Consider the following 69,963-nt stretch of genomic DNA (forward strand, 5'->3'; position numbering starts at 1 on the left):
CCATTCCCTCATCTGTAAACTGGGGATGGTTTTGGAATTAACATTTTGTTCTCTGGTTAAAGAACTCATGCATGCGTATTATCTATTTTTAAAAAATGTAATCAAGCCATCTTTGAATAGGTGATACACTCATGTGATTTCAATTCAGAAGATGCAAATGGGGGAATTCCCTGGCAGAGCAGTGGTTAGGACTCCGCACTTTCACTGCTGAGGGCCTGGGTTCAATCTCTGGTAAAGTCTCCTTTTCACTTCTGTTTTATAACCACACTATTTTTCTTCTGCCTTGGCAACCACTATTGGTTTCTGGTGTATCAAATATGTATACATTTAAAGAACTTTTAATTGAGGTATTAGCACATATAAACACAGCAAAGTGCATATGTCTCGAGAGCATAACTTGGTGAATTATGTTTATAGCTTTAATTCCTAAAAAAATAAAGAAGGAAAAAGAAAAAAACAGTTGATATCCTGGGGTACTTTCTTCCCATTCTTTTCCTATGTATGTATACATACAGAAACATTGATATCATACAGTGTCACTCTTGCGTGCTGTTTTTTATATTTAACATTATATCATAAGTATTTCCTCATGTCATTAAAAAGTCCTCAAAAATGTTCTTCTTTCAACATTTGCCTAATGTTTCAAGGAACAGAGCAAACCTACCTCAGGACATTGGGTTCAATTCTTCCCCTATTGTAAATAACACAGTGATGACCCTCCCTGAATGAACACCCATCGGTGAACACACCCCTCAAGGTGAATTTCTGAATTCCTAGCAGGGGAGTTACTGAGTCAAACAGTGTGAACTAAGTATTAGAACTCAGGATAAATGGAGGGGTGGGGGGAGCGGTCAGGCCTGGCTCACAGAGCTGCTGTGTTAGGGACGTTCTGTAGGCTCTGGCCTAGTGCTGGACACAGACACAGGGTTCCAGGAGTGTGAGCTAAGGGGTCCCAGTGCAAGGACAGGTCAATGCCTGCTCCTCCCCCCACCCCCCACCCCCGGCCCTGCCGTCTAGGCCCTCCCTCCCTGGAGACCCCCACCCCCACCCCCCCACCCCCACAGCCACAAAGGAGAGTCTCAGTCTTGTCTGAGCTTTATTATTTTAATCACTGGAGCTTTGCCAATTGGTGGGCTGGTGAATGTTTAACAGCTGGATGAGGGGTGGGGGAGAGGCATGGACGAGAGGGGAGTAGGTTCTGATTTGTAGCATTTGTCAATTTCTGGTGTAAAACCTGCCACTGTGGCCAATTTCAAACTACCAATATGTCACCAAGAGCAGTGCTGGGAGGAGATGCACTAATCTCACCAGCTGGTCAGAGATGGCTCCAGCACTCTAGTTCTAGTCTTTCTACCTGCCCTTCTCCCTCTTTTCCCTCTTCTTAACCCCTCCCCACTCATCCCTCACCCTGAAGCTCATTTGTGGTGATGAAGATGGAAGATTCTGTGGGAGGTGAATGTTGCTGAAGAGCAAGAACATCCTCTCCCAGGTCTCTAAAGGAGAAACTGAGGCTCAGGGAGGTCAAGATGAGTGTCCCAGCTCACCCAGCCAGGTGATCCTTCACAAGGTGTTCTTCCCTGGTCCCTGCTTGGGGCACTTAGATGGGAGCTCATGCTTCCTACTGTGGGAAGACACTGGCTTTTCTAACCACTCCTTTTCGTCTCTGGTGACTCCTGTGCCTGGAGCCACAAAGAGGCTGAGTCCCAGGGCTTGCCTTCAAGGAGGTGAGGGCCAGGTGGGGAGACAGACACCTGTGAGTGGCTTGTATGAGGTAGCAAGGTGAGTGCTCTACAGAAGGTGCCCTGTTCAGTGGACTCCAGCCTCCTCGCTTCTCTCTTTATAGCAGACTTTGTCCCTTCCTCCTTCCTAAGGGAACCTGTTTTATGACAGTATCCAGTCTCTTTCACACAGCAACCCACTTCTTGGGAAAGTGACCCATTCCCAATTCTGGGAGTGGGTAGGCTCTGAGTAGTCCTAGTCAAACCTGTAATTCATTCCTCATTGCCAGTGATTGGTTTAGGAGTGGGGAAGTGATCCAACTCTGGCCAATGAGAGCTGAGGAGATTTGGGTGGGGGGAGGGGAGCTCTCCTCTCCTAAGAAAAAGGCAGAGAAAGAGATAAATGCTTTTCTTCTTGGATACTTGGAACTCAGTGTTGCAGTTCTGGGTGCTCTAATTATCTTGTCACCAGCCTGAAGATGAAGCCAACCCATGAGGGACCACAGAGCCAAGAGAATCACAGAAAAGGGGGGCCAGAGCCCTAACTACATCCTGCCTCCAACCTTCTTGTTAGGGAGAAAACACATTTCCCTACAGCCTAAGTCACTTTGAGTTGAGCTTTTCTGCACTTGAAGCCCAAAACATCCTAAATGATAAAACCCTTCCGGTCCATCATCTGCATTGCAAATGCAGTGGTTATCAGACCATGGCAATCTTATCACATCACTTCCTGATTCCAGTCTTCCCACAGCTTCTTTGAGGAGTTAGGATAGAGTCTTTGTTCAGTGTCTCCTCTCCCTGGCAGAGAATGTCAGACCCTGTGGGTAGGACTGTGGGTCTCTATTACTGGCTCCCTGGTGCCCAGCGTAGAGCCGGCCACAGGCAGGTGCTAATAAATACCATTGGATAAATGCAGAGAAGGAGGAATTGGGGGTTCAGAGTCCTAGGCTCCGTTTCTGGCTTTGCACTGACTTGCTTTGAGACTTTAGGCAAGTATCTCCCCTTCCTGGGCCTCAATGTCGAGAACTGTGAAAAAGGCATATTGGACTACCGCGGTAGTTCCAGAGTGGGGATTAACAAGTACCTCTCCGTTACTCCATATGATAGTAGTTGTGCTTTTCGTATCCACTGATGGATTAAAAATTAAAACGACTACAAAGCTTTTCACTGCGTGTATTTCTCAGTCACAGCAGCTTCAACATCCATTTGCAAAGCATTCATACTTGTGTGAGAGACACATTGTGAGTCCTCTTTACAGACAGCACAGGGTACCACGTGGTTTCCAGATGCTTCAGCTAAAGGGTCTGCAAGTTAGGAATCACTGGCCCAGATCCTCTCAGAGTTCTCCAAGCCCTGGGGGTTTATGGGCCACAGGAGTTGTGCAACTTGCTCAGGATCACACAGCAAATGAGTGGTGGATTCTAACTCACTCTTCTCCAACCCCAGGCTCCCTTGGCTCAGCCGGTCTGGCTAACAGCACGGCTCCCCCTCAGCTACCCTGGAACTGAGAAGCAGGGAGGCCCGAGAGCCCTGAGACTGCCTAGGATGTGGGTGAGGTGGATGGCAGGACGCTGACAGCCCCAAATGACACGGAACATACTTCAGATGCCGGGTGTGTGGTTTAGGAGCAGCTGGAATTACACCCTCAGGGCTGAGCCAACATTGTCTGAGTCTGAGCCTGAATCGAGTCTGGACACTGCAGAGGCAAGGACTGCATGGGGGGTCTCAGCCCAGGGCCATGGAGCTGAGGGAAGAGGCAGCAAGGGCAGGAGGCAGATTCCTAGCTGGAAATCAGGCACAGGGATCTTTTGCCTTTCCAGACACTGGTGGTCATCTGTCCGTTCGTTCATTCATTCATTCAGCGAGGTAGTCAGTCACTCAACAATGCTCACTGAGCTGTGCAGCCCTGCAGCCTGGCACAGGGTCCAAGGATGAACTGAGCACTGAGGAAAGCAGACGCAGAGCATGTGCTGAAGGCTCAGTCGGGCCAGAGGTACTGGTGGGCCTTTTGCCTGCGGAAGGAGAAAGGAAGGAGAAATTGGGAAATGTTTTCCGGAGGATAAAATGGTTATCTTCTGTGAGCGGTTCTCAAAGGACAAGGAGGAGTCCATCAGGCAGATTAGGTGGAATCTTTCAGAGGGAAAGATAGGCCTTCCTGTTAATTAATGTCTTAGGAGATCGAGGGGCTGGCTGGAAAAGTAAATGAGACTGCCTTTGTATCCAAACCTGGCAAAGCAGGTTTGCTCACTTCAATTAGCAAAGGCTCAGAGTGGGAGAGGACCTGGCACTTTGCTGAAAGTGGCTCTGTCGAGAATGTGTGTGTGCTGAGGGGGAAATGGGGCACAGGGGAATGGGGGAGAGAGGAGGCGGTGGGGCCCCAGGTGGGTCAGGTGGTGCGGCCCCTGCCAGCTGTGTTAAGGATTCTGCTGACTCCTGAGCTGATGGGGAACCACCAAAGGCGTCTAACAGATGCTGCATCGCTCCAGCTGCTGAGGAGAGAAGGAATGGGAGTGGGAGGTAGGGATCCCAGCCAGGAGGTCACTGCAGTCGGCAGTGTGACAACCGACACTGGCCTGAACAAAGACTGAGACAAAGGGACAAGAGAAGAGACAACAGTTGAGAGAAACTTTTGAGAACTAACGGGTCTTGGTGAGTAGAGGTGGTCAGAGAGGGAGAGAAAGGAGTAGAGGGTGATGGCCAGTTCCTGGATGGGTGACAAAGTTGAGGTTTAAGGTACCATCTGAGATGGACATTGGAGGCCCTCTCTCTGCCCTGGTCCAGAGTGAATGGGTGCTAAGGGCCTGATGCTTCCCCAGAACCAGAGCCTCAGTTCACATGGTACCATATGCTCAGTTTCCCATCTGGTCTCTTAGCCTCCAGCCTCTTCCCTCCCCGGTCTATCTGCTGTCACAGTGATCTAAACAAGGGATCTGACCTTGTCATTCCCCTGCTGAAAAATTTTCAAAGGTTTCCTGTTGTCTCTAGAAAGATCTAAACTCCTTAGCCTGGCAAATAAGTCACCTACAATCTGACTTCAGTCTATCTTCTTTGTCTCAGTCCCCTGACACTCTACACTAGTCACAGTGAAAAGTAACAACAAAAACAACAGCTATGGCAGCTAACACACAATATTGACATGTGCCAGGCAGTGTCCTAAGAACTTTACACATATTAGCTCATCTAAATTTTAGTAGAAAATCACTGAAAGTCTTGCACCTCCCAGAATGGACTATAATCTCTTGCCTTTACACCTGTGCACCTGCGGTTTTCTTGTCCTGGTATCCAGTCATCCTTCCGACTATCTGATTCACATTTATCCACCATCAACTTGTGCCAGGCACTATACTTAGTGCCAGGGATCCAAATATGAGTGAGGGATGGTACCTGCCTTCAATGTATACAGAGTCTAGTGTGGGAGACAGACACGTAGAGAGTCAGTAAAATAAGTGCAGTGATGAGCTGGGATGGGGGCACAGAGAATGAACCCTCATCCAGCCTGGGCCTGACCCCCTTGCAGCTGGAGTTCTACCCCCTCAGGAAGCTTTCTGGCTTTGTCAGGCCAGTGGGCTCCCTTTTCTGTGCCCCTGAAGTCTCTTCTCTGCCCACATCACACACTGACCACCCTGTAGGGGCAGTGGCTACGTGGCTGCCCCCTCCTGGGCACAGTGAAGGCAGAGGTCAGTCTGACTCATCACTGACCCAGCCCCTTGGCAGCCTGGACACAGATCCTCAGGATTTGCCGAATGGAAGTCCTTAAGGAATGAAGAAGCACCAAGAGGGGCATCCTCCTCCCGGGTGCTTGTCTGATGCTCTCTCCAGAGTCAGGCCTGCCCTCGTTCCCTCTCCTAAGCCTGGCGCAGGCCCCGCAGCCCACAGGGCATTGCAGGGGTCAGGGTCTGTGGGTAAGGCTGGGGCTGCTGCCTTCATCCCTAGTTTAAGAGCAGCTTGGTTAGAAAAGGCCACACAAGAATGGGCGCCCAATATGTCCCCTCGCCAGGCTGCAACTGTCTGCCCCAGGCTTCTGAGGAAGGAGCAGTATTGCGGACAGTTCTGGTCTTGGAGGTAAGAGGGAGGAGGCCCTGCAGCAGCCCTTGGGATCCCTAGGTGGCAAGGGTTGAAGTGGGGGTGTCTCTGAGAGTTCCTTGAGGTCCTGAGCCCCTTCTGCAGCCTCTGGGCTATGGGTTCTATGGCTGCTGTGATGGAGGGCTTTAGGACTAAATGGCTCTAGAGTGGTCTCAAACTAGGGATACATGAGAAATATTCTAGGAAGCCTTATGGGGTCTGGTGACAGCTCAGGCTGGTCCCTTGGACCCGCATTGGGTTAACATACCTCTTTCTCTCCAGAGCACTGGAGAGGCAGTCAGGGAGCCCTCCTAGAGTGGCTGTGAATCTTTGAGCAAGGACCTGAAACGACTTTCAGCCTCAGCCCTCTCTCCCAGGCGGAGTAACTGAGAAGCTCTGGCCCCCACCTGCTGCTCCTTGCCTCGAAGAAGCCCCTCTTGGCTCATGGTGCCTCTGTAGAGGTGGGGCTGGGGGCAGGGAGCCTTGGGGGCTGATGCTAACAGCTTTGGACAGGGTGGGAATTTCCACTCCTATCTAGGGAGCCATCAACACTGTGTGCCCTGACCTGGGCCTTTGGCCTCCAAAGGGCAGTGGGAAGGCCGGCCCCAGGGCCAATCCCTGGCCATTAATCCCTCCTGCCAGCCTGAATATCCACCCAGCATGGTCAGACAAAGGCCTGCCCAACCCAGCCACTGTGTTCCTCCCGCCCCAGGGGCTCCACTCAGACGCTGGGCCGCCTGGAATCCAGGCCCATGAGAAAGGGGCCGCCTTCACTGGCCATCTTATGCCCGGATGCTCAGCCGCATCCCGTCCGGCCCAGGGCCTGTGAAAAGAGGGCCCAGCCACGCTGAAAACAAGGATTAGCCCTTGGGCCACCCCCTGACACCGGCCTGCTTGGCTCCGGGAAGCAGGCCCAATGGAGGGGGCCAGGCAGACACAGAGAACTGGAAAAGTCTGGGTTCTCACCCCTTTGGCCCAGATCCCTGCCCCCACCCTCCCCAAGAGTGGCACAGCTAACCACACATTCAGTACCATTTATTGAACATATACTATGTCCCAGTGTCTATACATGGACCGGAAAATTGAAACTATAAGAAAATTGCAGTCTGCCATGGGAGGTAATAAGAGCCATTCTCCATAACCTGCCCCTATCCCAGGAGGCTGTGGTAGAGGCCTTTGGAGGGGGACTTCAGCCCGAAGGGAAGGTGAGAAAAGATGGTGGTTCTGGTTCTTGCCTGAGTCTACCTGCAGGGTTCTGCTGCACCTGACTGAAAGTATGCGGGCTCTGAAATCATTTCTCTGGCTCTGCCTCTCTCCTTCCCTTCCTGGTTTAATACCAGAAATGCCAGGTACGTAGTAGAAATCTCCTATTAAAAAATATCTCCTATTACCAGGTGCCAATGTGGGCCAGGAACTTTCATACATGACCTCATTTAAATCTCATAACAACACTGAGAGAGTCCATTATTGTCCCTCTTTGACAGGTGAGGAAACTGACACTCAAATGAGCAACCGGCCCAGGTCACTCGGCTCTTGGAGCCAGGTTCCCTGCTGCTGCAGCTGCTTGTCTTGCCTTTCTCTTTGGTGAGCTATTCGTTGTGCCTGCACCATCTTATGCTCCCAAGGCCTGTGCCAGGCAGTAAGATGCAAGGTGGAGAGGGTGCTGAGGTGGGGCCTGTTTCTGTATAAACCAGGCTGACTCTTCATTGTTGGGTGGGGGTGGGGGGTTGTCTCTAGATCTCTGAGTGTCATCTCTCTTTCCTCTCTGCTTCTACAGCTCCCTGCCTGCTTCTCTCCAAGTTGTAATTGTCTGTGTGTCCATCTCTCCACCAGACTGTGAGTCCCTTCACCTCTGTCTCCCCCGAGCACTGGCCAAGGGCCAGGCACAGAAGTGCTTGATGAATGATGTGGGCTAAACTGAGGCCAGGAGCACTGAAGGAAGGACAGATTTGGATCCATGTGGAATTGATAGGACTTGCAGGTTGTTTGGATATGAAGAGTAATGGGGGAGGTAGGAGCCCGTGTTGATGTCCATATTTCCCATCTGGGAGGTGAGGGGCAAGAGGTCCATTGGCTGAGCTCTGGAATGCAGGACAGGGAGGAGGATGGGGTTGGGAGTGCACGAGGTTGAGGGTCATGTCCAATGGACACTTGGATATGCTGACTTGGAGGTCAGTAGAGAGGCTAGGCGTCAACTTTGCAGCTGAAGTTGTGAGAGCTGGAAGGACTCTATAGAGTAAATTATTTCTACAGTCTCAGCTTTAAAATATGGTGTTCTTAGAAGAGTCTTGGTGCTGGTGCACTGAACTCTGAGTTTAATCCCACCTGCCACTTACTAGGTATGTGAAGTTAGGCAAATCTCTTAACCTCTCAAAGCCTTTGCAGTTTCCTTATCTGCAGAACAAGGATAATAACAGTACCTACCTCTCAAGGTGTTCACGTTTAAGTGACCTTATGTGTATAAGTGTTTACCACATACACAATGCTCCGTAATGGTGGCTGTTATATTATCAGCTGAGATTGGAGCTGAGAGAGCAGCGGGCCCTTGAGCTTCAAGTTTGGAATTTTGAAGCCGTAGGCCCTCTGGCTGCTGTAGCTAGCTTTGATCATCTGTACCCAGGGGCACTCCACATCAGGGCCAGAACTGGGGTGAGGCACCTAGGCCCCCAAATTTAAGGAGGCACTGGCTCTTAAATGCTGAGCCTACACTTGCACCACTTAAATTTGGGCCACTCTTAAATTTGGGCCACTTCAATTGTCTTACCTATTCCCAGCTGTGTTCCCTTGAACTTGCCTATCTCCAAGACAGATGAGTTTCTTTAAGACAAGTCTCTTTCATCCTTTAGTTCCCTCCAAGCCAGGCTTGGCTTTCCTGTCACTTTGGAAAAGTTCCCTGAAATTAGGCTCAGGGTTGCATCTCTTCTGAACTATGTGGTAGATGGTGGTATTTCCTAGAGCCAGGTTTAAATAAAGACCAAGACCCGGCCCCCTTCCCCAATGAGATATGAGTCTGGCATTTCAGGGCCAGTAAGCAGCTCTCTCAGACCTCCAGTGCGTGGAAGCACTTGGGGGGTCCCTCTCTGACCCAGTAACTACTCCTCGGAGCTTTGGGCTGTGCAGGCTGTGTTTTGTGCATCTTCCCAGTGTGCATGACATGAATGTGTGAGAAAGGGAGCTCTTTTTCTAGAATAGAAGATGCATGGAGAAGAGGCAGCCAGAAGGCAATGCTAAGTTACAGATTTTCTAGGGAGCTCTTGCTTTAAAGTAGTCAGTCCTCCAGTTCCCAAATCTGCTAGCTGGACCACTCTTCATGATTTTGTTTTTTAAAGGATGCTGACCTGGAGGGGACAAGGTTGTGGGGGAGATAGCAGAGAGAGGAGATGCTGACCCTGGAGCCAGGAAACATACTCCCCTGACACAAAGCCAGCCTCCTGCTCTCCCCCTCCCCCCACTCTACCTTTCTCCATTGCCTGATGTCCCCCCATTGGCCTGGCACCTCCACGGCCAGCACAGCATCAGGATGCTGAGGGCTAGCAAGGCGGCCCTGGGCGGCTCTCATCTCTACCCCAGCCTGGGGTTGGAAGGACAGGGAGGGGACTAGGAGAGAAGGATGGAGGGGACAGGACTTAACTGGAAGAAGCATAATGGGGAAGGGGCCCAGAGAGTGCTCTGAATGGGTGGATTTGTGATTGGCATTGACCCAAAGGGGTGGAGGTTGAGGGAGGAGCAGGAAGGGAAGGGGGCTGACTGAAGCCGGTGGGATGGGGCCAGGGCCAGGGGCTGCCCCAGTGGAGATGGGGAAGGGACGAGGCTGGGTCTGGGAAAGACTGACCCAAAGGGACGAAACCAAGGGAGGGGTGAAATGTTGGGGGTGGGGGTGGGGGTGGGGATGAGGGAGACTTGTCAGCATTGTAAGAGGATTGGGAAGGCAAATTAGAGGGGAGGCGCTGACCAGCAGAGAAGGTCGACCCCTCGCCCCTGGTTTGGGGCACAGGGGGAGGGGGCCGTGTCCATATAAGGCGGGTCAGCGGCCGCGGCTCTCTCCGAGAGCGCGGGCAGCCCGCCCATTTCCCATGACTGGGCGCAGCGACATGGAGCCGCCCGCCGCTTTCTCGGGCTTCCCGGCCCCGCCCTCGGTCGCGCCGTCGGGGCCGCCGCCGTCGCCGCTCGCAGGAGCCGAGCCGGGGCCGGAGCCCGAGGAGGCGGCCGCGGGCCGCGGGGAGCCGGAACCCGCGCCCGCGCCCGCGCCGGGCCCGGGCCGGCGGCGGCGGCGGCCCTTGCAGCGCGGGAAGCCGCCCTACTCGTACATCGCGCTCATCGCCATGGCGCTGGCGCACGCCCCGGGCCGCCGCCTCACGCTGGCCGCCATCTACCGCTTCATCACCGAGCGCTTCGCCTTCTACCGTGACAGCCCGCGAAAGTGGCAGAACAGCATCCGCCACAACCTCACGCTCAACGACTGCTTCGTCAAGGTGCCCCGCGAGCCGGGCAACCCGGGCAAGGGCAACTACTGGACGCTCGACCCGGCGGCCGCCGACATGTTCGACAACGGCAGCTTCCTGCGGCGCCGCAAGCGCTTCAAGCGCGCCGAGCTGCCCGCGCTGCCCGCCGCGCCGCCCGCGCCCGCGCCCGCCGCCGGCCCGCCGCCCTTCCCCTACGCGCCCTACGCGCCCGGCCCCGGGCCCGCGCTGCTCGCGCCGCCGCCCCCCGCCGCCCCCGGCCCCGCGCCGCCCGCGCGCCTCTTCAGCGTCGACAGCCTGGTGAGCCTGCCGCCCGAGCTGGCGGGGCTGGGCGCCCCCGAGCCGCCCTGCTGCGCCGCGCCCGACGCCGCCTTCCCGCCCTGCGCGGCCGCCGCCTCCCCGCCGCTCTACCCGCCGCCGCCCGACCGCCTGGGGCTGCCCGCGACGCGCCCCGGCCCCGGCCCGCTGCCCGCCGAGCCGCTGCTGGCCTTGGCCGGGCCCGCGGCCGCGCTCGGCCCGCTCGGCCCGGGGGAGGCCTACCTGCGGCCGCCGGGCTACGCGCCGGGGCTGGAGCGCTACCTGTGAGCCCCGTCGCCGCCCGCGGAGTGGCTCGGGCCCCTCTCCCCCAGGACGCGGCGCTGCCCGGGAGCCCCCATCTCTGCCCTCTTGGCTTGGAGCGCACCTCAGAGCCCCCCGGCTCTGCTTCGTGGACCGAGCACACCTGTGCCATCTGTCTCTGGCCCCCAGCCCTGGGGAGCCTCCCACCGTCTCTCCACCGGGCTGAACCCCCACTCCCACCCCGAATCGTGACGCCCTCGTGTCTTCTCCCTCCACTGAGTCCTCATCTGTGCACGCCCCGCCTCCCCCACCCCAGCGCTCTTTTGGGTCCCATGTCTGGGGACCCTGGGTCACCACCTGTGAGCTCCCACCTCGGAATTCTAGTGAATTCCAAGCCTTCGGAAGCCAGACCTTCGATCTCAAGTCGCCCCCCGCCCCCCCCCCCCGCCCCACTGGCTCCTTCTTTAACCTTCGCTGGTGTTTTTATAACACATTAGAGGTCAGACTCCTGGGTTTACGACTCCCTTGCTGTTGGCCCTTCATTCCCCTACAAGTGTGTCGCCCACCGCCACTTACCTGTCTGTTCTGTTTCTTACTGGGACAGCGCTCCCCTTCCACACAGGCGCACCTGGCTGAGCTCTTCCGGACCCTGAGGACAGTTCTTCACTTCTGACACAACCAGCACCAGGGGCTCCTTGACTGCAAGGGCAGTTACTGGGCCCCATCATCTGGAAAACTTGGGACTTATTAGGTCATTATTATTTTTAATTAAAACTAGTTTAATTAAAAAGAAAGAAGAAACCTTCCTCTGGGCTCGGTGTGCTGGCTGGTGACTTGGGGGAGTGGTCTGGGGAGATAGTGGGGGAGCTTTCTTCAGGATCTTGGGTTGCCATACAGGGTGAGCCCCGTGTGAGTTATTAGGCAAAGGTTCATGAAGTAGGATTAGGATGTGATTAAGCCGTAGCTGTGCACATAGTAGGCCTGGTAAAGTGCCATCACCTGCTGCAGAGGCTGCTCGAGATGAGATGGGGTGTGCACATGACTGTATTGGCCAGTGGGTTTGTCTGCTGTGTGGGATTATTCTCAGCTCCCATGGATAAGGGAGCACTGGCTACTCCTCCAAAAAGCACTTACTGAATGTGCCAAGCACTGGGAATATATCGCGAAACAAACAGGCAAGATCCCTGCCTTAAGGAGCTTATGGATCTGTGGGGAAGAGACATTACCAATCAGTCCTCAGAGAAATGAGACAAGAGCTCCAGAGCCTTCCACTCAAACTGTGGTCTGGGTCCCAGGGACCTGGGAGCTTGTTAGAAATGCAGAATCTCAGGCTCTTAACCCAGATGCACTGAATCATCAGATTCCACATTTTAACAAAATTCCCGAGTGATTAGTATGCACAGTATTCTGGAGGAAAGGCATTGTGCTGAGGCTGGGGATCAGTTTAAAAGGCTACTCCCTGCTTTAAGGAGTGGGACCAACTAGGCTGCAGAACCATACATGCCCTGCTGAACTTCTGGAGCTGGGTTCTACACCATCAACTATGGCTCCTGTCTTAACTCCCCTGCTGGGGGCTCTGGGGCAGCAGGGACCTGAGCGGATTCATGACCGGCCCCAGCACCAAGGACAGGGCAGCACTGAGCAGGGACTCAGGGGTTGTGGCAAGAGGGAGGGAGTTGGCCTTTGACCCTATCCTGCTCTCTGGTGCTGACCCAAATGCTAAGCATCAGGCTTTTCCAAGCTCCTTTGCCCCGGGGGTTTTTAGTCTAGTAGGGCCTGGATTAGCTATGGGGAAGGGTGGGGGAGGGGATCAATGTGTTTGAACCCAGGATGAAAGTGATTTGCATGTTGGATGTACCTGATGCACCTCTCTTAGATACAAGAGTTTAAAGCTCCGGGGCAGTGATGGAAGGTGAACATGAAGGGTAGGTAGCTCATAGGGGAGAAAGGTTCAGGAAATCTGAGAAGGCAGGTAAGGCCCTCTCTGGAGGTAGGGCAGTAGGTATGCAGAGTCTGGTATGACATGCCCTGGATAGACCCCGCTCCCTCAGCTATTAACCCCTTTGGGCAAGAGTCAGATCTAATTTGCCTGATGCACAGCAGCCCTTCACTTAATATTTGATGACTGACTGACTGAATGAATGAATCCCTAGTGTCTAATATTGTGTCTGACTTACTGAATAATGATTGGGTTGGCAGTACTTTGGCACCTTCTTCCCCATTCTCACTTTTGGTCCTCATGGTGATCTGCAAAAGAGCTGAAAGAGATGAAAGAGGTGGAGGTGGAGACTAGATCCCCATTTGTCCAATGAGAAAACTGCCCTTCCTGGAGGCCCAGCAGGTATCAAAGATCCTGCCCTCAGTTCTCTAAGGAGTAGAGCTCCATAGAGATCAAAATACAAACTTCCTTCTGCTCCAAATGGTGTTACAGCCCCTCCTCCTGCCTTACAGCACTTGATAAATTCCTTCCAAATCCGAGACATTTCCACGGAAGGGAAGGGGAGGACCCTTCTTACTCTGCTAAAGCCAGGAAGTGCTTCTTGAGTTCTGAATTCAACTCTTGCCCCTGCCATGTTGGTCTCTGTCCCTGGAATCTTGAAATAGTGAGGACAAGATGGGAAATGTCTGCACAGAAATACTAGAAAGGTCACTACTGAGCTGGAAAATCAGAAAGATGTTATTTAAAAGCTGCCTCTGTAGTTTTCCTTTACTCAACGTCATGGAGGGCTTAGTGTGTGTCAGGCCTTGTGCTGGGCTCTGAGGCCAATACAGATGCAAATACCAGAGTGTTTGTGCCCTTACAGAGTTCATTGTCTGGAAAGTTACTGTCATAGAGTACCCTAAGAATTTTGACACTTTGGAAAGTGTTGAAGAAACAAAACAAAAGCCCTAATTCAATTGTGTCTTTAAAAGCACCAAGCACTTTTTTTAAATCAAGAAATGAGATTTCAATATTATTCCCTCTACCCCTTTCTGAAGGAAATAGTGTGAACAGTCTTCAGAAATGTTAAGTAAATACTTCCCCCTTCATTCTTATAGAAAACTTGAAGTCTTTCTAACTCTGAAGACACATTTTTAACTCTTAATTTGTGTTTTTTGTTAAATTGAAACAATCATATAATCTAACCAGTCAAATAGCAATCAAAAGCCTTTTATGGTGTCTTGCCCCAGTCTCAGGACCCCTGCTTCATTCCCTAGAAGCATCTACTTTCAGTTCTTATTTGTCTCTTTTGGAATTAACTTTCCTATTTCCATGCTTGTACTCTCCTCTTTTAAAACAGAAGTGACTACCTTCCTATTATGATAGGTGATCATTTACCTCTAAATCTCTCTCTCTTCCCAATCCCACCCAAATTACCAACTTTTAGTTAAATTAGTTTTTAACATTTACATTATTATTGCTATATAAATATTGTTCTGTGATAAGCTGCTAGTGTACCATAACTACACTTCCTTTGTTTTTTTTTTCAGTGCAACTTCTGATTTTTCCTGGAGGTAATGCCTTATATTTTTCATTTGCTTAGCTTTCTTTGTACTTATGGCTAAATCTTCTTGCCATATCTTCCAATAGCACAATTTTTCATGAGGTCAAACTTATCAGGAAATCTGTCATCGCTTTTGGCTGTTGTGGTTTTCCTCTCCTGGGGGCATCTCTTCCAGAGCCCTTTGTCCTCCAGCTCCAGCCTGGACTGATTGAGCTCCATGTCTGCTGCCCAGATGTGGACCTGAAATTTCCCTTTACTGTTTTCCTTGGAATTCCCTCCATTTCTATCCTGTGTTGGATGCTGTGCTCCCAGGATTCCAATCTCCCCTTTTGGTTTATTTCTTTGTTTCAGTCGAGATCAATTTGGGGGGACATTTTGCACATCTGAAATTAAGATGATTAATTTAGCATGAGAAGTTAAGTGTGCACTTTGACAATTAAATGGCTGAGTCAAAGTTATGTTTTGTATACTTATTTTGGGGCAGTTGAGAACAAGGGGAATGGGAGAGTGTTTTCTGGGTTCAGTATACACCACCTACCTACCATACCTACCTACTGGGAAGTTGGGAAGGAGATTCAGTGTCATAGAAATGAGGAAATCTTGTTTTGGCAGGAGGGTTAAGGCAGGGGAATGGTTCTGAGTTCCTTATAGGAATAAGGAGTTCCTCATAGGTGAGCCAAGGGGGGCCTGCTTCCTAACTTAGGGGGATCAGGAACACTGGAAGGATGGCTTTGGGTCCACACTAGTGCTGAGCCAGTTAGAGGGCCTGTCAGACCCAGCTCGAGAAAATGGCCAATATCACCCTGGCACATAGAAGATGGAGTACCCAGGAAAGTAACATCCTTGGCAGGGACACTGGCCAGCATGCCAATAGAGAGGCTCCTTCGGGTAATTTTCAGGACTGTGCTTCACCTGGGAAGGCAGGAGAAAAAATGGGCAACTTGGAGGACCCTCTACTGTTAGTGACTGGGTTGGCTGGTTTTAAGCCCGTGTGAAGTACCTCTTTGGGAGATCCTAGAAGTATGAGGTAGGGGAAGGATTTTGTAGTATACAGGAGGCTAAAGTGGTCCCCTCTTAAAGGAAAAAAATTCTGTGGGCCCCCAGTATTGACTTTAATTTTTTATTATAATGTCATTTAATTCAGGAAGGTATACATTCCTTAGACTTGTATCTTTCATGTAACTGTAAAACAAAAAAAAATTAATAAATTCAAACAGAGCTACAAAATAAAAATTCAAATTCATTACATTAATCAAATGTAAAAAAAGACATGGTTTTGCTGAAACTGAACACTTGCACTATGAATGTGTTTCTGACTGCTCCACTTCAGGTCTTTGGGTTTGGTGTGCCTTCAGCCATGTGACAGCTAAATCCATCCATCATTTTTTTCTTTTGAATGAAGGGCAAGCATTCCCTCATGTAGCAAGCCATGTCACCAATATTCCCAAACACAGCATTTATTTATAAAGGCTACATCATTTTTTGCTTTGTCTCAAGATTAAAGAAGAAATACTTGATAACGAATGCAAATAAAGACTCTAAATGTTAAGTCTCTGATACCTGTGATATCAGGAGGTCATCTAAGTGATCCAGAATATGCTTATATGAATGTGTTTATTATTAAATGAAAACATAACATTTAAAAATGTTCATAAATTTGTATAAGAATATGTTCTTGGGTCACATTTTGAATTAAGCACTTGAAAATTTAAAAATGTTTATCTAAATAACTCAAGTTAGAGGAAAATTAAAATTATAGACTATAAATTCATAAAGGTGAGAATAGTACATATTAAAATCCATAGAATGCAGTCAAACCTGTGCTGAGAGGAAATTTCATAGCCTCAAATATGCTGTTAAGAAGGCATCTGGGGTGGGGTGGCATGGGGAGATCAATTAAAAGGCTACTGCAGTATCCAGGCAGGAAAGGTTGGTGGCTTGGTGGAAGTAGCGGTGGTGATGGAGAAAAGTAGATATACAAAGGTATAGAAACAATCAGCCATTGACTAAAATCCTCCTATTCCATGGAGGTTACAAACTTTCCCATTTAATCACAGCCTCATGCCCACCCTGAAAGTTTGGGGGTGGGCATTCGGCTGGTAGCCACCCTGGTCTGTCTGGACTAATTTAAGGAGAAACTAATCTCAATAGACCTGTTACTACAGAAGAAACAGAAAACACTGTCAGAGACCATTTCCCCCATTGCTCCCACCAGAAAGCACCTAGGCTAGCCAGTATTACCTGTGAATTCTATCAGACCATCAAGGAACCTAGTTTTCTAGTTACATAAATTGTTCCAGAACACAAGAAAATGGATGTCATCCCAATTCTTTCTACTTGATCATGTCATCAAAAACTGATAAAGAAGGGGTGAACACACAAAATATAGTCATTCTCCCATATGAAAGTAGATGCAGAGTTCCTCAATGAAGTATCAGCAAACTGAAGCCAGTAGTGTATCACAGAAATACACAATCAAGCAAGTAGTTTATTCCTGGAATGCAGGAGGGCATTATTTGAATTATTAGCTCCATTTAATAGATGAGGAAATTGGGGCTCACAAAGGTTAAGTGATTTACCCAGGTCAAGCTGCAAAGTGACTGACTCGGAACAGGACTCCAGGTCCCCTTGACTCCAAACTCATTCTTTTCCTCTGATAAAGAGGCCAGTGGAGGTGGAAACTTGGATGGAAAGCCCCAGACACCAATAAAATTCCTCAGCTCACTCCAATATCCATGTCCCCGCAACTCACACCCACAGCCCTGATCTTGAAAGCTACTTTTCCAAGCCAAGTGACAGGTTCTGGTTTCCTTTTTCTTTCAGCTTTCCACTTCCTCCCTCTTGGACTCTTCCCCTCTCTCTCCCCTCTCCCTGAACTCCTGTCTCTCTCCCCCCTTCTCCCCTCATTAATTTTGTGGGGACAAAAGCGCCACCTATTGGCCACCTTGTATGCACCTGCTTTGAGCAGGAAATCCGTGGGAGGAAGCCAGGATCCATTTGGATGCTATTTTGGGCTGGGGGTGCCCAAAAGACACTTGCTCATGGGGAGCCCAATGATTTGTTTTAGAAGAGAAGACTGGCTGCAATTCCCATCTTCCCTGGGAAGCCCTCCCAGATCTTCCATCCTCCCTCATTCTTCTTGGCAGCCCTTGGTAGCTGACCCATTGTAGATGGGATTGGAAAGGGGGTGGGGTGGGCCATACTAGGTGCAGAGAATTGACCCACTCTGTAAGAGGGAAAGAGAAGGAAGCGTGCTGGGCTGGAATCAGGAAACCTGAGGTCTAGTCCCAGGTCACACACTTAGATAAGGTCACACACAACTCTCTCCAAGCTCCTTGATTGTGTGCCTCTCCCCAGCTGAGGACTCAGAGGTGAATCAGACACTGCTCTGCTCAGAAGAGCCAAATATTGGGGGGGGGCGGGGGAGGAGTGACCATATAGTGTGCAGAGTGCTGACAAGATGAGGGAGCTATGAGGTCACCTTGGTCACTCACAGGTTTGGTTCTCTGCTCTGAGCTCAGCCTCACACTCCTCTGAAACAGGGGGAGTATGCCCTGGTCTCTTTGCCTGGGTGGGATGGCCTTTGTAACCAATCAAGCCACTGTGACTGTGGGTGAGGATATTCTGCCCCACCCAGCTGGGGGCTTCCCAGGATAGGGCTTGTGTCTTCTCTGTCCACTGTCTCCTTCACTGGGCAGCCTGGCCAGGGTTGGACACACCTGGCTTTGGTCTTGAGATTTAGAGGGTGAAGAGAATTAGAGACAAGAGACCTGGACCCTGCTTCAGGGAGACACCCCTCCCCCCCCATCTTGGGCATCAGATCATCTCCCTGAGTTGTGGAGGGGCTGGGGCTTGGTGAGTTCACAAGGAAGGCTTCCTGGAGGAGGTGAGCTGTGGTTTGGGTTTTGAAGGAAGGGAGGGTAGAATCTGCTGTTCCAGTTCCTATGAAATCTCCTTTCCTCCATCCTAATCCCTGTCCAGACTGGCAAACTGAAATAGTCTGATTACTTCCAAAGTCATTTAGGTGGGACCAAGAAGGGAGGCAAAGACAGAGGGCTGGGAACAGAAGAGAAGGAGGGCAAGGAAGGAAGGAAGTCTGGGGTCCTAGCTTCCAGACTCCCTACTGTCCTGCTTGAGGGTGGCAGGCCAACACTCACAGGCACCCATGAGGTCAGGCTCTCACGTGCCTGCTTTCCACACTATAGCCACCACCCATTTTCAGGTTGGAGCCCAGAGAAAGTGTTCAGCACATAGTAATGGTTTTTATTAATCTTATGTTCTGCACACTCAGCCTTATTTATTGGGATGATTCCATTGTTTCTTTTAAAGTATTTATTTAACTGTTAAATAGGCAATACATTTACTTGGCTTTGAAGGTAGAAAAAGTATTCAGTGAAAAGTCTCTCTTCCATTCGTGTTCCTTATTTGCCCCAACAGTTAACCAGTTATTAGTTTTTTATTTATCCTTCTAGACATTTTTGTTGCATATACAAAACAAAACATACATTATTTCCTCTTTAAAAAAACAGCTGGGAGCATAATATTTACACTGTTATGTATCTTGACTTTTTTTCACTCAGCAATATACCTTAGGGTACTTCCTTGGCGGTCCAGTGGTTAAGACTCCAAGCTTCTACTTCAGGATGCGCAGGTTGGATCCCAGGTCCAGAGAACTAAGATCCCCTCATGCTGTGCGGCCAAACACCCCCCAAACTCCCAATATATCTTAGAACTCTTTCCAAATCAACAGATAAAGAACTTCTTTATTCAATGGTACACAGCATACTATTCCCTTATGTAGATGTGCCATTATTTGCTAAATAAATCCCCTATTGATGGGCATTTGCATTGTTTCCAACCTTTTGACATTCCCACACCAGCTGCCATGACCTTGTACATACATCATGTGTGCAGGTATATTTGCAGGCAAAGTTCCTAGAAGTACATCCCCACTCAGCCCTTATCAAGACCTCAACCTCCCCGTGTGGTCACACTGGTTTTTTTGGCAGCAGGCCTCCTTTATGTATCAAAGGGGCCCTTAGTGACTGTGGTCAGAATTTCACCTTCTCAAACCTCACTGCCCTCCTCCCACAGATGCTCTGGCCTCTGGATTTGGAAAGGCCGAGCACTAGCCACCTCCACTCTGGGTAGGGTCTCTGCTCTATCAACCTGTGCAGGGTGATGGCCCCTTCTCCCTTCTAGCCCCCAAGTCCTGGGCATCACTGGCAGGTGTAAGGAGCTAGCTCTTTGGACCTCCACTGTTCCGGCCTCCAGGCCTCCTGCCTGATGCTGCTCTCTCCCCTCCTGACCCTCTCCTTCCAGACCCCAATCATGACTCCTTTCTTCTGAGCATAGAATCACATTTTAAGATCTGCTCCTCTCTGACCTTGGATTTCCCATTTCATTGCCTCTAATCCCCCAAATCTGAGTGGCCCCAGCTTTGTGGGAGGGAGTGGACGAGGGAAGCGTAAGCAGAGCCCCTTGTGAGAGGCAAGCATGTGACTGAAGGGAGTCAAACTCCTGGCTGAAAGCAAGTCCCTCTGCCGCCTGGGAACCTCAGGGTCACCCCAGACCTGTGACATCAGCTCATGTGGTGATGGCACCATTCGGGGCTGATCTGGGCCAGGATGAGCGAGAACCTGGGCAAGGCCAGGCCGTTGCAGAAACATAATTAGTATTGTTGTGAATGGCAGCTGCTCACGTTTGGAATTATAGAGAAGGCACAGTAGTTAAGAGCCCTGACTCTGGATCCAGACTGTCCAGAACAGAAGATGCACTTCTCACATGGCAGATGAGGATGCTGAGGACCTGGGAGGGACAGAGGTTACACAGGAAGAAAGGGGCAGGACTGGGAGTAGATCCCAGGCCTCAGGCCTCAGGTGCGACTGCTTCTCTTCAGTCTCATGAACAAACCCGAGGGAGGTGCATTCTCTTGGCAGGCTGGAGCAGGCATGCTTGAAAATGTCAAGGCTGAAGAGGAGAGCCAGGAACCTCATTGAGGCCTCCTGACTCACGGTTGGCTCCAACTAGAGTACTCGGTCTCAGGAATCCCTGCAAGGTAGCGCTAGGAAATTTCCTTGGTCTCTGTCTCCAACCCAGCTATCTGGAGACTTTACAAAAGAGAAAACTGAGGTTTAGAGAGATTCTTTGTCTGAGACTAATAAGTGGTGAGAGCATAATTAAAACCCAGCTCTAAAACCTGTACTCTTTCTGCTGCACCTGGATGCCAAATGATTGTTCAGCCTCTACTCATGCATTTCCAGTGACGGGGAGCTTGCTACCATCAAAGTAGCAGAGTGAATCTCTGAGGGATGGCCCTGTTGGAATTTTTTCCTTCCATGGAGTCACAGAAATTGAGTCTCTTTACAACCTTTAGGCTTCCTTTTGCTTCGGTCTTTGTGTTCCAGGTCAGCCCTGCCCTGTAGAGATTTAGAGATGGCGGCTGTGTCAACCCTAAGCCCTTCATTCGCCAGGCTAACACCCCCAGACCAGACCTTCATGTCTATGGAACTTTCCCCCACCCCTCCCTGTATTAATTAGGGTTAAGTTCAGCTGTGAGTAACAGACACCTCTCCCCACCAACCTCACCTACCAAAGAAAACTCCACAGCAGTGGCTTAACCAAGATTGAAGTTTATTTCCTTTTCACATAAAAGTCTGTGCAGGCAGTTCAGGGTGGTGTGCAACCTCAGTGGTCTCGGGAACCCAGGGTCCTCGTCTCCTGTGGCTCCACTGTTTGTGAAGTTAAACTCAAGCAAGCAGAAATTTGATTCAACCTACCTTAAGCAAAAAGGGGAATATCTTTAGAATATGTGGGACGTCTAAGGGTTTTAGTTTCAGGCAGAGCCAGGGAACTCAACATTGTTACTAAGCTCTGTCCCTTTAGGGTGTTTTCTTCCATGGATGGGCTGTCAAACAGCACTCTCCACATGACAGGAAGGATGGTTGCTGGCGGCTAGGCCTACATGCTAATCTTCTGATTCAAAAGGAGAAGCACCCCTCCCAGAGCCCCAGAGTCCTTATATCCTGGCGTCTCAGAGTCCATAAATCGAATTTTGTAGGAGTGATTCGCTCGGCTTAGGTCACTTACTCCTGCCTAGACGTATCACCAGGCCTTGGACTTGCAATGCTATGTTTGATCCAGCCAGGCTGCCTGTCTGCTCCTGGAGGTAAGTGTGAGGGGTACAGAGATTGGACAGCCCCATCAGGACCACATGGAATACAGGAGGGGAGGTCTCACCCAACAGAGAGGTGGGACATCTCTAAACTTAACATGTTCAGCTCACCATACTAAGGAGATTGAGTTTTGTCTCCTAAGCATTGGTGACCCCCTGGGAGATTTTGGCAGGGTTTGGCTGGTTTGATTGGTCAGAACCATTTTAAAAGAAGGAAACTGAGGTAGAGAGCATGAGAGAGAAATTCAGTGACTACTGGGGTCAGGGATCAGAGAAAAACTCTGATGAGAGCACACGTTCTCCCTTCAGGGTTGGGGCCTGATGGGGGAGAAACAGTGTCTGTCCTTAGAGAACACATATCTCTATTAATGATGTAGGCCAGATACCTTATCTCGAGTCCCAGATAGAGTGAGAAGTCATACGGTTCAGTCACTCATTCATGTAACCACATATCTAACATCAATTACCTATTATGTGTTGGATTTTGTGCCTGGCAGGAGGCAGTGTTTAATGTTGATGAAGCTAAGGAGAAGAAACATGTATTGAGCTTCTTTCAAAAGATCGAGCACTGGGCTAAATGCCTTATATGCATCGTCTCATTTAATTCTCACAGTGACTTGATGAGGTGGGTACAATTATGGTCTCCACTTTGTAGAGGAGCAAAGATGAGGATGAAGATAACTTAATGCCTGTTCTCAAGGAGCTCACAGTCTACAGAGAGTGACAGACTAGAAAACAAATCATGATGAGAGGGAATTAGTGTTTTGTGAACACAGGGGCAGGAGCCCCTCACAGCCTGGCCAGCGTGGGGTGTTATGGGGCCGGGGGAAGCAGCTCATAAAAGCTGAAGTTTGAAATGGATGGAGGATTAGGAGGAATGAGCCAGGAAAGAGTGACCTGCATGCAGAAGTGAAGAAGTAAGAAAAAGCAAATCAGAGGTGAGTACAGTGCAGGGGTTGGAGATGAGGCTAGACACGCAGGCAGGGGCCAGGCTGCCTGGTAGCCTGTGCAGAGAAGCACATGATGCCCAGAAGGAAAGCATCCCTGAGGAAGCCTCAGGGTGCCAGGCAGGTATCACTGGAGCCTCATACAAATTACATGCAAATCCCACCACATCCCACCCCCCGCCCGCCCCAGCTTCTCCTTTAATTTCCTAAATGCAAGCACCAGAAGGCCTCCTCCTGCTGATCTGGGATCTCGGCAGCACCCTATGGGCATTAATGCCCCCTCTCCCCCTTTCCTGGGCAGAGGGAAGGGTGGTATTTGCCTGAATTGAAGCTGTGTGCAGCCTCCAGCAGACCTGCCTGCTGGTGTAAGACACTCAGCCAACCCCTGAAATGTGGAGCCCTTCAAAGTAGCTTGATCTGATCTGCTCTTCCAGGGCAATTTTGCCCTCCCTCCCTTCCTTCCTGCCCCATCCTGGGGCAGGAACCCCTGCCCCCCTGCCACACCACACACCATACACACACACACATGTAAAGTTCCTTCTTACATTTCCCCTCCCCATTCAGGTGAAATGGAGAGGGCTCTGGGCTGAGAAGTGGGAGACTAGGGATCTAGTTCCACCTCTGCAATCAATTTGCTGTGTGACCTTGGGCAAGTCAGCCCTCTCTCTTGGTCTCAATTTCCCCATCTGGGAAACGAACTTTGGAAACCTACAGTCCAATTCTGGGATAAATGATTTCATCCTTTATTTACTGGTGGGGTGGGGTGGGGAGAAAAACAGCACATCCAGCATGGAATGCAAAGGTGGGTGGAGTGGATGGACTAACGGTTTCTCTGGAGAAGGGGAGGCAGGAAGCGGGTGGGTCATGTAGTGCAGTGTAATGCTGGAGTCGACGTTTCAGGCGTTAGGTTCTGAGGAGCTCAGGGCAAGCGGGGAAGATAAACTGGGCTCTCAAGAAGGCTTCTTTCTGGAGAAGGCAGGATGTGAGCCAGGATTTGAAGCCTGGGTACGGGCTGGGAAAGGAAGCAAGCATGCGCAAAGAGGAGTCTGGAGGTTATGAGTCTCTGGGTGACTTTGCCAAAGGAGTGGGGTGGGGAAGGGGCGCTTTGGTCCCAGACCCGGTCGTCCAGTTCCCGCCTCGTTGCGTGGCTGCGCGGATCCTCCAGAGGGCGCTGTTTCCCAGGAATCCGTCGCCAGCGCCCGCGCGGCAGGGCCGGGACTGCGGCTGGTGTCCTCGCTCGGCTTCTGCGAAGCTTCTGCGGCTCCGCGGCAGCTCCCGAGGGCTCAGGCCCGGCAATATTTCCCCGGCCGCGCGGGGGCTTACGGCCTCACCAGTTACCCTGCCTGGGGCTGCGAAAGGCTAACCGTGACGCCGTGCGTGTGCGTCCGTATGCAGAGGGTAGGGCACCGAATTCGGACGGCTCTGCACACCCCTCCCACCCTCCCCGCCCCAATCCCAGGTTGCGAAAGGCCGTCCGGTTCCCGCTTCCCGAGACACTGCTGCCCTCGCAGGCGGCGAGGAACGGGTAGGAAGGAGGCGGCCGCTGCAGTCCTCCTGGCTCTCCGCACGAGGCCCCTGCACCCTCTCCTCCCTCTCCTCGCCACAGTCCCAGCCCCTGCCCAGGCTCGCACTCTCACATCTCCTTTCCCGGCCGGGGTCACGCTGCGGCCCGGAGTGGGTCTGTGGCCCCCGACCAGGTCGCAGCCCTTCAGGCCCCGAGGTGGAGCTGCGGGCCTGGCTGGCGAGCCTTCCAGGGCGGTCCCCGGCATGTGCGGTCGGGAAGCGAGAACTCGGCACCGGCGCCGGTCGCTCAGGGACGAGGTGCTGGGGCACGAAAAGCCATCGTCGTCTGGAGGGGCAGACACACGCACGCGGGCGCGGCAACCCTCACGCACGTAGACACAGGGCACTCTGACCTGAGGCCCACGCTCCAATACCCCTGGAAGCGTCCCCTACTCCCCTGGTCCGGCGGCACATCTAAGCATGTGGGGCCTGCCCTGCCCCGGTCGCTGCAAAGCCAGCACCCCAGGTCGGGCGGTTTGGGAGCCGCCGTGTTTTCACCCTTTCCTGAGCCCGCAACCCTCTTCCCGCGAAAGAACGAGAGTGCACAGGCTCCGCGGCGCCCTGGGCCAGCTGCCGCGCAGGGCTGGGGCCGGAGGGGGTGCTGCCACCAGCCTCCACCACGGAGCCCGGGGACGGTGGCCGTGCACACTGGAAGAAGAGAAAGACTTTTCCTCCAAGAGATGGAGTAGGTACCCGAGGTGTGGGGGGCCGCAGAGGCTCCGAGCCCTGAGCCGGCGCCTGGGGGTGAAAGAGCACACGCCGGAGGCCCCGCCGTTTCTGTGCTCGCAGAGGCCGGCCTCTCTCCCTGAACTCCTGTGTGTGGGGACCCCCGCCGCCTGCAGTTCGCCCCTGCAGGTCACACGATCTGGAGTCTCCCGCCTCGCACTCAGGGCCAAGAGAGCCGATCGCTTTTGAGCAGGCCAAGATCTGTAGGAGAAAGAGGTGAGGAGATGGACCCGCTGCGGCCAAACGACCTTCTTGTTCCAGAGCTGCGGCCCGGGGGAGGGACGGGAAGTGAGGGTAGCGGCGCGGGTCTCGTCGCTTTCCCTGAGCCTGGCCAGGTTTGTGAATAAAATTAGAGACGTGTGCGGGCGTGGGGCTCCCTGCCCAGCTCAGGAGGCGCGCTGCAGCCCGGCCGCACCGAGGGGCGGGCCTCCGCGCTCGCCGCACTTGAGCGCTCGAAGCCGTGGGAAGGCCGCAGGAGATCTCGGCGCCGCGTCCCCGCCTCCAGCTAGCTCAGCGCGCTCCTGGCCAGTTTCGCGATTGACTTAATTACATTCTCAACCATCCGAGAGCTCTCCTTTCCCGCGAGCCCGAGGAGAACAGCGCGTCTGCAGGGACCAAAAAAGGGGAAGGCAGGAGCCTGAGAGGAGGGACGCCATTGATAGCAACACATCGCAATAAGCACGAAACAACCTCTCCCCGCTGCTCCGAACGTTTTGGAGCGGAAGACCCCTGAACAGGCGGCCCCCCCCACCCAAACGCTTCCTCCCAATCGTTTCCGAGCTGCTCAAGGGAGGTGGCTAAATAGTAAGACAGAGGAAGGGGGAGGCTAGGAAGTACCAGTGACACTGTAACCAAGACTCGCAGAATCTGTCTCCTCCTGCTTCTTGGAGGCGGCAGGCATGGGTGCTGGAGCCCAGGCTTCTGGGAGAGCATCCAGTTTTTCGCGGAGGGGAGTGACACTCACCCGGGGACGCACATACGACCCGAGGAAGTCGCAGAGGCTGAGCCTGCAGGCGGGAAAGGCTGGAACCACCGAAGAAGGGCAGGAAACTAAACGAATCCGAATACCGGGTCGCCCTTCTCCCAACCCCAGTGCATCTGCTCCTGGCATTGTTCAAAAAAATCTGCCCAGAGCCTTGGAAGGTATGAGAGAAACACCCATACCCAGATAAGAGTTGAGCTTGGTTAAGGGTTAACCAGAGTATTTGGATAAATAGAGGAGCTCTAGGCTGGGAGCCTGGACATTTGGGCCCAGCTCAACTCAGGGGCCCTTCAAAAGCCTAGCAAGTCACTAGATCCCCTGGGCCTCAGTTTCCACTCCTATAAAACTGTGTGTTCTTAAGAATCTGGAGGATTTCTTAAGAATCACCTTGCAGAACAGGGGTTGGGGGCCATGTCCCCTTTCCTCGACCTGGGTCTCAGCAGCATGGAGTGTGCCGTAGGGCCAGGCAGAGGTGGGGGCTGGTGGCTGCAGTCCCTCTATAGAGAAGTAGAGTCTTGACTGGAGCAAGAACCAGGATATTTGGGCAGCAAATGCCTCAGCTAGTCTTACCGTGAACTTGGGCAGGGGGCTGGAGTATGGGGAACTAGAAGGGCGTGCTGGCAAGGAAAGAAGTTCACATTTGCTGTTTTAGAATTGAAAACATTTAGAAGGTGAGATGGAGAAGCATGATGCCAATGCTGTTTTCCCCTCCATTTACTTAGACATTAGCAGAACTGAGCTGGGTTGGAGCTGGTATGTATGTGGCAGATGGTATGTGGTGTCTGTGAGTGTCAGAGAGAGCTCCCCGTAGCAAGGAGCAAGCTTGGGGTATGCGAAGCTTTGCCAGACACAATAAATCTGCTAAATGTAGCAACCCTGGGTATGTGAGTTTATCTGGACTGATGCAAAATATCAACATTTCTCTCCAAGGCCTCCCCCCACCCCTCACCCCAGGGGGCCCTATCACCTAGGAAATTCTGATTCCAGGGCCTAGTTCTTGTCCAATTTCCTGACCATGGTTTGAGGACTGGATCTCTTCTCTTTTTCCAAAGGATAGTTTTTTTTTTTAATGCAAACCCAGCACACTGCGTGGATCCCTTTGGTCTGAAGTCCCAGAACAGGGTGCCCAGCAGACTCACTCACACGGGATATGAGCAGGCAGACCTGCCTTCCACTCCCTTCTGCTCTTAGCCAGATGGCTGGGGAGGATGGAGAACTCTATCATGAGGATTCCATGACAAGGTTGCACCCGGCCATGCTCTATCATGCCAGGGCCTCTGTTGCCCTGCCTGTGGAATACATTAGACTGGAGACTGCTGTTGGGTGAAGGAGATTTCATCCACCCTCACGTGACCCTGCTGGGATATAGCCTGCAGGGGCTGGAAGTCCCCTCCCACCCTGCTCCCAGCACTTATCTACAGAGGACCAGTTCAGCACAGTGACTGGAGAGGATTAGATAGCAGCAATTAAATAGCAGTGGTAACACAGTCCAGGGCTAGACCAGGGTTTGAGATCCAGGTGGGAGACTACACCACCCCTAACCCCTTTCTCTCTCCCCAAGAGTCTGCAAAGTGCCTTCAATACCCTCCTTTGTAAGTAGCCTAGAGTGATATGGCTACTTTTACACATTAGTCAGGAGGTGGATGATTTAAACCTCACTTTTACAGAGAAAGAAACAGAGAACACAAACAGTTATAGAAATGTATTACAGAACAGGTAAGTAATGAAGCCAGAACAGGGATCCCAGCAGCCTGACTCCAGGGTCTTTGCTCTTAACTTCTATTCAGAGCAGGAAACTGAGGCTGGGAGGGGGAAGTAACTTGCTGACCGTCCTACAGCCTGTGACAGCTGAGCACTTTGACCACCGCGGGGCGCTGTCGGGGCAGCAGCCCGTCTATCGGCTCAGTACTTGACCACGTCCAGTGCCCATCTCCCGTCACCCCCAGAGATTGAGATGCGCCCCGACTGAGCTGGAGCTACTGGTTGCTGGGTTCCTGGAGGGAGGCCAGGGGAGAAGGAAGCCTAACGGTATGGGCAGGAACCCAACTGGCCAGAAAAGGGCACAGGACCAACACTGTGTGCACAGGATCCTGAGAGATGAGGGCAACACTGGCTTGCGGTTGAGGTCAGGGTTCATTGACGGAGGTCTCGGTGGGGTTCCTGCTGCCTGTCTTTGGAGCCTGCAAGTCCGGCCAGAAGGAGGGGGGGGGAGTGGGGAGGAGCGCTGGTGGCCCTGCAGTGCGACTGGGGTTGGGAGAAGCGGCGAAATTGAGCGAGGGATTCTCAGACCCACAAACATATATCCAGATAAATGCAGGGTTTCCACAGGAAACAGAGGCGGAGATTTACCGAGGGCGAAAGAAACACAGAGCCACTGAGCCTGAGTGAGACAAACGGATACCGAGACAGAAAACGGTGGGATACAGGCAAACTCAAGTGATGGACCGGTCCGCGCTCGCGAAATACAACCGAGAAGCCCCAGAAACTAGGAAGCAGGCGGCGCGCTCCCCGGGTCTCCCCGCACACACTCCCGTGTCTGGGGTCCCGCGGCGCGCCACGGGGATGGCTGGCGGGGTCCTGGCCTTGGAAGGGAGGAGAGGGGCGCAGCGGGACTCTCTCACCTCTCCCAGGCCCGAGGCTGAGAACGCCAAGTGTGCTCCTCGCGATCACTCAAGTGCGTCTCCCCTTGGGCCGGAAGCCGCTCGGGCTCCTTGGGGCCCCGCTCCGGCGGCGTCGGTCCGGGCGTCCCAGGCTCCGTTGGCGCGCCAACTGCGCTTCGGCCTTGGTGGCCCTGGCGCTGCCTGGGGGAGATGATGGGTGGGGGCTGTCGCTGCTGCTCCCAGCTCCGGCTGGCGCCCGCGTGAAACTTAACATCCAGGGCTGAGCGCGCTGAAAGCAGTGGGTCCAGGGAGCGGAGGGGTTGCGGGCTCTGCGGGAAGAGGAGGACCAGCCTCCGGCCACCGGAGCCGCGCTCCCGCCGCGGCGGCTGTTTGTTCCCGCCGGGCCCCTCCGCCAAGGCACTCCGCCCGCCCCCGCCCCCGCCCCCGCCCCACCCCACCCCGCTCGGGGAGCTCCGCCCCGGGCTCGCGCTCTTCCGCCTTAGGCTGCCGCCAGGCGGGAGGGACTAATCCCCCGACCTCCCCACCCCCGGGGGGGGGTGACCGGGGGCCGGGACAGGCAGGGTAAGGGACGGTCTCAATTCCTTCCGCCCGCGCCCCGGGCGCAGGCCCCCACTCGGGCTCCCAGGGCGCGGAGAGAGCCGCCCCCAGTCGGGTGCTCGCCGAGCGGTGAGAGCGGGCGAGTGGACCACGAGGGGGCGCTGCGGAGCCGGGGGACACCCCTCCCTGCCGGCCTCAGTCCCCCGCCCCCTCCCCGCCCGCGCGCAAAACACACTCGCCCCAGAGGCAGCGCGGCGGAGCCCGAGCCGCGGCCGGAGCCGAGCCGGAGAGCGGCGGCGGCGGCACCATGACCCTGGGCAGCTGCTGCTGCGAGATCATGTCCTCCGAGAGCTCCCCGGCCGCGCTGTCCGAGGCCGACGCAGATATAGATGTGGTGGGAGGCGGCGGCAGCGGTGGGGGGGAGCTCCCTGCCCGTTCCGGACCCCGCGCCCCCCGGGACGTGCTCCCCCACGGCCCCGAGCCTCCCCCAGAGGAAGCCGAGGGGGACGCCGCTGAGGACGAGGAGGAGTCCGGCGGCTGCTCGGACGGCGAGCCCCGCGCTCTAGCGCCCCGAGGGGCGGCGGCCACAGCGGGAAGCCCCGGGCCAGGCGCGGCGGCGGCCCGGGGCGCGGCGGGGCCCGGGCCGGGACCGCCGTCGGGGGGCGCGGCGACTCGCAGCCCGCTGGTGAAGCCGCCCTACTCGTACATCGCGCTCATCACCATGGCCATCCTGCAGAGTCCCAAGAAGCGCCTGACTCTGAGCGAGATCTGCGAGTTCATCAGCGGCCGCTTCCCCTACTACCGGGAGAAATTCCCCGCCTGGCAGAACAGCATCCGCCACAACCTATCGCTCAACGACTGCTTCGTCAAGATTCCCCGCGAGCCGGGCAACCCGGGCAAGGGCAACTACTGGACGCTCGACCCGGAGTCGGCCGACATGTTCGACAACGGCAGCTTCCTGCGGCGCCGCAAGCGCTTCAAGCGGCAGCCGCTGCCGCCGCCGCATCCACACACGCACCCTCACCCTGAGCTGCTGTTGCGCGGCGGGGCTGCGGCGGCGGGGGACCCCGGCGCCTTCCTGCCAGGCTTCGCGGCTTACGGCGCCTACGGCTACGGCTACGGGCTAGCGCTCCCGGCCTACGGCGCGCCCCCGCCGGGCCCGGCCCCGCACCCGCATCCGCACCCGCACGCCTTCGCTTTCGCCGCCGCAGCACCTTGTCAGCTGTCGGCACCCCCAGGCCGTGCCGCGGGGCCTCCACCCGGACCTCCGACGGCTTCGGTGTTCGCAGGCGCGACCTCGGCTCCGGCCCCTGCGCCTGCCCCGGGCACAGGGTCGGGCCCGGGCCCTTCAGGCCTGCCAGCCTTCCTAGGCGCGGAGCTTGGCTGCGCCAAAGCTTTCTACCCCGCGTCCCTGAGCCCTCCGGCAGCAGGCACCGCACTCCTGCGCCAGGGCCTCAAGACGGACGCGAGCGGCGGTGCGGGCGGCGGGGGCGCCGGGGCCGGGCAGAGGCCTTCTTTCTCTATAGACCACATCATGGGCCACGGTGGCGGCGGGGCGGCACCCCCGGGCGGAGCGGAGGGCTCCCCGGGATCGCCGTTCTCGGCGGCGGCGGGCCCAGGGGGTCAAGCCCAGGTCTTGGCCATGCTGACTGCCCCGGCCCTGGCTCCAGTGGCCGGCCACATCCGCCTGTCGCACCACGGGGACGCGCTCCTGTCCTCAGGGCCCCCGTTTGCCGGTAAAGTCGCAGGCCTCAGTGGCTGCCACTTCTGACCGTGTCAGGACCCGGGCCACTTAAGCCCGCACTCCTCAGCCTCTCCCGGGAGCTCCTGCGGTCCCAGCGGAACTCAGGGAGTCTATTTATGAAGAGTCTCCAGACCTTGGGCCGGCGCGCGTGACTTGGCACTTCAGGCTCCAAGCTCAGAATCTCTCCGATAGTTGGGACGAAGCGGGCTCCATCGCTCAGGGAGAGGCCCGGGTCTATGCGTCGAGGTCGCTAGCCGTGATCCCATTCCCGTTTGAATAGAAGGGGGAAGGGGAAGCCTTCGCTCTTCCCCAGTCTCTGCGCCTCCGGGCCGCCCCGGAAGAATGCTTTCCCGGAGAGGTGCCTGCCTAGGCCCGGCAGATCCCGCCAGAAACACCAGCTGCGCAGAGGTCTCCCTTTCTGCCTCTCCCTCACTTTCTTTCCCAACTCTGAGGCTCTGATTGTCCAGTACCAAAATTTAAAGACACCTATTATCTGCTTTGTGCTTAAAAGGAAAATTCAACTTTTTTTCTTGCTGTTCTCTAAGGAAGTTCGTTCTCTCAGAAGCCTACAGCAGTGTCTACACAGGCGGTGAACGAAGAGGTGAAGCGAGGGCTCGCCACAATCCCTGCGCAATCCCAGGATCCCACTCCACTGAGGAAAATCCTCTCTCTTTTGTGTTGGGGCACTTTTGAAGGAACTTTACCCCTTTCCCGTGGCCGGCTGGGTCCAGCCATCCAGGGCCAGCAGCCCTCTGAACGGTCTGCTATGTCCCAGGGCCTGCGATATTTATTGTAGCTAAAGGCAGTGAGGTTGGGGTGGGAGAGGAGGGTCTGGGTCAGGAACTGGAGAGGTGGGGGTGGGCCAGGGCACATCCTGTGGCAGGGGTCCTGTAATTATGTGTAAATATCTGTATAGTGGGCTGCTATCTGCGTTCTCTGTCCACTGGGTGTGCATTGATTTAGACTTCTCCACTTGGGGAGACTGTGAAACCGTCTGATGGTTTGTGTGGAAGAAGAGAAAAACCTGTCTCCCCTCACTCCCCATCGGTGTCAATTGAATAAATGTACGTGAACTCCAGCAGTCACCAGCTCTGTCTGCTTGCCTGCACTCCGCTTTCCCAGTCTGGGGACTCCCAGACTCCTAGGCAGAGTGGAGTGAGGAAGGGCCCTGAGCAACCCGGGCAGGCAGAGGAGGGCTTTGGCTTATCAGATACAGGGGACACTGTGGCCTTGGCCTTTAGCTGTTAATGGGGCCAGGATTCTGAGAAGCCTGTGACCCCTCCAGCACTTTCATTTTCGCTCCAGTTTCTCCTGGGGTTCTGCAGAGAGGATTTCTGCCTGGGGTTCTGCAGAGAGGCTTTGTTTCAAATGCACCTGGGGCTCATCTTCTAGTTTAGACTTTAGCATGGCCTGGGCAGATCTGGGTGCCTCAGGCTCGTGGACACTATCTATACCCCTTAAGTACAATTTGAATGAAAGCATTTACTGATGCATATTCTGTAGGCCTTTTTGTGCTTCTGTATGTGGGGGCTTTTGTGGAGCTTGTGTTTGTGTTTGTCTGGGTTGTCATGTAGTCTTGTTTTTTGTCCTTTTTTGTGGGCGGGGAGTTGGTTGTATTTCAGGATATCTGTGTTTTTATTTCTATGTGTGTCTGTGAACACGTCTCTGTGTATTCGATTCTGTGTCACCATCTCTTTCTGTGTCCCTGAGAGGAAAGAGGTCTCTCTCTGGCCATTGTAGGGCGTTCTTTGCATCCCCCCTGCCACCCCTCCCACTCCTGGCACATGGAACAGTTAGAGTGAAAGGCCTGAATTGGAGACTGTGAAACTCCTCTCTCCTCCAGCCCAAGAAGCTTAGAAGGGCACTATGAACTAAAGGAGAGAGTCCGTGGGGCCCTTGCTCTGTTAAGGTAAACCTCTCCAACCCTTGAACCATGCTGACAGCCAGAACCTATTGCCTGAGTGCAAAGCTGGCTGGAGTCTTCCATAAGCCCTGTGCCTGAAACTTACAGTGGCCAGAAAGTGTGTTGCATGAGAGGTGATGCTTGGGGTGAAACAAAGATGGTTACTTAGCTCTTTTCTCTGAACATTCAACTGAGGTCATAGGAGAAAAAGAGAAATATGGAGGTGCAGCGAGAGGCAGTTCCGCCTTCACAGAAAATAAACACATGCTGGGGGTGAGCGTTGGGAGACAAGTGACAGAGAGAGAAGGAAGAAGAAAGGGTCAGAGAACCAGATGTAGAGAACTTGAGAGGGGCAGACAGGGAGAAGCCATATAGGCTGCTTTGGCCAGATTCTCAGGCATTAGGAGTAGTAGGAAAGAAGGAAGAGGTAGAGGACAGAGTACCCTGTATGAAGAAGGTCAGAATCAGGGTCAGGGTGAGAAGAACACACCAGGGCTGAGGAAGAGTGGTTGGGACTTATAAGTCTCTTAACCGCTTTCCCAATTGAGGAGAGACAAGGTTCCAGGCGCTTGTGTTAAACGCAGCCCCTCTGCTGGAGGTGAGGTGCCCTCTCCTCCATCTTGTTGAGAGACTGCGGGAGTGGAGTGAGATTGCAGGGAGCCACCTTCCCACGATTTTATCAAATAGTCCAGGAGAAGTAAGATTAGATTCAATGGTAAAAAGAGGGAAATTTCTGCTGATACTGGGATAATGGTCTTTGGCTGGCTGCTTCATTGATTTCTGTTGCTGAATTTGATTTCATTTCTTTTCACTTGAGGAAGGCTGAACATTTGAACAGGACCACGTGTTGCCCTTAGTAAAACACTTCGTAGCTTACATGATCTCATTTACCATGAATATATCACTCAAGATATTAGGTTGGAGCTTCAAGTAAAAGACACCAATTTGTTTCTCCTTTAGAAGAGAGAAAATTAAGTCAGCCGGAATTCATATCTGATGGTGTAGATAGATGAGTTATTTCCACAACTGCTACTTTCAGAAGCGGTGGATCCTTCTGGATTCTTCAGTGTGTCTTTGTAAAGGGTGTGTGTGTGTGTGTGTATGTGTATTAATCACGCATATCGCTTGCTGTATGTGTATGTGACAGAGGGTCCGCAGCAGCAAAAGGTAGAAATAAGAGGATTGGAAGAGTGAGATGCAACCTTCCAGGGGCTTCTAGGGAGCTTGGGGTCCCAGACCAATAACTCAGACCCCAGTTTTCCCGAGGGTCAAGAAGGCCAGATCTGGGCCAGATATAATTACTGGCCTTGAAAAAATACCAGAAAAGAATCGCCAAGATATGAGCACCGTTGAAGGCAGGAGAGAAGGGAGGGTGTTTTGAATTCAGGACTCCTTCAGGTTGTGTGGGCTGGGAACCTGTTAGTTAAGAGCTGGCAAGGACGCACCTGGGACCTGGACTGTAGGGAGGGGCAAGGAGAAGGCTGAGGGAATTACACGTTTGTGTGGTAGAGTCCTGGGACTTTTTTTTGTTTCTCCCCCAGACCAGAGAGGTTCTGTAAGTGGCTCCCTCCCACCCTCTGGGTGCATGAGGGTGAGTGTTCAGTGTAAGTCGGTTTACCTAGGAGGGAGGCCAGCCTCCTGGGAGGAGAAATTGGCCACTCCATCTGGAGCGGCTCCTGTGGGTCCCCTGACTGTTGGGTGGATGCAGCTGAGCCTCTGCCCCCGCAAGCTACAACGATCGGTGACAATAATAAGAAAATATCCAGGGCACACCTTCATCTCTCGAGGTGAGAAGAAAGTGCTAAGAAATCAGCTTGGGGTTCAGAGCGTGCTGCTGAGAGCGGGCAGTGTAAAGGGGAAGAAAATTGGCGAATTTCACTGGTCAATTTCGCTTCATTTCGTTCAATTTCGTTCAATTTCATTCCTTTTCATCCGGCGCCTGAAGGCCCGAGGCCACAAGGAGGGGGAGGGGGTCTTTCCGGGCAGAATTTCCCCATCTTGCAGATTTACTTTCTTTGCCTGAGAGCAGCCTGGATTCTCAAACTTTGACATACGTCTTTCAGCCAAGGCTAAAGGCAGACATTTTATTTCATTTTTTTAAATTTTATTTTGTTTTCCTGAAGGGTATTTTGTTTGGGTGATCGGGGCACATCGGTGAGCCTCTCCCCATTTCTCTCTTACAGCCCAATTAAAGTGGTTAATTCTTTTCACCGCCTATTCCTCCCCAAGTTTCTTTCTCCTGGGGCTCCCCGGACCACCCAGGAGCGGGAGCTGAGGTGGGGGCGGACACTTCCCCTCCATATCCAATTTGTTCTCGCCGCAGCGGGCGCGTCTTCGTGGTTACAAAGCGCTTTTCCCCTGATGACTTTTTTCCCCCTTTTCAAAAACACTTCTCTCTCTCTCCCGTTCAACTAGCAACCCACCCCTCCTCCCTCTCCGCTCCGGTTTATTTAAACTTCGCCTCCTCCAGCGCCGCCATAGCGCGCACTTAATGAAGTTGAAGGCTCGGTGAGCCCGGGTGAGGAGGGTTTGGAATCTGTTGAAAGGGGAGTTTTGTGACACTGATTGGGGCGGGGGTGGGGCCGGTCGCGGACCAGACAATGACGATCAGGCGGGTTTTCCTCCGCATAGGGTCAGGCGAATAAAGGCGCCGAAGCTGTTTAAACGAGGAACCCGGCAAGAAAAAGGGAGAAAAGATTTGCTTGTGGAGCGTGCCTCGTAGGATTTCAAGCGTAGGGGGCGGTGTGAGGAGGCAGATCGCCTAGGGTCTTTATGGACCGAATCAGAATTTAACTCAAATGCTGCGCATCCTGCCAAAGAGAAGCGAGGCGAGTTTGGGTTTGTGCCCAAACTATTCCGATACGGGGTTCAAAATGTTGTCTGGGTTAGGGCCTGGCGATGCATTCAGGAGGACCAGCCAGGATGCTGAGACGCAGCTATTTTACCTTGGGGCTGGCGCTCTGAGATTTCTGGAGAAACGGTGAAAGAGAACTAAAGGTGGGCAGAGGTCGTACAGGATAATTCAGTCTCCTAAGCTTTTCGTTTATCAGGGTAGCTGAGAGCAAAACAAATGCTAATTGGAGTTTTGGAGAGGAATTATTCTGTTCTTTAGGGTCGGCATAGATACGTACCAACACAGAAGGCTGTAGGGAGGACAGAGATTCCCAGCTCTGGTTTAGGGAACGAATTTTTCCGCGAGCTAGTGGGCGCGGCGCGGGGCGGAGCGGGCACCGCCTCCTTTCGTAGCCGAGAAGCAGTGCGGCCCGAGGCTGTGGCCGCTCCAGAGCCCCGGAGGCTTCGGACAGCTGCGCGAGGAAGGCGTTCTCCTCTGGTGCCCGCGCCCCCGGGCTGGACTGGGCACCAACAGCCTCGGAGTTGTTGCCGACGCTCGCTCGGCTCCCAGCTCTGACTCCTGGGTGTCGGCGGAGCGCTCTCTTTTCGCTCCACACGGGCTCAGAGCCGAAGTCGCTCGTTGTCCGCGCCTTTGCTCTTTTCCACGGGGCCAGGTCTGAGCCTGGTGCTCTCCTCCCGGCGCCGCCAGCCTCCGCGCCGCAATTTGGCCCTCCTAAAGGGGGTAGACAGGGTCGCGGTATTCAGCCGGTACCCGCCTCCTTCCTGCCCAGCTATTCGGAAATGCGCGGCTCTCCCGAGCGATACGTATCAGACCCCGCACGCCCGGGCGGCTGGGGAGATGCCCACAGCAGTCGCTACAGGGGTCTTGAGCGTTTCTCCCTGGGAAGCCGGGGCCTTAGAAGTCTGTGCTTGTTTCCCCCGATGTTGGAGAGACGCCTTAGGATGGTCTCACCTCAGGGGCATTTCTGTCTATGCAGGCAGAAGTATCTTTGGAATTGTGGTTGCGTAGATCTTAGGACTGGAAAGGACGAATTATTCGGGGAACAAGACATTTAAATCAGTCCCTTTGATTTCTAAAAAAATCACAGCAGCCCTGAAAAGCGTATTTCATGTGATGTGTGGACACTGCCAAAACAGTGCGTGTGTGGCGGGGTGGGAGCCGCTGAAGGTACAGGAGTGGGGCTTATTGTCCAGATTAATTCGTCGCCCCTTACAGAGGGCCCTCGCTTTGTGTCCCCTTCCCCAGCAGGTGTCGGTGCTGTTAGGACTCCTTGACTAGCTGCCCCATCCCATTCAGATGGAGATGTGCCGGTCCCCGCGGCGTGGGGGAAACCAACTCTTCCCCGCCCCACACCCATACCCTAGTCTGCGCCTTTCCTGCGGGCTGCGTCTTCAGGGCCCTGTGGGCTCACGTCTCAACTGTGTATTCCATGTAAATGTCCAATCTTTTGGGGCTAGTTCTCCCTTCCCCACGTGTCACTGCAGTCAGAGAGGGCAGCTAGTGAGGTTATATCGCTTAAACAAGCCTGGGACCCAGATGGCAGGAGCCTGGAGGGTCCTGAGGACCGTGTGGCTCCACTTTCTGCCTTGGAGCGGAAAGGACCAGAGCAAGATTACACAGGGGAAGAGTTGCAGAGCCAGGGAGTGGATCCAAGAACCTGGGCTCCCAGTACAAGGAGTCGGGTCCCAGGGCTGGAGATGGTGGTGGGCCCGCCTTGCTGGCGACAACCCTACAGCCCCAGCCAGCCATGCTTTGTGGCGACCAAGGCAGGCTGGAGTATCGGAGGACCGTTTGGAGGATCCTTTTGCAAGCCCATGAGCTGGTATAGCAATAAGAGGGCAGATGGACTGCGAGGCGGTTTCCAGGTTCTGATGTGCCCCATGCAGCAGCTCTGCCCTCTGATCTCCTTACCCTGTCCTTCCTCCCTCTGTTGACCATCTGAAGAGTGTGAGGCCAGCGTCAGGGCTCAATTTGTGTGAAGAACAGTTTTCCTGTCTGGGGGGTTACCTGGTAAGGATCGAACACCAGCAAGTTAATTTGTCTCCAGCCCTGGACATCTCTTAACTCTCTGGTTCCTTCTTTCCACAAATATTTATTGAACACCTACTGTGTGCTGGGCATTGTACTGGAGGTACAAGCAGCAAACATCTGCCTACTGTCATTAGATGCAGTCTAATTGCGGTAGTTGAGAACTGAAGAAAAGGCAAAAAAGTGATTATCACCATATTTGAGATTTAAAAAAAGTTCGTATTTTAAGGGTTAAGGATGGTAGATTTCTACTTTCTGATGATGGTTCCAGGTATCACAGTCCATATGTATGTGAGTTTGGGGTATTTGGGGTCTGTGACTGTGTATATGTTTGTGTGTGAGAGGAAACACGTGTCTGTGGGTGACTGTTGGGGCTGAATGCTTGTGTGTGCTAGCATATATATTGTGACTTTATCTCTGTGAGTGTGAGAGTGTGGCCCCTCCTCCTTGATCTGAGGCAGAGGCTGGGAGGGTGTGGGTATGAAGGACAGGGGTGGAAGAGTTAGGAATGGGTCTCTGCAGGGGTGGAGAGGAAGAGGCCTGAGTTCTGAGCCTCTTGCCTTATTCTTCCAGCAAAGACCTGCTCACTTTCTCCTTGCTTCCTTCCCCACTGCAGACAAAGCTGGGAATGCAGAGCAGCCAGTGAAGGTGCTGAGGGGCACAGTGACCAGACTAGCAGGGGAGCAGGCTAGCCTCTACCCAAAGCTCCCGCTTCCTCCCTATCCCACTGGTGTCCAGTCCCGTCAGCCTGCCTTAGATGGGTGGATCCAGGTTGTTCCACAGTAGCCAGGAGGCTCCATTGTCTGGCCTCTGACCTGTTCTCCTGCCTGGTGCCGTGAGATCACTCCCACCCCCAACTCCTCCAGCCCACACAGAGGGACTTTGTCAGTGGTCCCCCGGAGCTTTGGAGTCTTCCCTTCCATTCCTAGGAAGCTAATCTTCTGCAGCAACAGAACAGGTGCAGGTTGTAGAGGTGGTAACACTGGAGCTTGCGAGGTTTCCAGACTAACATTGACTGGACGGAGAAACACACCTAGAGGAAGGGTGAGGATGGGGTTTGCCCAGAGTTGCTCAGCAGGATGTCAGATGTAAAGTTGGAGCCTGCAGCCTCTAGGCACCTGCATCAATAATTAAAGTATTTGCCTAGATATTTTGAGGGAACTAAAAACCTAGCATCTCCCCTGGTATTCTAGGGAAATCTTAAGTGTTGTCTAGGCTATGGATGCTTCTGAATCCTCCTTTCTTCCCAGAAGCGGGACTGGAGGAATGTCGAGATCAAGGTGTGGGAGAGCAGACAATTATCCAGATAAATCAGGGCATGAGATAGGTTGCCCTTAGGTGAATGAGGTGGCAGTCAGGAGGAGCATGGGTGAGCAAGAGCATCTCTTGCTCCACTTTACGCTGAGTTTCCGGTCTGGGGCAGGCAGCCAAATCCTTCCCCAAACCCCAGACTGAGCCAAATTTGGGGGAGCAGCTTGGCTGTGAGGAAGGGATGGGGTGGTGGAAATGGTCAGAATTTGTCAGTAAATCGCCTCTTTCCCTTCAATTTTCCTAGGCAGTAGCATCCCTCCCTCCTTGCTTCTATGAGTCTGTTGGCAAATCTGTCAGTTAGTCCATCCACCTGGCTACTCCGAGCCTTGCTTCCCATGCCCCATCAGACTCTAGACCTTTCACACAGTGGAGAATAAATGAAGAAAATCTGGACCATCTCGGCCTGAGGCTGCCCTGGCTGGAACCATTCTTTCCTGGATCAGGATGGATGTGCCGGCCCAGCTTCAGGGCTTTGAGGGGTGTTGGTGGGCTGTCGGCTAGTGTGTTGTGCGTGCGCAGGTGTGCACAGGGGGACACAGGAGTTCTTGAGTTACACTGACCCCTAAAAGATACCAGACTTTCTCTTTCCCCTCCTTTGCCGCCTTCATTTTAGCACCTACCCTGAAGATGATTGATTAATACTGGGGGCAGAGAAGGGGAGGAGGGGTGAGGATTCCTGATTCTCACCAGGGTGCTGACTTTCTGTGACCTTGGGCCAGTCCTTCCCGCCCTCACTGAGCCTCAGTTTCTCCATCTGAGAAATGAGCTGGATTATGTTAGCCTGGACTCGCCTTCCCGGTCTGGGGTCAGTGACTTCGCCCAGCTCCTCCCTCTAGTCTTCTGAGAAGTTCTCGCTCCTCCCTCAGCTCTCCCTCTGCAGGGAGGGCGCAGGATGGGACAGAGCTGGGCTGCCACAGGTAGGGCTGAGACTCCAGAAACACAGCCCAGGTGGCCACCTCAGGGCTTCCATTGCATAGAGGGGCAGGAGAGTGGGGCACTTGGCTCCCTCCTTTCTGGACCCACGAGACTTCCAGCCTAGACCCTGTGATTTCTCCTCCCCTGGCAGAGCCATCGTGGGTGGCCAAGTCTCCATGGAGGTCTTGGTCCCTCGATTCTGCATAAACTTGTCTCCTTTGTGGATGATGCAGAGTGCCGTTGAGTGTGAAGGTGAGTCACCACACAGCAGCCCACCTGGCAGCCTGCTGATCTCCCAGTCCTGCCTGCTGTGGCACTGGGATAGGGTGACAGGGCATAGGAGGATGGCCCAAAAAGTGATGAGAAGACTCTTCCCCCAGCTCCCTTTACTCCTGTTTCCATTCACCGAGAGACCTCGCCCTGCTTTTGGGAAGTGCTGGGGGAGTGTTGGAGTGTTTAGAAGGAGGTGGGAGAGGGGCTGGAGGGACTGGAACCAGTGTAGGTGGAACAATTCCAAAGCCCGCCTGGGGACCGGGCTGTGCTCTGACTCTTTCCCTAGTGTCCTGTCCCAGGCCAAACGTGAGAACTTCAGATTGTGTGGGGTTGTAGAGGGAAGTACCCGAAGTCTGGGAGGGGGGGGTGGACCGCGCTCTCAGAGACAAGTCCACAGAATGTGTGTCCGCAGACTAAGACCCAAGGCAGTGGGGAGAGGCTGGCAAGGCCCGGGCTCCGTGGTCGCTTCCCCTGCAGCTGGCGCTGGAGTTTCCCCGTGACTTGTCTGCTCTCTGCCTGCATCCATGATTCTCGCGCTCGGGCACCCAGTTGCATGCTGTGAGCAGAAAGAGTCCCAAAGATGCGTGTCAAGAATGTTGGGAAGCAAAGCACTATCCTGCAGGGTGAGGCCAGGGGCCTGGGTCTACGCGGCTCCCCATCTGAGTGTGAGAGGAGCGAGATTCCCGAAACTCTCCCCGACCAGGATCCGAGCGCCGGCGGGGCCCTGCCACCTGGGGGCGCCGCTGGCCCCAAAGTACCGGAGCTTTCCCGCTGCTAACCGAGGTGACCCCGCCCCGCCCGCTCTGACCCTCCGTTAGAGGCTGACTCTGCAAACTGGGTAGCTCTTGCTTTAAAGCAGGCCGACCCAACGCTAAAAGGGATGACCCTGCGCTAACCGGGACGACCCAGCTCTGAGCGGGCCTGACCCGGTGCTAACAGGCGTGACCCTGCACTGACCCAGGCCGATCCGTGCTAACGGGATGTGCTTGGGCTAACGGGGTTGGCGCTGTGCTCTCGCTAGTAATGCTTTTCCGCACAGATTAGGTGCTGAGGCTGTCCAGTCCTTGTAGTAGTTCCCCTAGCTCTGGCACCGAAACTGGGCTGCTCATCCCTACCCCCACCTCCGCACCGGTCGCTGCTCCATCCTTTTCCCCTCCGGCTCTGTAGACCCATTGTGGGACATTCGTTTGAAGAGAAGGCTGGGCTTGCCGTTAAGGTGGCTGAGTGTGGGGAGGGGGGGCTTCCTAAAGGGAACTGATTCTGTGGAGGCTGGGGCATCTTGGGAGCCAGGGCTATGAGTGCCTTCCTGTGTCTGTGCTCCCACCCCTGCAGCAGTCCTCCCTGCCTGCCCACCCCACCATATACATTGGCAGCTCTATCTTGGGGCAACTCCATCCTCTCCTGGGCCAGTGTCACTCTGTGAAATGAAATGAGCTTATCACCAGGTTGCCCCTCATTTGCTGGAATGTCCTTCCATATCCACTCATCAGTCTCAATTCATTTCAATGTCTCTTATTACCTGCTTTGTGCTTGAGGATACAGTGGTGAACATCACAGATGTTCTGGGCCTTAAGGTGGTGATGATCTAGTGGAGGAGAGGAAGAAACAGACAAGTGCATGTCTAATTGAAACTCTAATATGGGCTCTGAAGGAAGATACCTGGGGCATTGAGAGAGACTAGCTGGAGGAAGTAATTTAGGAGGTGAATCACTTCCTCACTCTGGCAGTTTGGAACCTGCTGGGGAGAGTGGCCATCAGCCAAAACTCCATCCTGTTTGACTCTGACTCTAGTCAACAGAGCTCTGACCATTGGGCTACCAGTCACTGCATCTATAGGGAGCCAGGGTCCCCTCCTGGTCTGCTATTGTCCGTCCCCGAGAGTTCCTTCAGTACCATCAGGTGGGAACTTCCCTGGTGGTCCAGTGGCTAAGACTCCGTGCTCCCAATGCAGGGGGCCCGGGTTCAGTCCCTGGATAGGGAACTAGATCCCACATGCCACAACTAAGAGTTTGCATGTTGCAATTAAAGATTCCACATGCCACAACTAAAGATCCCGCGTGCTGCAACTAAGACGTGGCACAGCCAAATAAATAAAAGATTTTAAAAAAATAGCATCAGGAGGGATTCACCCTTCATTCTGATACCAAGGGCATCTTCAGACCCCTTTTCCTCTCACCAAGTCCTTGGAGTTGGAAGAGGCAGTCTGCCCCTCAAGAGCAGGGTATGGACAGCCAGGCAGTCTTTGGGATATGAGATCCCTTTGATTCTGAGATCTCTTTACCCAGCATGGGATCTGGCTCAATAAATGGTTGCTCATTAGGATGATTCTAGGAGTCTGTGAGTCTACCCTTTGATGAGCCCAAGAGCCAGTGATTCTGTGGTTCATGCATCTGATTGTCCCTTCTCCCCCTTTCTACCTAGCTCACTCCCAGCTCAGGTGTCTCTTCCTCCAGGAAGCCTTCCGTGCTCTCTGACCCCCCAAGCCTGGTGTTAAATCCTGTCCCCAGTGCTTCTACAACCTCTGATGCTTTTAAAGAACTTATGGTGGAGTGTTTTCTGTTCACTGCTCCACCTCCCTCACCAGACTGCGAGCTCCTTGAGGGCAGGAGTTGAATCCAGTGCGTCACTGTGTTCTCAGCACATGACACAAGGCCTGGCACACGAGTCAGTGAGTCAACCACGTGTGTGGGGTAGTGCTCCCAAAATGCATCACATTGCTCAAAGCCAAGTGGAGTTAATGTTATGCAGAAGTTTGACCCTTAATAGAGCAATAATGGTCTCTGGTGCCCTGTGTTGTGGGGAAGAGGGAGTGGGCACAGCAGTATCCAGAGCAGGGCCTGCAGGCCCCTGAGCCCCAGGGTCACAAGAAAACCTGAAGGGAGAAAGGCAGCCTGGCCTCCACCTCCGTTTGTCTCCATTCTCTTCTCCATTCTGAAAGGAGCCTGGGCTGGCAGGCACCCTTTGAAAGAGGGGTCCAGAGAGCCACCTCGCCGCCATTCTCACTCTCCCATGGTGTAGCAGCTGTCCAGGGAGCAGGCCTGGGCTTCCAGAGCTGCACAGAGAAGATGAGTGCTCCCTACCCAAGGGCAGAGGCTTCAAGTGCCTGTTGAGGGTGAGGGTGGGGTGGGAAAGAAGGGGGTGGGCAGAGGGAGTGGCTTTCAAGGGTGTGGGACAAAGAGGCTGACTCAGCTGGGACCCACCGGAGGTATCTTTCATCCAACTCATCTTGTTTTTAACTCCTTCATGACTTCTAGTCTCATCTGGCTACCCAAACCACAGAAACCTAGAGGACAAAATATATTGGTTGGAAATCCAGACTGAGCAGAAATAATCTCAAGAGAACGGAACTTGAGGCCCCAGTGTGGGAAAGCGCTCGTGCCTTCCTCCCCCTTCCCCCCATTTTCCTTAAGCATGCACACACTGTGTGGACCTGGACCAGGTTATAAGGGAGTAGAGCTGAATCAGACAGTTCCCTGACCACTCATCTGCTTCCCTTACAGCAAACATTTACCGGCCCTACCGTGGCTGGGCATCCCTGGCCTAGGCCCGCTGTAGGGATGGGTGTAGGTTGGGGGACAGGATGGGAATTTGTCCAATGTCCTACCCAGGGGAAGCTCACAGACTGATGCTGCTAGCTCTTGATGCTTCGGTTCAGGCGCAAGGGAGTTCTGGGAGGGGGAGGAGGCCCAGGAGACTTCCTGCAGGAGGTGGCATTTGAGCTGAGCTTTGAAGGTTTGGGAGCATTTGGACAGTGGAAGTTTGGGTCTGAGGCGAGGGCATCCAGGGCATTCCATCCTTTATGAACAAGGGCATTTAGGAGACCTCAGAGAAAGTCCAGAGTTAACTGAAGTGGAGCAGTCCACCATGCACTCCTCCTGGAGTCACAAGGACTCCCCTCTGTATTATAAAAGGCCCTCAAAGTCTTAGTAATTTAACAAATAAAGATTATTTTTCATTCACCTCATAATCCAAATAGGCTGGGGAGTCATTCAGAGACCAGGGACTTCCCTCTAGGGGAGGAGTTCCTATCTTTTTTGTGTCATAGATCCCCTTGGGCAGACTGGGAAAGCCAATGGACCCCTAAGAATAAAGATCTTTGGGGATTTCCCTGATGGTCCAGTGGTTAAGAGTCTGAGCTTCTACCACAGGGGGCATGGGTTCAATCCCTGGAACTAAGATCCCACATGCCGTGCAGTGGGGCCAAAGAAAAGAAAAAAGAAAAAAGAGTTTACAATGCATAACATCCAATTGACGGGACTACAGAAGCAACCAATTGTATTGAAATTCAAGTATCAAAATATTCAAAACGTTTTTGATGTAATAGAATGGGTGATAAAACAATAGAATAAAATTTTGATATAACAAGTTAAATAGAAAACAACAAAGGGATTAATAGTACAATTTCAGCATAAATGACCTTTTGATATTTCTGCAGTTATTTAATATGATACAGAAAAATACCTGTGATTTCTGTGGGTGGCACAGTTACAGGTATGGGGAATACTGCTGTGGTTTTTTGCCTCTGTAATTGAATAAAATACTGAATCTCAGTTTGGAGGTTTGTAAAAATAAAGGTAATATTTTTCTCATCTGAATGTATGGAGCTCCCATATAACAGATTCTATCATTGACCCCCTGGGGTTGTGGCCCCCGGTTCTAGGCACTTGGCATCCTCCACTGGATCTTCTAAACTCAGCAGAGGAGGAAAAAGAGTAGAGGATTCTGGAGGAGAATCTTTAAAAGGGCCAGGTCTGCAGGTGCAAGATATTACTCTCGCAACTTTCCTTGCCCAGAACCCAGTCACATAGCTCCAGCTAACAGCAGGGAGGCTGGGAAATAGTGTCTGGTCTTGTGTGCAGGAGGAGAAGAAATAGGGAGAGGAGTATACTGACCTTGTTACACTTCTATGGGGGGCAAGTCATCTGAAACCAAACATAGAAGATGCTTGGGAAGGAAAGCCTGAATTGAATGTCTGATGGGATGACCTTTTCCCCCTGGAAGTCTCTTGCCCTCTTGTTGCCTCTGTCTTTATTCCTCTGTCCACCCATCTGTCCTTCAGTCAGTCTGTCAGTGATTTTTGCCTCTCGACCAACTCAGATCCTTTGTGGAATGAGGCAGGACATATAAGCACACATAAGTATTAAGAATAAAACCTGCGTGTTGGCAGATAATCGCTCACTGTCATCTTTATGCTGTGTCTCATGGCTTCTCCCCTGCTGGCATCTCCATCAATGAGGAGGCTCACAGACCTTGGTAGAAAGCATTTCCATCCCCATTGTCTCATTTGGTCCACATGGGGCCTTGAAATGGGCATCAGTAGCCCCTATTTTCCAGACGAGATTTGAAGAAGTTGCATCGGAAATAGCAGCATCAGGACTTGAACTCTGATCTTCTGACTCCACACGTCCCTTTGCTCCCTCGCCCCCACTGGAAGGTTTTCCTTTTCTTCCCTTCTACCAGTTTCCTGCTCCTCCCTGGGCCTCCAGGTAGGGTCTGTGGAGGGAGATACACTCACCCCTCCCCCTCTTCTGCAGCTTGGACAGGTAGGGCAGGACCAGCTTTTCGTCAGTGGCTTGCTAAGGCTGCCAGAGAGACCCTGGTCTGTTCATCTGCTCTTGCTGCGGGAGTTCCTGTCCCTTATCTCTCAGTGCAGCCCTGGGTCCCCTTTGGGCTTCAGCCTTCTCATCCATCCTACTCAGACATTCCTTCTCTCCCTCCGCCCTGCTTTTCCCTCTCTTTCTCTCCCCATTCATCTTTCCAGGATCTCTGCGCCCAGTTTGAATCTCCTTTGTCAGAAGGCAGCTCTGCAGGGCTTATTTTCAGCTCAGGCTCACTCTGTCGCCTCCATCCCCTGGAGCCTCCTAGGCACCCTACCTCAGCAGCTCCAGGAAGGGGGCTGAGGCTGAGCCCTGTCCTCACAGATCTGGTGACCCCAGAGGGCCCCCAAGGGGCTGGAAATCTGTGTCTTCCTCGGACCCTCAACTGGTCAGTGTCCACAGCTCTGGACCATCTCCTTGGTGATTACAGAGGAGCATATGTTCCTGCATCTATTCTCCTCTGGACTGACAGGTCCCAGTTTCTTCCTCTGTCCTCCCTTATGCCCTGCTCCCTTGCCTGTTTCAGAATGCCCCCTCCTCCAACTGCTACATTAATGGAGGCAGGGAGGGGATCTGGTTTCCTATGTGTTTGCTCTTGAATAGTTATGCAGAGGGCAGCCCTACTCTGCAAAGACTCCCTGGGGAGAGGGCCGGCAACAGAGCCGCAGTGCTGGGGCTGCTCTGTACAAACACACACAGAGAAGCAGCCGTGCTAGTATGTGAGCACGTGCACACCCCTCACCCCACCCCACCGCACAGCACACAGAGGCACTGAAATACAGATGTAGAGTCAGGGGTTTAGGTACACACGCCAGGATGAACATTTTCAAACACACTCAGAAGCAGAGAGAATCGTACAGTGAACTCCCTGTACACCCACCACTTAGATCAAACAATGATCAGGAACAGGTACATCCAAGTGACACTGTATTTAGCACAAGTAAGTGAAAAAAATCTATTTAGTATTTTTCTGGTTACACTAATGCAGAGTGGAGTGTGTGGATAATTTTCCCATGAATAATGATGTAAGGAGGGCATGTTTCGTGGGAATGGATATGGGATGGGCATTCTCGCAGTCACAGAATATCCTCAGCCATTATCCTTGTAGCGTCTTGTGTGTTGATGACAAGAGGGATGTGAACTGGGTGGGTTGGGAATCATGTGGGTGTGTCCTGGACAGCGAACTCAGATCATTTTGTGATGGTAATTGTGCGTGTGAGGAGATGTTGGTGTGTGATGGCGCATTTGGCATGTGTGCACGTGTGTGCACGCCTGGGGCTAGCAGGAGAGGTGTGCAAGCGTCAGGAGAAGCTGAGAGGCAGCCAGCCCGGCTCTTGGGAGAGACACTCATGTATGAAGAGCTCAGCGCTCGAAAGCGGCTGTTTAACAGCTTGAGCATCAAATTATAGCCCACGTGGACAGAGGTGTCAGCGGTCGCTGGTTGCTGTAAATACTTCAGTGCAATTGACAAGAGCTTGTGGAGGGGTAAGTGAGTTGGGGAGGGGACGGGGGGAGGTTCGGGGCACGGAGCATCGGGTCTGTAACGGGGTGGACTTCAGAGCTAGACGGGTAGCGATAATCTATCATTTACAGCTGGGTAACCTTGGGCAAATGACCTACTCTGCCTCAGCTTCTCTAACTGAGAAGAAAAAAACAACCAGTAGAGGTCTTTGTGAGGAATTATAGGAACTTCTTTCATCTGAAAGCACTTGAAGTTATACAGACATTAGCTTTTATTGGCTTGTGCAGGATAACGCATAGGAATTAATACAGTGCCTCTCCCATAGGAAGCTCTCAATAATTGTTAACCAGTGCTGTTAGCCTAGTACTATTGTCTTCATAAGCCCGGACCCATAACTGGTGGTACCACAGCCCTTCCAAATAAGCATGGAAAAAAGGCTTCCCAGAGGGCAGCCAGTGGGTCTTTGTGGGTTTTCAGAGAAGATGTTTTTTAGTTTCCAGTCTTTCAGAGAATCCTGCTGGACAGGATCTGAGAGAGTCTGCCCAGGGAGCTCTCTCTGTAGATGTGCCTGCCTTTATTAGTGCCTTGGCTGCTGCGTTCTTGAAAAGTCCTGTGTAAATGGTTTTCTGCAAACTCAATCCTGTTTAAAATGCACTAGCAGGGCTGAGAGCTTAAAGGGCCCCTGGGGTGAATTCTTTTGTAAAGCATAGCATCTCCTGAATGTACCTATTTTGTAAAGCATAGAGAGTTATAAAGTAGTAATAGTCAGGCTTTCTTGAGTGCCTACTATGTGCTGAATACTCAACAACTATTATTTAATGATAGCTTCACAACAAGCCTGTGGAGGACAATATCTTAATTTGGGGGAAGAAGAAATAGATGCACAGAGAGTATCACAGACCTACCCATGGTCACACAACTAAAGGTGAGATGGGAACTGGGTCCAGCTCCTGTGGAAGCTCGTGCTCTTTCTGCCATGGCCTCCCCTCCTTTGTCCTGCCCTTCTCATCCCTCCTTCCCTCTCCCCCCCTCCCCTCCCTTTCTTCCTTCTTTTTTTCTCCAATTACACAATAATCTTTATTTTGCATGTACTACAAGGAGGGTAATTCTAAGAATCAAAAGTCACCTGAATCACAAAGACTTCAACAGTGTTTAACAAGTAGGAGCAGTAGTTGTCACAGGCCTCTGAATTTTTGAGAATACTTGTTAAAAAAAATTTAATGAACATTTTCAGAAAGAACAGTACAATGCACCTGCTGTATGCCCATCATTTAGTTAACAATTATCAAGATTTTGCTCTATGTATTCTTTACTTTTTCTGAGATCCTGTTTTAATTTTGAAAGAGATGAATTATTTCGTCAGTTGCACTGGTTTTTGAGCACACATTGAACTCTATATACTTTTGGAGATGTTTGTTTTTATTCAGAACAAATTGATACGATTATCATATATTGTAAGCAATAGTGTCTTTTCCTGCAATTTTATGGAAAGTTATCACAAGATCTTTCTAGGTCTTGTGATTGCTTAGCTTTTATTATTGGCTTCCTCCTGCACCATGTTAACTGTTTCCAGATCAGACCGCTCGAGGAAGGGTCCCTTCCCAATGCGATGGAAAGGACCAGGTTCTCCAGCAGCCCATTCTCCATGGCTTAAGGCAGTTGATGGTCGCCAGACTATTTGCTTTCTTTTGTAAGGATGCAGTGAATCCCTCTCCTCTTCCTTAAGTTGATAATCGTGGTAATAGTTAAAATGACAACCGTGACTGCCTACAACTCTCCATTTTTTCCACTTTTCAGAAAGACCCCTTCCTCCCTTCTTCCTCCCTTCCTTCCTTCTTCCTCCCTTCCTTCCTTCTTCCTCCTTTCCTTCCTTTCCTTCCTCTCATTTTTGCCATGCCACGTGGCTTGCGGGATCTTGAGTTCCCCAACCAGGGATTAAATCTGGGTCCTGGCAGTGAAAGCATCAAGGACCACTTTCTTAATGCTCGTGTGAGTGGTCCTGCTTCACTTCCAATTATGGGCTTTTGTGTGCTGAATTCATCCATGAGAAGTCCTGTCTGTGGTGATAGTGTCTTGGACAGGTGCATGGCTGGAAGCAGCGGGAGAGAGTTCTTCCACCTTAGAGGAAGCCTTGGCTTCCTGATGTGTTTTACTTCTCTACAACATCTGGACCGTCAGTCATAGGTCTGTTGGATGAATCTTAAGCGCTCTCTGCATGTGGATATGGGTGTGGAATGTTCCAAGCATAAACTACTGAGGGAAGTGAGTCCTCAGACCATGAGGCTTGCCCTTCTGATGTGGGATGCGGGGTTGCCACCTGGGACAGCGGCTTCTAAAGCAGTTGGCCAAGGAGAGCAGATCACCCTCAGTAGGACAGGTGGCTGCCTGCGCACAGGCCCCCGTGGCTGCCTGGGTGGTCATCTCATGGGATCATCATAGGAGAGTACGGTGGGCTTGCAGCAACACTATATCCCACCACGTCACTCAGCAGCCAAGCCTCCTGCTCCCCACCAGCTCTCATTCCCAGTCATCCTGTCTAAACAGGGCAGGGCACTTACCTCACCTGAGGAGCCAACACCTCAGGAAAGTTGAACAGTTTCTCCAAGAATTTTGAGACACAATTGCATCTCGGACTGGATTTTCATTACCTTTGTGAGATACTGTCCCCTCCTCAGTGCTTGTCATAATTACAGAATCTGATTTAGCTTTCATCTCCTTTTAAATTTACTCTGCAAAGAACACGGCCTTACCCTGGTTTGGCCTTTTCCTCACTGAGTTACCTTGTCCTACCAAGTTATCTTTGGACAGCAGTCATTCATGCAAAATTTTCATTGTCCCAATTCCCGAACAATTTTGGGTCCAGTCAATGGTAAGATGATTTTTGCTGGTTGAAGCTGTGTCTGTTCTCCATATGGTGTTTTATCTGTGAAGCAGCCCCCTTACAAACTATTGAAAAGATTTCAGAAAACTACCCAAGATAATAATTTTGAGCAAAATAAAAAAAATAATAAATGATCTTACTTTGAACCATAAGAATGGCACTGCTTGGCACAGACTTCAGTCTGTGCAGTCAACGTTGAGACATTGAAGGCTTGCACATTACAGAATCAGATGGGTCCTATAAACACCCTAGCTTCACAGGATGCATCCAAACCTTGCCACGACATGGCACCAGGGACCATCCTGCTCTTTGCGTGGCACAGGGGAGTAAGTGGGAGGGGATTGTGGTGAGAGGCCCCAGCTTATGGGGATTAGGGGTTACACTCTCTGTGTAAATGGAAACATGAGATTCAGCACAGGGCTGCCCACAGAGAGGGTCCACTGAAACCAGTGAGGAGTGAGTTCAGAGGAGGAATGATTACATCTGGACTGTGGGTTCTGGATGATTACCTGGAGGAACTGAATTGGGCTTTGGTCAAAGGCCTTAAAGATTTAAGAGAATCTCCATTAAATACAGACAGTGGTGGAAGGAGAGCCCGACGGTATTTTTGAGGACTGCCAGGTGATGGTGGCCGCACTGGAGCAGAGGGCATGTGAGCGCAGGTGCAGCAGCGAAGGCTTTTCACCATGTGCAATTGTACGATCAGTTTTTAATAACTGTCTTGAGAGCAGAGACCCTACTTTCCTTATTCATCTCTGTATCCCCAGCAGGACCTAGGATGGTGGGTTTGGATATAGGGCGAGGAGAAGGGAGGGCATTCCTGGAGGGGAAGTAGTGTGGGCAAAGGCACAGAGGTAGGAAAGCATGAAACATGGGTTGAGATCAATGAGGAGCCTGGTTTGTCTGGAAAAAAAGAGTGTGTGCCGGGGAGTTGTGGGCGATGAGGTTGGAAGGTAGGCAGGAATGCCACATTTTCCAGGTTGGGTATGAGGCCACAGCAGTGATTCCCTGCAGAAGGGCAGGGGGAGGACTGAGCAGCAGCGGGGTTTGCTGTGTGGCCGTGGCGGGCTGGGGGTGGGTGGCAGGAGGCTGCGGCTTCCTTCTTGAGTTTCTGTCCAGCCCCTTGTCCCTTCCGGTGTTATGCAACTGGGAGTTGAGGGAAGGGCCAAAAATGTCATTTTTCCTCTGTGGGCAGATGCACAGATACACACACATCAATCCTGAGAATGATTGTTTTTATCCATTTATCAAGAACAGCAAAAGGCTGAAGGTATAAAGTTCAGAACTGGCAGGGCTGGAAGGCCAACAGGAGAAGGGCTGAGGATATTTGAGTTTCATAAGCTGCAGCAACAGTTGGGAACTGAGGAGAAAAAGAAAGAGGAATTTCCACGAAGGCTCTGCGGCGGCCTGTGGAAGACCGTGTGGAGTGTCTGGAGAGGGTGTACTCTCTCTCCTGAGCCTGGGCTACGCCGGGGGCTGGCACCCGTGCCCATCAAACACGTCTTTGGGTGTGGAGGGTAAGGCCCTACATGCCAGGGCTGCAAGCACCTGGTCTCATGGCCAGAGCCTCACTGCCTGAGTCGATATCCTGAGTCCACGGCAGGCCAGCTCCGTGACCTTGAGGAAGTTACTCCACCTCTCCGTGCCTCCCTTTCTTTGTCTATAAAACAGGAGTCACAACAGCCACCTTCCAAAGTTAGGACAGTTATGTGAGTTAATATTTATTTGGAACAATGCAAGCGTAAGTGCCCAATAAATGTTAGTTATTATTATCACTATTATTATTACTATTGAGAAAATGGAGGTCAGAGAAAGGACATGGTGAGGTTATATACACTCAAGTCCAGCTGGGATTAGAATTGATGCCTTTAGGCCTTAAGAAAGGTTACATTACTTTCTGTATATGCTGATTAAGAAGTCAGGGAAAGAGTCCTTATTTTAAAGAGCAATTTTTAAGAATGATTAAAATTAAAAATTAAAGTCGATGTTTAAATCTGTAGCTGTCCTAAAGCTCAGGTACCTGTAATAATGCATTAATCAAGGGTTCTAGATAGCTGAAGTTTCACCACATGTGTATTTAGATATGTGGCAGTCTATGATAATTAAAAATTGAATGTAAGCACTGCCAGCCTCGGGAAGATGTCATACAAGTGTTTTGTTTTGAAATGTAAAGATCACTAGACTTGGAGACCAAAGATTTGGGTGCTGGCTCAGCCAGTAACTGGCTATGTGTCTGGGCAAGTGGGAGTCTTCCTGAGACTCGGTTTCCTCATCTGTAAGATGAGGATGGACATTCGCCATCAGTGATGATGGTGATGATGGTGGAAAGAGCAGTGCCTATAGAACAGAATCGTCACAGGAAACAGCAGAACAGCCAACGCCCGTGTACCATTTCAAGATGCTCAACTCTTCTCCATTCCTAAGTAGAATTTAGTTTTTCAAACTTGTTTTCCCACATTAGTAAATAAGTAATTCTTGTTTACTGTAACGACATTAAAAACTACCATGAACAAAGAGAAGAAAATTAAAAATCAGCTTAATGCAATTATATACTTGTATTTGGTTTACTTGTGACAGATGTTCAGTAGGTGACCACTCGCATTTCATTTCTTTCTCATAAGAGTCCTGCGGGGCAGGCAGGGCTGGGATTATTAATTTTGTTTTAATAGGCAAAGAACTTTAGGCCCAGAGAAGTTCCTGACTTGATTAAAGCCACACAGCTAGGCTTGTTTCTTCTGGATGGAGGAGACAGGAATCCTTTCCAACTAAGCCAGGAGAGCTGGGAATGTGGGCAGCCCGGGCGTACTGACTGGGGAAGAGGAAGAGGGGAAGGCGGCTTGGCCGGCCCCAGACGTGCAGGAAGACATGCGAGCTCGGGCAGGAGCCATGATGTGGGTGGAGCCTACCCTCTCCAGCTGCGGGTTTGCTTTTCCAGAGCACGATTTCTGTCACCTCTTACCAGGCCATCATCACCCTTGGAACGCTCCAAGGAAGGGAAGATTTTTAGGTAGATGGAGGACATGGAAAGAAGGGGACAGGAGCAGGTCCATGAGGTGGTGAGATCTGCACAAGCAAAGGCACAGGCAGGAAGACTTCAAGGTCTACTGGTCCCAACTTCATGTCCCCTCTCCCACCCACCAAACTGCTCCTCCTCTAGTGTCCCTGTTTAAGCAAAAGACACTGTCCTTCACCTTAGCTTAGGTGTTACCTCCTCCAGGAAGTTTGCTCTGCCCAGCTCTGGTCGTGTCAGACTTACCTGGACTGACATCTCCTGAGTGGCCTTGGTCTAGGGTATGTGTGTGCCCCGACTTGTCCTTTCATGTATGCTCATCACTGACTATCCTCCTTCTGCCTCCTACCCACCTCCAGACCCAGAGGGTGACTGCGGGTCAGACCTTGCTGTCACTGACCAGCTGTGGACTGGAACCACATCCCAGATTCCCCAGGATGACACCTACATTACACATCCCATCCTGTTGTCACTGTGTTCCCTAGAGGCTGGAGTTGGCCAGGTGTGCTGAATTTCAGTTCAGAAATTCCTGTTGCTATGGCTGTACAACCTCAGCTAGGGTTGTCAGACCTGAGCTTCACAGCTTTGAAAATTTTCAATGAGAAAAATATGTAGGCATTCTTTGCAAATTTAAGTGTTGTTTTCAAAGGTAAACTTTCATCATCACTATTGCTGTTAGTAATAAGGTCTCTATATCTCTCTCACGATGAGAAATTACCTTCTGTATCAATCTTCCCTTTTCTTAGATCTCCGCTTATAGACAAGTAGACTCCTCGCCCGCACCTGGGTCATCCATTCATCCACATTCAACTGCTTATGCAGTCAGTTTCTCCCCCTCCCTCCCGCCCTTCTCACCTTTCCTCCATCATATATGCTGATCCACCCACCAATGACCACCACGCACCATGTTTTTCAATTGATTTGAACTAAAAAAAACCCCTAAGCACAGTTCATCTATTTCTCCCCCCCTACTCCCCCACCTCTGGCAACCACCAATCTGTCCTCTGTATCTATAAGCTTGCTTATTTATTTATATTGCACATAATAAGAAAGATTATATGGTATTTGTCTTTTTCAGTCTGACATTTCATTTAGCATAATGCCCTTGAGGGCTGTCCCTATTGTTGCAAATGGCAAGATTTCATTCTTTCTTATGGCTGAATAATATTATATCTATATCCATATTTATATCTGTATCTATAGCTACATTTATATCTATGTCTATATCTATATCTATATATCACAGTTTCTTTATCCATTTATCCATTGATGGGCACTCAGGTTGTTTCCATATCATGGTTTATTGTAAGTATTGCTACAATGAACATGGGGATGCAGGTTAGTTAGCGTTGTCGTTTTCTTTGGGTAAATACCCAGAAGTGAAATTGCAGGATCATATGGTAATTTTATTTTTAATTTTTTGAGGCACTTCCATACTGTTCTCCATAGTGGCTACACCAATTTACATTCCTACCAACAGTGCAGGAGGGTTCCCTTTTCTCCACATCCTCACCAACACTTGTTACTTTTAGTCTTTTTGATAATAGCCATTCTGACAGGTGTGAGGTGATAGTTCATTGTGGTCTTGACTTGCATTTTCCCAATGATGTAGAGCATCTTTTTATGTACCTGTTGGCCATCTGTCTGTCTTCTTTGGAAAAATTCAGATCTTCTGCCCAGTTTTTAATCAGACTGTTTTTTTGCTATTGAGTTGTATGAGTTCTTTACAAATTTTTGATATTAGCCCATTATCAGATATATGATTTGCAAATATTTTCTCCCATTTGGTAGGGTAGGTTGCCTTTTCATTTTGTTGATAGTTTCCTTTACTGTGCAGAAGCTTTTAGTTTGGTGTAGTCCCACTTGTTTATTTTTGCTTCTGTTGTTTTTCTTTTGGTGTTGGATTAAAAAAAGTCATCTCCAAGACCTCTTAATTCACCCACTATTACAAAGATGGTATGCTAGGTAATGGATTTAATTTTCTATCCATCCATCCATCCATCCATCCATCCATCCATCCATCCATCCTTCACCATTTTCTTTACATATCTCTCGTTTCTTCACCTCAACTCTCTCAGTTCTCTGAGCGACCTCCCCAATCTCTTAGCTTTCCGGTTTAGAACTGTCCCTTTGAAATTGTAGGTATCTTCTACAGATTGTCTGTAACCACCTTTTCTAGCTCAGAGGGTTTTTCTGGACTCCTCAGTTTTCCTTCCATCAGGGATCTCCTTGGCCTGGTTTGTTTTCCAGAATTTCAGTCTTATTGTCTCCTCCTTGAATTCGCCCCCTTTGCCTGGCCTTTTTGTATTTTATCCAGACCTTCGTGCCTTGTCTCAGATCATTTCCTCTGCCCGGAATGCTCTTCCTTATACCCTCTCCTGTTGTTGACTTTCTATTTATCCTCCAGGACACTTAGTTCAAATGTCACTCTTTTGTGACACTGTCTCACATCTTTTCACATCATCTTTTCCAGCTGAATTAACAGTGCCCTCCTCTGTGCTCCCTCAACAATTCGTACACCTCTCTAGCACAGCGTCACCACTCTGAATTTTAATTAATTGCTTGCTTGTCTCTCTCACTGTCTGGAGGGAGCATGCTTAACCCATCGCTGCACTCCTGGTACCTGGCGCAGAGCTGGGCTAGTAGCAGCATCTATCTGTCTATCTACCTACCTATCTATCTGTCTAATCTGTCACAATCATCATCACTGTCATCATCACCTATCCATCATTTATCATCTATGTACCTGTTATCTATCAATTATTTATCATTGGTCAGTCATTTAACTGTTTATTTTCTATTGATCATTTATCATATCTATCTATCTATCTATCTATCTATCTATCTATCTGCCTAATATCTATCTATCTGACTATCTATCTATCTATCCATCATCGATGGAATGAATAACTAACTCACTCTGTGGGTAAATGGTCTCTGTTGCTCACTGCTGTGGTCTCCATTTACCTAGTCACACCCCACGCCTCCTTGAAAACTTTGCTCAAGTACTTGCTTGATGAAATCTTCCTTGATTTCACTGCCCCAGTCGGAATTCCCACTCTCTGTTCCAATTGTCCCAGTGCTTTGCTGAAGGGGAGATGGACAGGAAAGAGGTAGCATGTGGAGACTGATGGCACCTCTCCTCCTCACCCACTCCTCCTGTCTTAGCTGTGTGTCCTGATACAGGCCCCTGGCCAGCCTGGCATGCTTGACCCTTGGGAATCCAGCTTCCCCCTACATGCTACCCCATGTCCCAGGTGATCTAGGCAGGCTAAGAGAGGAGCCTTCAGAGGTGCTGCGGCAAAGCGGGCCCTTTTCAGGATAGGAGGAACGTGTTCACCAAGAGAACTGTCAAAGAGGAATGGGCCCAGGCTGGGGAACTTATGTAAATCAGAAGCAAATTAAATGCAAATAGTATGCAAATATACATGTGGTTCTCCTGATTGCTTCTTTCAGTGTGAGGGGGCCCTTGGCCAGCCTCTTGCCCGGGTCACTGGGAACCGGATAAGCAGAGACCCCCATCCCACCATCCATTCATTCTCCTTCCCTCCTCCCACAAGGCCCATAGACTCTCTCTGTGACCATAGCTGCAGCCAGTGCTTCTGTCGTGAGTGTGTGGGGCTAGGGTCTCCTATCACCCTCTCTTTAGGAGGGGGCTGGCTTGTGTCTCCCCTGTCAGACTGGGGAGCCCCTGAGGGAAAGTAGGGGCAGCAATGCTGAGGTCAGCTTATCTCAACCCTGGCTAAATCCTGAGGGGAAGTATATGGGGAGAGATCCTTCTCCATGACTGTCCCAGCTTTACCTGAGAAAGTCTGTCTGTTTATACCTCACTGTCTCCATAGCCCATACTCCCACACAGGAGGGAAACCCAGGGAATGAGGCTTGAACTTCTTGGTCTGGAGTACAGCAGAATCCTGTTTTGTTTACTTCACCAAAAAAAAAAAAAAAGTTGTTTTTCCTGAGGGGAGAAAAGCTCAAGTCATTTCCATAAACAGGTCCACCTCCTCCCCTGAGCCAGAGAGCAGACTCCATAGCCTAGCCTGGCTTTCAGTCTGAGTGTGAATGAGTTCAGTCCCCACAGGCTGCTCTGTGATCCAGGGCATGTCTTTAATTAAGGGGACAATTGCTTGGCTCAAGGCTGGGGGCTTCTAGCCAATAGGTCCGCCCCTTGGCAGATCCACCCTGTCCTGTGAATCTTCTCAGCCTGTCTCAGAGTCAGGCTTCTTTCCTTTTTCTTACTGAGGAGACAAGATGTGGGCAAAATGGGGGCACAACCACCTTTGATGATCATGTCTGGACAGTAGTGAGTGCTTCCCCAAGAATCTGGAGCTGGTAAGAGCAGAGACACGCTGGACCAGAGCCCTCGACATCTGTATCCTTCAGTCTTGGAGGGTGAGAGAACAACGCCTCATTTTACAGGGGCCCAGGGATGCAAGGCTCTTCTTAAGATCACATAAAAAGGCAGTGACAGAACTCAGATGCTAGAATTCTGAGTTCGTGCTGAGTTTAGTTCATTGACTTCTTGGTCCAATGGGCATTGATCTGAGCAAGAAGTGGATACGTGAGACGATGGAAGCCTGGGCTTCAGGGCTCATCACTTAGTAGGCTGTTTTCTCAGCAGTTGTGTTTCCACCTGCAGAATAGTTTGGTTTCTTTGTTTTTTTCCTTCTTTTTTTTCAAACTGTGCTCCTTTTGTGGACAGAGCCTCTGTCTGTTGTTTGGTTCTGCCAGTTAGTGAAGTTCCTGGAGGAGTCCTAGAAATTCTTTGTCATCTACAAAGCTTGCTAGTGCTGGAGCTGCTGTTTTGGGGTTCCTGGGTGACCCCCTTGGTCTGGGAGGAGCCTGGATCCTGGAGTGCTGAGGATGGAGGGGAAGGCGCTGAGGTGTGGGCGCTGGATGGATGGCGCGCTGGGCATTTCCTAGGCCTGCTAGGTTCCCAGATTGTCCCTGGAAAAGAGGAGCAGGACCCAGATACCCAGGATCCGTGGGGAAAGGTGGAGGCAGAGAGGTCTGGAGCACTTTTCTCTCCTCAAAGACAGCTGAAAGCTGGGAATGTGTGCAGGGAGAGCTGTGGCTCCACATATCTGCTTCTCCAGCAACTCGGCCAGGACCGCTGAGTCCCTTCTAAAGGGTAGCAGATGGACCACAGTGGGCTCTGGAAAGCAGTGCCAAGTCCTCATATTGTGAGCACAGTCTGAGGCCAATGGTATTTGGCTGGCAGCAAGGCCTGACAGGGAAGTGGGGGCCTGAGGCTGCCGGTGCCCTGGGATGGCTCCTTCCATAGCGGGGCCTTGGGAACCTAGTGTCTTGGAACCTGGGCATGTACCTCCACCCACATATTCTCATCTAGGGACATCCGGGATACAATGCAGTGGAAGATGGGGCGGGGCCATAGGAGGTATAGTGGCCTGGATCACTGGGAATGCCATGTGTGTGTGTGTGTGTGTGTGTGTGCGTGCGCGCGTGTGTGTGTACCGGGACATGTTTTGCCACTCAGCATCTCCAGTATTATGTGTAGAGGCTAAGGTTAAAGGCACAAGGTGTGGACCTAGAGTACCCAGGTTTAAATCCTAACTCTGCCACTTACTACTTGTAATACCTTAGGCAAGTCACTCCACCTCTCTGTGCCTCAGTTTCCTCATCAGGAAAATGGGGATAACCTACCTTATAGGGTTGCTGTGAGACTGACCTCATGAACATAGCCATCTAGTAAGAGTCATTTGTATTATTTTACACAACAACACTTCCTGTCAGTCTGTCTTACAAGTCTTAACCTGGGTCAGCAGGAGCTCCACGGATGTTCACTGCTTTCTCTGTGCTTCAGAGGAGACCTGGGTCTGGGGAGCAGCATAGTCCAGTAGAGCAAGTCCAGGTTTATGCAGCCAGGTGGATCTGGGTTCAAAGCTACTTACCAGGTATGTGACCTTGGTTAGGTGACCTCAGATCTCTGCACCTTAGTTTTTCCATCTGTAAAATGGGGACAGTTCTTATAGAGAAATTGTGAAAATTAGATGAGAGGACATATGAAATGTCCTGGCTCACTGCCTGCCAAGTAGTAGCCTGGAAGTCATTAATGTGGTTTGTTCCTTTTTGCTGTTTGGAATGGCTACAACAGAGTTGAACTTTTACTCTGTTTCTCTTCAGTTGCAACGCTTATTTGATTGGCAGTAATAATAACATTCATAATAGTAATATCCCCCCGCCTCCTATACAGTTGTTTATTGATTACACATTGTTCATATATATCATCACATGTAATCCTCACAACAGTCCCATGAAGGGTGTGGTGTCATTATACCCACTTTAAAGATGAGGAAACTGAGGCACCTTAAGAAGGCAAGTAGCGTCCGACAAGGCACTGGGCAGGTTTTGCAGAGGGATCCTCTTTCCAGCCAAGCAGAGGCCAAGGCTCACTTGGGTCTTGGGGGCCCCTGTGTTTATGCAAATGGATGAGTGCTAATCGCTTTCCTAATGGGAAACATGCAAGGAGATAGGATCTGCAGGAAAGCGGAAAGGCCTTTCAGAAAAGCGGAGCTGGGAGAAATCCCAGAGAAATCTGGTTACCTAAGGCGCTGTCCTGAAAACTTGCTGCACTGCGGGTGGGCGCTGGGCAGTGAGTCCAAGGAGGGCTGGGATGCTTGGAGAGCAGGGTCCCTCTCCCTGAGCCAGGCCCACTTGCTGGGCAGCCTAGCACAGAATTACTGGCAACCTCCTCCTCTTTACTTTGCTCTGTGTTGGCTTCTGGTATCATCCAGACACGTCTAAACCCTGCCTCCTAGGAGAAGAGTTCAGTAGAGTGAGCACCTGGGCTCTAAAGCCAGATCCTCTGGGTTCAAATCTAATTTCTGCCCCTTATTTACTAGCTGTGTGACCTTGGGCAAGTTACTCAACCTCTCTGTGCTACAGTTTCCTCATCTGTAAACTGGGATGTTATATGTTAGTAATGATGTTATACTGAGGATTAAGTAAATTAAGCCACGTAGAATGATAAGAAGAGCGGCTGAGACATAATAAGTACCAGACAAGTGATAGATGTTGTTGTTGTTATTATTGTTACTACTTTAGAAACATAATAAAATTTGGCTAAGTCCTTTCCTTGCTTAAAATCTTTCTAGAGTGTGCCATTGCCCTCGGGCTCCAGCGCACTCTCAGTGCTGTGGTCTCCATTTGACCCCTGCTCATGCTCCAGCTTTGTCACTCCCTGTTCCACTCTCCTGCGGCCACCCTGAATGGCCTGTGTGTTCCTGAATGTTCCATACTCTTGCCTCTGGGCCTTTGCAGATGCAGTTTCCTTGCTTTGGAGTTTCCCCTTCAAAGGACGTGCCTCCCCACACCCCATGTTTTTGGCTGTTGCCAAGGAAGCTTTATTTCTTTTTTTTTTTTAATTAATTAATTAATTTATTTTATTGGCTGTATTGGGTCTTTGTTGCTGCACACAGGCTTTCTCTAGTTGCGGTGAGCGGGGGCTACTCTTCATTGTGGTGCGCGGGATTCTCATTGCAGTAGCCTCTCTTGTTGCAGAACACGGGCTGTAGGCACGTGGGCTTCGGTAGTTGCAGCACATGGGCTCAATAGTTGTGGCTCACGAGCCCTAGAGCACAGGCTCAATAGTTGTGGCACACGGGCTTAGTTGCTCCGTGGCATGTGGTACCTTCCTGGGGCAGGGATTGAACCCATGTCCCCTGCATTGGCAGGTGGATTCTTACCCACTGCGCCACCTAGGAAGTCCACAAGGGAGCTTTATTTCTGATGCCCATCAGATTTTGATGCCTACACCTGCGTCCTGATGGGCTCTCCTGTCCCACTATCCCAGCACTTACCACTGTGTTGTGATTGCTCAGGGTCTGGCTTCCACCTTGGGCTGGGTTGCCTCTCTGACCCCAGTGCGCAGAGCAAGTCCTGACCCAGAAGAGTTTTGTTTTTATTTTTGTTTTTGGCTGCGTTGGGTCTTCATTGCTGTGAGTGGGCTTTCTCTAGTAGCGGTAGGTGGGGGCTCCTCTTCGTTGCGGTGCACGGGGCTTCTCAGTGCGGTGGCTTCTCTTGTTGCGGATCATGGGCTCTAGGTGTGTGGGCTTCAGTAGCTGCAGCACACAGGCTCAGTAGTTGTGGTGCATGGGCTTAGTTGCTCCGAGGAATGTGGGATCTTCCCGGACTGGGGATTGAACTTGTGTCCCCTGCACTGGCAGGCCAGGGAAGTCCCCCAGAGGAGTTCTGACAAGTGTTTGTTGAACAAATCTAGAGGGGGAACTCAGACAAGTACACCAAGCTAATTGCCCTGAGGTCCCATCCGGCTTCTATAGACGAGACAACACAATCTGAGAACACAGCAGCTTGATGGGCAGTGGAGGCTGATGGTTATAGAACGGGCTCTCCAGACAAACAGTCTGGGGTTTGAATCTTGGCCCAGTTTCTTGTGAGCTCTGTGACTTTGGGCAAATTGTGTAACCTGTCTGAACTTCCATTTCTACCCTGGTAAATGGGCATAAAAATAGACATTGAGCATGAAATGAAATAATGACGTGAAGTGCTTTATACCACGTCTGGCACACAGTAAAGGCCATTAAATGGTGACTGTCTACTTCACCATCACAATGATCTGTGCCTAAAGCTACCTATCACATGTGCTGTCTCGACAGCCACTGCCTCTAACCTGGAGGCAGCAGCCAGATGTGTGAACTGTATCCAGAGGTAGTAAACCATCTCTGGGCACTGCCTTTCACATTGTCAGCAAGGAGGAGCCGCCTGGGAATCTAAGTGGAAAGAGGACCGGCTTGGTGATCAGACATCTACCTGGCAGCCCTGCAGGACCCAGCCATTTCCAGAGATCTCTTCTGGCATTTGGATTCTAAGGTTTGGTCCCCTGGATTCTAGAATTTGAAATTGTCTTGCTATATCTGGGGTTCTACTATATGATTAAAATCACATCGTGTATGGCCCAATGCTTGCATGAATTCATTTATTCATTCCACACTTACTGAGCACTTGCTCTGTGGCTGGAGTTGGTGATACCAAGACTGGTATAATACCATGAGCCTGCACTCAAATTGCTCACGGCCTGGAGGGGCAGAGATGTAAACGAGCAACTCAAGACTAAGCTGTCAGGGACTGTGAAGGAGTGGGGGTGGGGGGCTATGGGAGCCCCAACTCGGACACAGACACCCGACACTCCTGAGCCCTTTCTCTGGCTCAGGTGCCATGCTATGTGGAATGCTCTTTGGTCTTTCAAGAGACCAGCGGTCAGGCATGAATGTTGGACTCATCTGAATTTGTTTTCTGTTGCTGCTGTAACAAACTCCCACAAAACTAAGTGGTTTAAAACAACACAGAACTATAGTCTGACAGTTCTGGAGCCAGAAGTCCAGAACCAGTTTCTCCGGTGTTGGCAGGCCTGGTGTTTTCTGGAGGTGATGCTGGCAAAATCCGTTTCCCTCCCTTCTTAGCTCCTAGAGGCTTCCTGTTTTTCTCCCCTCGTGGCCCTTGCATCACTCCAACCTCTGCTTCTGTCGCCACATCCCCTACTCTCACTGCAACCCTCTGCCTCGCTCCGATAGGGACTTTGTGATTACATTGGATCCCCCCGGATAATCCAGGATAATCTCCCCATCTTAAAACTCTTAACTTAAGCACACCTGCAAAGTCTCTTTTACTATATAAGGTAATTTATTCACAGGTTCCAGGGATTAGGATGTGGACATCTTTGGGACGGGGTGTTATTCAGCCACTGCACCAGTTTACAGGTGAGAAAACTAGGGCGTATGAAAGTTAAAGAATTTCCTGAGTCATTTAGCCAGTAACTGGCAAATCCAGCACTCCCTGGTCTTAGGCCTCAAGCTCTTCGCTTTAAGACAAGAAGGCTGCTGGTGGAGATGAACCTTGAACCAGGTTTTGAAGAATGAATTGGAGTTAAAAAAAGGTGTGGCAGGTAGAGGAATGGCGTGGGCCAAAGCATAGTGGTGAAAATCAGCTTAGCACCCGGCGTGGTTTGGGGTCGTAAATTGCTCGGAATGGCTGGAGTGTGACGTGGGTGAGCGGGAGCAGGTGGGCAGGGTCTGGATCATGGAGAGCTGCGGGGTGGGCCGGGCCGGGGAGCTGAGATGCCTGCAATTCAGCCTGAAAGAGGCGAAGATCCATGGGACGGGGTTGGGGTTACCTGATGTCCTGGGTCAAATCCCTTCCCTTCTCTGACACTTGATTTCCAGTCAAGCGAAATGGTGGGCCAGCTCTTCCACCGTGACTGGGGGAGTCTGCCTGCTCCCTCGTTGCCTGGCCTGGTCCCATCCATCTCCGCGCAGAAACGAGGGCTGGATGAACTGCCCCCTTCCCCCACACCGGGACAGCGACGGTTTCCAAATATCTGTCTGTTGAAATAATGTTCTCTGGGCGCTGGGCCTCCCTCCCTCCCTCACATTCCTGGGCGAGCCTGCCTGTTTGGCTTGCTCGGACAAATATTGACTTTCTCTGTCCTTCTCACTCTGGGTCTGTTTAAAAGGCATCAATCTTTGCCGGGGTGTGAGCTCCCTCTCCGTAACCTGTGGCCTCTGCGGTCCTGTCCAGGCAGGGAGTGGTGGGGAGGGGCTCACAGGCCCTGGGGACACCCCTTGGACTGCAATAGAGAGGCTTTCATGGAATCGTCAGGTGCCTTCCATCCGGTCCCTGCAGCGTGGCATCCACATGGAGACCCTCCAGACACCTTCCTCCTGGCTCTTCAACACGAAGCAGGGGAGTTGTGTGATCCTCTGTTAGAAAACTCTGCTGACTCTTACCTTCAAAATCCTACCCATAATCCAGCCACTTCTCAGCCTCCCCCGCTACCATCTGTGTCCAAGAACCATCATCTTGCTCCTGGATTGTTAAATTAACCTCGTAACTGGTCTCTCTGCTCTCGCCCCTGTTCCCCTCAGGCTGTTCTCAACATCGGAGCAGAGTGGTCTGTTAAATGGTCCTGCCATGCCCGTGCCCCCCAGCCCTCCAGTGGCCTCCCCGCCGCTCAAAGGAAAAGTAGAATTCTTACAGTGGCTTAAAAGTCCTCTGTGATGTGTCCCCGCCTTCCTTCCCTGACCTCTCTCCTCGCTCACTTCTGGCCTCTCTGCTTCAGCCTCACTGGCCTTCTGGTTGCGCCTCAGCCTGAGAAACTTTGCACTCACTGTTCCCTCTGTCTGGACTCGTCTCCCTCTTCCCCACTTCTTTGTTGTTTTTGCTCAGATGTCACCTTTTCAGTGAGCCCTTTCCTGGACAGCATCCCCCTGCCCTCCCCCCCAGCTCTCTGTGTCCCCTCCTACTTTATCCTTCTGCATAGCCCTTCCTGCATCTAACACAGTGTGTATTCTAATCATTGATTTTGTTTATCGGCTGTCTCTCCTGAGGGCAGGAACGTCTGTCTGTTTCATTTGCAGCTGCATCGTCCACACCTAGAACAGCCTGAACCACAGCGAAGGGCCTGGCTGTCTGTGGAGTGAACGTGTGACTCCCCGCTTCGTAGATGAGAGTTGATGGGTTGTTAGTGTAACAGCCAACATTTATTATGTGCTTTCTGGGCACTTCACGTACACCAGCTCACCACATGCTCACAGCAGCCAATCCATAGGTGGGCACGGCTGTTGCCCTCCTCCACAGGTGATGCAAAGGAGGCACCAAATGGCGAAGGGATAGGTCCTAGCTGCCTCGCCAGGCTACACCCAGACCCGTGTGTGTGTTTGTGTGTCTGTTTGTGTGTGTGTGCTGCAAAAGGCCAGCGTTGGGGTGAGCTGGTGTCCAAGCCTCCTCCACCACCCCTCCCCCCTGTATCCCAGCGCTCCCACCTGTCACCAGGACGGCAGCACGGGCTTGCAGTTTCATCTTGGTCCATCTCGTCCCATGGCACTTAGCCAGGCCCCTCATTTAGCTCCTGCTTCCAGCCTCTCCCTCTGTCTCTGTGTCTGTCTCTGTTTCTCTTTCTCTTTCCACCCAGCCTGCTGCCCACGCGTTGCCCTTAGACCTCATCTCCCTCCTCTCTTTGCCCAGAGCTCCGGGGGACCAGGACCAACCCGCCTCCTGGATTTCTAAGCCACATGGTATCTGGCTCAGGAAGCCCACCCACACTCCTCCCCTGCTCCTGTAATGAAGCCTGGCCCCATGGTTTCTCCCACCAGCCCTGCAGTCATGCGCACTTCTGCTTTGGGGATGCCTTCTCCCATTTTCTCAGTTTAGCCACCTCCCCCCCTTTTTTTCTGAAAAAAAAAAAAAAAAAAAAATTGAAGAATAGAGAAGTTGTAAGAATCATACAACAAATACTCCCATACCCTTTCCCTGGATTCACTCTCCCCTTCCTCCCTCTCTCCGTCCTCCCCACCTCTTTCCCTCTCTTTCTCCCTCTCTTTCTCTCCCTCCCCCCGCCCTGCATTTGTGAGTAAATAACAGACCTCACCCCTCAAACTTCAGTGTGTATCTCTTAAAAAAGGACATTCTCCTACATAACCACAATGCAATTATTGCCCTAAGAGTTTAACTTGGATACTCTATTATTATCTAATACATAGTCCACATTCAAATTTTCCCAATTTTCTAAATGATGTCCTCTAGAACATTTTATTTTAGTTGTCATGTCTCTTCAGTCTCCTTTAACCCAGAATAGTTTCCCAGCCTTTTTGGTCATCTTTCAAGACATGGACATTTTTGAGGAGTCTAGATGGGTCGTTCAATGAAACAACTCCTGATTTGGATTTGTCTCAGTGTTGCCTTATGATTAGATGCAGGTTGACCAGTTTTGGCAGCAGTACTCTCCTCCCTGCCCCCAGCCTCTCTCTTTCTCTCTCTCTCTGGATCATCCCACCCACACTGCTGCCCCAGACCTTCCCCTTGACCTCTCCAAATGTTGCCAGTGCTTCTCCACCCATGCCCAGCCCCATTCCCAGCCCCAGCTGCTGGGTCAGCGAGAAGACCTGCTCTGGCACCGAGGGACTGGAGTGGGAGGAGTGGAGAGGCCATCCTGCCCTGCCCACTCGGAAGACCTGAGGGCATCAGGGACCCTTCCCTTGTAGAGACTCAGGAGGCGAGGGCTTGCTCCTGAGATGGTTTTTAGTAGCAGAACCTTCTGTTCAAATACGTCGTACATGGAAAAGCGATGCTGACTGGCTCTGCTCCTATTGAATGAGGCACGTATATGTGCACGTGTGTGTGTACATCTATGTGTGCATGTCCTTGTGTCCACAGAACTGTGTTCTTAGGCTTGGGTTCTGAAGCTCAGCTCCAGGCACACCTTCTCTGCTGCAGAATGCCCCCAGGAAATTTTCACAGAGTCTTGGGGGCCCTGCTGATCTGAGGAAGCTGAACCCCACAAACACCCATGAGATTTACTGTGTGTTGAGTTTGGTGCTAGACCTGGGGAGGAGGAGTTGAAGGTGGTATAGCCCGCTGGATTTGGAGTCATGTAGATCTGGCTTCCAGACCCTACCCTATTTCCTTCTGGCTCTGTGATCCTGGACAAGTTACTTAACCTCTTTAAGCCTTGGTTTCTTAATCTGTAAAATGGGACACTAATAGTATCTACCTCTGTATGACCCTGTGAAGTTGAAATGCAGTAATGGCCTTGCTGGCCTGGCACATAATAGATGGATGTCTCTAAGTGGAGTGAGGAGAGCAGGGAGGTGGTCCACAGGCTGGGATGCTGAACCCCCCACCCGGCAGGTTGAGGCTCAGGAACGAACTGTCAGAACAGTTGTTTCTGATACACAGAAGGCTCATGACTTTCTGCTCCAAGCCTGCCATTCTGTGGTGGGTAATCAAGTGGGGCTTTGATGCTGGGTGCAGTGGATTAGGGCTGGGAGGAGTTGCCAGGCCCAGCCCTTGGCAGTGACTATGCGGAGGAGAGACTTTCAGGGCTGAGGGCGGCAGTGGGGAGGTGGGGAGCCCTAATTCACATCAGCCTCTGCTTGGCACTTACCCCATTTGGAGAACATACCAGCTTGTCCAGATGTGAGAGAGGAATTGGTCCCCAGGCTCAGTAGTTGGGGGGTCTGAGTTCTAGTCCTGGCTCAACTGCCTACTCTGTGTGTGAACCAGGGTGTCGCTCTCTGGCTCCCAGGCTACTTTCCTCATCTGTAAATTGCACATGAGTGTGCATGCACGTATGTGTGAGTATGTATTAGATTCATTTATTAATTCATCAATATTAGTTGAACACTTACTATGCACTGGGTGCTGGGATATAGTGGTGAGCAATAAAGACAAGGTCCCAGGCCTTGCAGAAGTTACATTCTAATGGGAGAGACAAACAAAGAAGCAATTAGAACTTTGAAAAATGGTCGAAGAGAGGAGCAGAGTGCTCTTAGATTGGTAGTGATGGTGGGGGAGAGTTAGGGAAGGCATTCCTGAGAAGGTGACATCTAAGCCAGGCCTGAAGGATATGTGGGAGTTGGTTTTGCAAAGGGAAGAAAGAGGTGTGTGTATAAGGGCAAGAGAGAGCTCTAGGCAGAGGAAACAGTATGTGCAAAGGTCCTGGGGTAGAGAGAGCAAAAATGATCTACAAGGACTGTTTCAGCTCTGCCACCTGAGGGTCCTTGACACACACCCTCCTTCTTATTTGATCCGTGGGAAGTGCCTCTCACAGTTGATGGGATGTTCAGACCAGGCCTTCCTTTCATCTGTTCTCTGTGGCCCCAGAGAATGGTAGGGGCAGGGAGGAAGCTGGAGAAGGGAAGTTCCATTCCCCCTTCAAGCCTCATCAAGACATTCCTTGTATCTTGGGCTCTCTCTCCTATTTTCTTAATCTTGAAATGGCAAATGATAGTTAGGATTTTCTTATTTCTTATTTATTCTCCTCTCCTTCTGGCTCTTTCTCCTTGCTTCCTATCAATGTCTGTTGGGAGGAGAAAAACATGGAATTTCTGTTTTCCTTTCTGTGACTCATTCTCAGTGTAGGTGACCCAGATGAAGTGTGTGTGTGTGCACAAGCATCTTTCATGAAGTCATGGCCTCCACAAGGTCCCAGGGAAGTCCTACCCAGTCCTGAGAGTTGGTGGGAAACCACACCAAAGGCTGGGGGGGGGGGGGGGGGCGTGTGTGGGGGAAGGTGGCAGTGATAAGAATGGATAGTGGTGGTGGCTGGGGGTTGGAGAACCCAGCCCTCAGCCCTGCTCAGGCTTTGAGGCTAGCATGTGGGTGGCAGGAGAAGGAGGGTAAGACTCCCAACCTCCCTCCCAACCTCAAAGTCTCCTTGGCCATGCACGTCTATGATTTCTCTCAGGGCTCTGCTGGGAGAGGAGCAGGGTATTTTCTTGGGCCGGCTGGTTACAAGGCACTGCTGCTGGTGCCCTAGAGTCACTAAAGACAAACTGCTCTATCAGGCCCCTGACGGCACCCAAGGGCCTGGGGACTGCTGCCTGAAGCCCTACTGTGCACTGTATGTGGCCAAGAGGGCTGAGCGCACCCTGCAGCCAAGTCTCCCATGGCTCAGGGCTGCAAGCACGCAACCGTCAGGGAGCTGGTGGGGAGGCTGAAGGCAGGGAGGAGCCTGTGCACACACCACCCGTTACTGTCTGCTGGAGTCTGCGCAAAGAGGATCCTGGTAGGGGATGGTCCATGGACCTGTGTTCAGGGACCTCCAAGAGACTTGTCTTAAATGAATGTCTGAGAAAGTTGTCAGCATGGTTTGAGGTTGAGGGGCTGAAGGACTTGGCCTTCGCCAGCCTGGGGGAAGGCAGGCAGTGCCCTGAGTGCTGTGGCCACTTCCAGAGCACACCATGTAGAGAGGATGAGTAACTCTTCTCCAGGCCGTCTGCATCTGTGCTTTGCTGGTGGCTGCATCATTTCAGGTCCTTGTAGGCCAGCCTAACTCAGCACTGGTCCGTTTGACTCAGCAGGTCAGCTCAGCTTGGCCCACCTCACATACCTCCTCTACTCTGAGCTCCACCCAGCTCTGCTAAAGGAAACTTGACTCAATATGACTCAATTAGACACAGCTCAGAAACTCAGCACAAACTCTCTCCCTTTTACCCAATTCAATGAAGGTCTGTTTCATCCAACCTTATTCTGGGCAGTCCATCCCAACCACCAAACTTAACTTAGCTCACCTTCCCCACATCTATTCACCTGGGCGCTTGACTCAGTTCCGCACGAGAACTTTATTTAGCACAAATGACACTTTCAACTTAACTCAACTCACCCATCTCCCCTCAGCTCAGCCTGAATTAAATCAATACAACCCAACTTAATTCAACCCAACAAAACTGAGTTTACCTTAGTTTGGCTTTATCTAGCCCAGTCCAAGTCAGCTGGGCCAAGACTAGCCCTGCCCTGCCCAGCTGTCCCAACCCAGTCCAAAACAATTCAGTCCAACTTGAATCAACTCCATCTGACTCAATTAAATTCAACTCAAGTTTTATAGATTTGAATTAACTGATCTCAGCCCTTCAGTAGCTCCTTAGAATATGAACTCTGAGAGCAGAGGCTTTGTCTGTTTTAGACACCCAGGTATCCCAAAGGCATAAAACATCTGATACATAGTAGATGATCAGTAAATCTTTGTAAAATGAACTGTTGAATGAACCCTTCCTGGCCCACTTAAATTGACCCCCTTTAACTCCACTTTTCAGTCTTAGTTTGAACTGGATTCTATAGCCTCTTGTATCAAACATCCAACTTGTAAAAATTTCATATATTTATTCAACTATGTACTGGGAAGGGTCCTGGTGCTGTATCACAGTAAAAAAGCTGACAAAGTCTTTCCTTGAGCTTACATTAGGGGGAGCGACAAGAATAAAATAAAAATATATAAACACATGTACGTGTGTGTGTGTGTGTGTGTGTGTTATAATGTTCCATAGTGATAAGTACAGTGAAGACAAATACAGCAGAGTAAAGGGGTAGAGAATGATGGGGGTGGAGCAGTGGTCTTCATGCTATGAAGAAATACGGTAGTCATAGAAAGCCTCTCTGAGGAGATGGTATTTGAGCAGAGACTTGAACAAAAGAGCAAGCCCTTTGGTTAATGGGGGAAGGTGTTTTCCAGGAACAGGATATAGCAAGTACAAAGGCCCTGAGGCAGAAATGAACTAGGTTTGTTCAAGAGATGGGAAGGCCAGTGCAGTTAGAACAGTGTGAGATGGAAGATTCTCTCCTGTTAGTCTGTTAGCTTTGAGAGGCTTGGGACCGTCTTGTATGTGGCCGCAGTCCCTGC

The 69,963-nt window shown here is 51.6% G+C and overlaps 3 protein-coding genes across 3 annotated transcripts; 2 read left to right on the forward strand and 1 right to left on the reverse strand.

Moving 5' to 3' along the window:
- Window positions 1-9,853: 9,853 nt before the first annotated feature.
- On the forward strand, window positions 9,854-10,825 carry FOXE3 (forkhead box E3). Its single transcript, XM_057706303.1, has one exon. The coding sequence runs from the start codon at window positions 9,854-9,856 to the stop codon at window positions 10,823-10,825; it is 972 nt and encodes a 323-aa protein (XP_057562286.1).
- Window positions 10,826-23,123: 12,298 nt separating this feature from the next.
- Window positions 23,124-29,142, reverse strand: LOC130857889 (uncharacterized). Its single transcript, XM_057743762.1, has 3 exons — window positions 29,069-29,142; window positions 28,297-28,779; window positions 23,124-24,894 (listed from the first exon to the last, which is right to left on the reverse strand). Exons 1-3 carry the CDS (start codon window positions 29,140-29,142, stop codon window positions 24,462-24,464), a joined length of 990 nt encoding a protein of 329 aa, XP_057599745.1. The 3' UTR covers window positions 23,124-24,461.
- Window positions 29,141-30,604, forward strand: FOXD2 (forkhead box D2). The gene has a single exon (XM_057695268.1). It carries the CDS (start codon window positions 29,141-29,143, stop codon window positions 30,602-30,604), a length of 1,464 nt encoding a protein of 487 aa, XP_057551251.1.
- Window positions 30,605-69,963: the final 39,359 nt, after the last annotated feature.

Source organism: Hippopotamus amphibius, chromosome 1 (assembly GCF_030028045.1).
Source record: "Hippopotamus amphibius kiboko isolate mHipAmp2 chromosome 1, mHipAmp2.hap2, whole genome shotgun sequence".
Taxonomy (NCBI): Eukaryota; Metazoa; Chordata; class Mammalia; order Artiodactyla; family Hippopotamidae; genus Hippopotamus; species Hippopotamus amphibius.

Coding starts and splice junctions, on each gene's coding strand:
- FOXE3 (XM_057706303.1), top strand. CDS start 9,854: ATGACTGGGCGCAGCGACATGGAGCCGCCCGCCGCTTTCTCGGGCTTC.
- FOXD2 (XM_057695268.1), top strand. CDS start 29,141: ATGACCCTGGGCAGCTGCTGCTGCGAGATCATGTCCTCCGAGAGCTCC.
- LOC130857889 (XM_057743762.1), bottom strand. CDS start 29,142: ATGGTGCCGCCGCCGCCGCTCTCCGGCTCGGCTCCGGCCGCGGCTCGG. Junction 28,780..29,068: donor CCGCGCTGCCTCTGGGGCGA/GTGTGTTTTGCG, acceptor GCCTGGCGGCAG/CCTAAGGCGGAAGAGCGCGA. Junction 24,895..28,296: donor CAGCCTCGGGCCTGGGAGAG/GTGAGAGAGTCC, acceptor TTTCTCCTACAG/ATCTTGGCCTGCTCAAAAGC.